Source organism: Tachyglossus aculeatus, chromosome 3 (genome assembly GCF_015852505.1).
Source record: "Tachyglossus aculeatus isolate mTacAcu1 chromosome 3, mTacAcu1.pri, whole genome shotgun sequence".
In the NCBI taxonomy this organism is placed as follows: Eukaryota; Metazoa; Chordata; class Mammalia; order Monotremata; family Tachyglossidae; genus Tachyglossus; species Tachyglossus aculeatus.
Genome location: NC_052068.1, coordinates 7,050,456 through 7,114,184, shown reverse-complemented (window position 1 = coordinate 7,114,184; position 63,729 = coordinate 7,050,456). Strand labels below are relative to the sequence as shown.

The 63,729-nt window shown below is 44.4% G+C and overlaps 1 pseudogene; it reads left to right on the top strand.

Moving 5' to 3' along the window:
• Window positions 1-18,430: 18,430 nt before the first annotated feature.
• On the top strand, window positions 18,431-18,538 carry LOC119925934 (annotated as a pseudogene).
• Window positions 18,539-63,729: the final 45,191 nt, after the last annotated feature.

Below are 63,729 nucleotides of genomic sequence, written 5' to 3'. Positions count from 1 at the left end.
CCTCCAGCCCCCGTCTCCCTCCATTCATTCATTCATTCATTCATTCATTCATTCATTCAGCCATATTTACTGAGCGCTTACTGTGTGCAGAGCACTGTACTAAGCGCTTGGGAAGTACAAGTTGGCATCATCTAGAGACGGTCCCTACCCAACAACGGGCTCACAGTCTAGAGGATCCCCAAACCTCCACCTCCAGCCCCCGTCTCCCTCCATTCATTCATTCATTCATTCATTCATTCATTCATTCATTCAGCCGTATTTACTGAGTGCTTACTGTGTGCAGAGCACTGTACTAAGCGCTTGGGAAGTACAAGTTGGCAACATCTAGAGACGGTCCCTACCCAACAACAGGCTCACAGTCTAGAGGATCCCCAAACCTCCACCTCCAGCCCCCGTCTCCCTCCATTCATTCATTCATTAATTCATTCATTCAATCGTATTTATTGAGCGCTCACTGCGTGCAGAGCACTGGACTAAGCGCTTGGGAAGTACCAGTTGGCAACATAGACAGACAGTCCCTACCCAACAACGGGCTCACAGTCTAGAGGATTCCCAATCCTCCACCTCCAGCCTCCGTCGCCCTCCTTTCATTCATTCATTCATTCATTCATTCATTCATTCATTCATTCATTCGTTCGTTCGTTCATTCGTTGTTCGTTCATTCCTTCACTCATTCATTCATATTTATTGAGCGCTTACCCAACAACGGGCTCACAGTTTAGAGGATTCCCAAACCTCCACCTCCAGCACCCATCTCCCTCCATTCATTCATTCATTCGTTCGTTCGTTCATTCATTCATTCAGCCATATTTACTGAGTGCTTACTGTGTGCAGAGCATTGTACTAAGCGCTTGGGAAGTACAAGTTGGCAACATCTAGAGACGGTCCCTACCCAACAACGGGCTCACAGTCTAGAGGATCCCCAAACCTCCACCTCCAGCCCCCGTCTCCCTCCATTCATTCATTCATTCATTCATTCATTCAACCGTATTTACTGAGCGCTTACTGTGTGCAGAGCACTGTACTAAGCGCTTGGGAAGTACAAGTTGGCAACATCTAGAGACGGTCCCTACCCAACAACGGGCTCACAGTCTAGAGGATTCCCAAACCTCCACCTCCAGCCCCCGTCTCCCTCCATTCATTCATTCATTCATTCATTCATTCATTCATTCATTCAGCCGTATTTACTGAGTGCTTACTGTGTGCAGAGCACTGTACTAAGCGCTTGGGAAGTACAAGTTGGCAACATGTAGAGACGGTCCCTACCCAACAACGGGCTCACAGTCTAGAGGATTCCCAAACCTCCACCTCCAGCCCCCGTCTCCCTCCATTCATTCATTCATTCATTCATTCATTCATTCAACCGTATTTACTGAGCGCTTACTGTGTGCAGAGCACTGTACTAAGCACTTGGGAAGTACAAGTTGGCAACATCTAGAGACGGTCCCTACCCAACAATGGGCTCACAGTCTAGAGGATTCCCAAACCTCCACCTCCAGCCCCCGTCTCCCTCCATTCATTCATTCATTCATTCATTCATTCATTCAACCGTATTTACTGAGTGCTTACTGTGTGCAGAGCACTGTACTAAGCGCTTGGGAAGTACAAGTTGGCAACATCTAGAGACGGTCCCTACCCAACAACGGGCTCACAGTCTAGAGGATTCCCAAACCTCCACCTCCAGCCCCCGTCTCCCTCCATTCATTCATTCATTCATTCATTCATTCACTCATTCATTCATTCAGCCGTATTTACTGAGTGCTTACTGTGTGCAGAGCACTGTACTAAGCGCTTGGGAAGTACAAGTTGGCAACATGTAGAGACGGTCCCTACCCAACAACGGGCTCACAGTCTAGAGGATTCCCAAACCTCCACCTCCAGCCCCCGTCTCCCTCCATTCATTCATTCATTCATTCATTCATTCATTCATTCATTCAGCCGTATTTACTGAGCGCTTACTGTGTGCAGAGCACTGTACTAAGCGCTTGGGAAGTACAAGTTGGCAACATGTAGAGACGGTCCCTACCCAACAACGGGCTCACAGTCTAGAGGATTCCCAAACCTCCACCTCCAGCCCCCGTCTCCCTCCATTCATTCATTCATTCATTCATTCATTCATTCAACCGTATTTACTGAGCGCTTACTGTGTGCAGAGCACTGTACTAAGCACTTGGGAAGTACAAGTTGGCAACATCTAGAGACGGTCCCTACCCAACAATGGGCTCACAGTCTAGAGGATTCCCAAACCTCCACCTCCAGCCCCCGTCTCCCTCCATTCATTCATTCATTCATTCATTCATTCATTCAACCGTATTTACTGAGTGCTTACTGTGTGCAGAGCACTGTACTAAGCGCTTGGGAAGTACAAGTTGGCAACATCTAGAGACGGTCCCTACCCAACAACGGGCTCACAGTCTAGAGGATTCCCAAACCTCCACCTCCAGCCCCCGTCTCCCTCCATTCATTCATTCATTCATTCATTCATTCATTCAACCGTATTTACTGAGTGCTTACTGTGTGCAGAGCACTGTACTAAGCGCTTGGGAAGTACAAGTTGGCAACATGTAGAGACGGTCCCTACCCAACAACGGGCTCACAGTCTAGAGGATTCCCAAACCTCCACCTCCAGCCCCCGTCTCCCTCCATTCATTCATTCATTAATTCATTCATTCAATCGTATTTATTGAGCGCTCACTGCGTGCAGAGCACTGGACTAAGCACTTGGGAAGTACCAGTTGGCAACATAGAGAGACAGTCCCTACCCAACAACGGGCTCACAGTCTAGAGGATTCCCAATCCTCCACCTCCAGCCTCCGTCGCCCTCCTTTCATTCATTCATTCATTCATTCATTCATTCGTTCGTTCGTTCGTTCATTCATTCATTCGTTGTTAGTTCGTTGGTTCCTTCATTCATTCATTCGTATTTATTGAGCGCTTACCCAACAACGGGCTCACAGTCTAGAGGATTCCCAAACCTCCACCTCCAGCCCCCGTCTCCCTCCATTCATTCATTCATTCATTCGTTCATTCATTCACTCATTCATTCGTTCGTTTGTTCGTTCATTCATTCATTCATTCAGTAGTATTCATTGAGCGCTAACTGTGTGCAGAGCACTGTACTAAGCGCTTGGGAAGTACCAGTTGGCAACATATAGAGACGGCCCCTACTCAACAGCGGGTTCACAGTCTAGAGGATTCCCAAACCTCCACCTCCAGCCCCCGTCTCCCTCCTTTCATTCATTCATTCATTCATTCATTCATTCATTCATTCATTGTTCGTTCGTTCCTTCACTCATTCATTCGTATTTATTGAGGTCTTACCCAACAACAGGCTCACAGTCTAGAGGATTCCCGAACCTCCACCTCCAGCCCCCGTCACCCTTCCATTCATTCATTCACCCCCCGGGCCTGGAATGCCCCCAATCCCTCTGCCCTCCGCCAAGCTAGCTCTCTTCCCCCTTCAAGGCCCTGCTGAGAGCTCACCTCCTCCAGGAGGCCTTCCCAGACTGAGCCCCTTCCTTCCTCTCCCCCTCGTCCCCCTCTCCATCCCCCCATCTTACCTCCTTCCCTTTCCCACAGCACCTGTATATATGTATATATGTTTGTACATATTTATTTCTTTCTTTATTTATTTTACTTGTACATATCTATTCTATTTATTTTATTTTGTTAGTATGTTTGGTTTTGTTCTCTGTCTCCCCCTTTTAGACTGTGAGCCCACTGTTGGGTAGGGACTGTCTCTATATGTTGCCAATTTGTACTTCCCAAGCGCTTAGTACAGTGCTCTGCACATAGTAAGCGCTCAATAAATACGATTGATGATGATGATGATGATGATGATGATTTATTCGTTGTTCGTTCGTTCCTTCATTCATTCATTTGTATTTATTGAGCGCTTACCTAACAACGGGCTCGCAGTCTAGAGGATTCCCAAACCTCCACCTCCAGTACCCGTATCCCTCCATTCATTCATTCATTCATTCATTCATTCATTCATTCGTTGTTTGTTCCTTCGTTCATTCATTAGTATTTATTGAGCACTTATCCAACAACGGGCTCACAGTCTAGAGGATTCCCAAACCTACAACTCCAGCCCCCGTCACCCTCCATTCATTTATTCATTCATTCATTCCTTCATTCGTTGTTCGTTCGTTCCTTCATTCATTCATTCGTATTTATTGAGCGCTTACCCAACAACGGGCTCACAGTCTAGAGGATTCCCAAACCTCCACCTCCAGCCCCCATCTCCCTCCATTCATTCATTCATTCATTCGTTCATTCGTTCGTTCATTCATTCTTATTTATTGAGCGCTTACTGTGCGCACTGTCCTAAGCGCTTGGAAAGTACAAATTGGCAACATATAGAGACGGTCCCTACCCAACAGTGGGCTCACAGTCTAAAAGGGGGAGACAGACAACAAAACAAAACATGTAGACAGGTGTCAAAATCGTCAGAACAAATAGAATTAAAGCTTTATACACATCATTAACAAATAAATAGAATAGTAAATATGTACAAGTAAATATATATATTATATATATAAAATAAATATAGTGCATATATATATACTACCCACCTGTATATATGTATATATGTTTGTACATATTTTTTTTACTCTATTTATTTATTTATTTAATTTATTTGTACATATCTATTCTATTTATTTTATTTTGTTAGTATGTTTGGTCTCTGTCTCCCCCTTTTAGACTGTGAGCCCACTGTTGGGTAGGGACTGTCTCTATATGTTGCCAATTTGTACTTCCCAAGCGCTTAGTACAGTGCTCTGCACATAGTAAGCGCTCAATAAATGCGATTGATGATGATGATGATGATGATGATGATCTGATAGAGAGAAATAAATAGGCCTAATCCCCAACCTCATTCATTCAATTGCATTTATTGAGTGCTTATTGTGTGCAGAGCACTGTACTAAGCACTTGGAAAGTACAATTCAGCAGTAAAGAGGGACAATCACTATAGGGAGTCCAGATTTTGAGTGAAGAGTTTGCCAAAAGGAGTCAATCAATCAATCAATCACTTTTATTCATTTATTTTAAAATTGTAGTTCTTCAGCATTTACCAGTCACTGTACTAAGCACCAAGGTAGATACAAACTAATCAGGTTGGACACAGTCCTTGTTCCACATGGGTCTCGCAGCCTGCACCCCCATTTTACAAAGGAGGTGACTGAGGTCCAGAGAAGTTAAGTGACTTGCCCAAGATCACCCAGCAGACAAGTGATGGAGCTGGGATGAGAACTAAGGTCCTTTTGCCTCCCAGGGCCGGGCTCTATCCACCAGGCCACAGTGCTTTATCGAGCGTGTGCGGAGCACTGTACTAAGCGCTAGGGAGAGTACAACATAACAGAGTTGGTAGATACATTCCCTGCCCACAAGGAGCTTCCAATAATAATAATAATTATTATTATAGAGAAGCAGCATGGCTCAGTGGAAAGAGCCCAGGCTTTGGAGTCAGAGATCATGGGTTCAAATCCCGGCTTTGCCAACTGTCAGCTTACCAGTATTTTAGACTGTGAGCCCACTGTTGGGTAGGGACTGTCTCTATATGCTGCCGACTTGTACTTGCCAAGCGCTTAGTACAGTGCTCTGCACACAGTAAGCGCTCAATAAATACGATTGATTGATTGTCAGCTGTGTGACTTTGGGCAAGTCACTTAACTTCTCTGTGTGCCTCAGTTACCTCATCTGTAAAATGGGGATTAAGACTGTGAGCCCTCCATGGGACAATCTGATCACCTTCTAACCTCCCCAGTGCTTAGAACAGTGCTTTGCACATAGTAAGCGCTTAATAAATGCCATAATAATAATAATAATAATAATAATAATAATGGCATTTATTAAGTACTTAATACTTGGAGAAGCAGCATAGCTCTATGGAAAGAGCCTGGGCTTGGGAGTCAGAGGTCATGGGTTCAAATCCCGGCTCCGCCAATTGTCAGCTGTGTGACTATGGGCAAGTCACGTCACTTCTCTGGTCCTCAGTTACCTCATCTTTAAAATGGGGATTGAGATTGTCTCAGTTACCTCATCTGTAAAATGGGTATTAAGACTGTGAGCCCCATGTGGTACAACCTGATCACCTTGTATTCCCCCAGCGCTTAGAACAGTGCTTGGCACATAATAAGCACTTAACAAATAGCATCATCATCATTATTATTTTTATTATTATTATTATGTGCAAAGCACTGTTCTAAGCGCTGGGGTGGTTACAAGGTGATCAGGTTGTCCCACGGGGGGCTCACAGTCTTAATCCCCATTTGACAGATGAGGTCACTGAGGCCCAGAGAAGTGAAGTGACTTGCCCAAAGTCACACAGCTGACACTTGGCAGAGCTGGGATTTGAACCCATGACCTCTGACTCCAAAGCCCGGGCTCTTTCCACGGAGCCACGCTGCTTCTCAATCTAGGGTCACCAAGCAGATTCACTGAAGGGTCAGAGATTAAATTTTAGACTGTGAGTTGGGTAGGGACTGTCTCTAGATGTTGCCAACTTGTACTTCCCAAGCGCTTAGTACAGTGCTCTGCACACAGTAAGCGCTCAATAAATACGATTGATTGATTGATTAATCAGTGGGTACGCCATTCTGAGGGCGGCGGGGTGGGGAGGGTCTCAGGCAAACGATACCAAAGGGTCAGGCCCCCATTCTCCCCATCTCCGTCCTCCTTGGCTTCATCATCAATCGCATTTATTGAGCGCTTACTGTGTGAAGAGCACTGTACTAAGCGCTTCATCTCTTCCTCCCAGCTCCTTCTCCGTCATCCCGCCTCCTCCTCTTTCACCCCTTTCCCAGTCGGTATGTGGGGCCGTGTTCTGCCTCCATTCAGGCTCAAAATAATCATGGTACTTGTTAAGCGCTTACTATGTTGTTAGAGTAGTAGGGGTAGTGGTAGTAATAGAAATGCGGTAATATAGAAACAGCGTGGCATAGTGGATAGACCCTAGGCCTGGGGGTCAGAAGGTCATGGGTTCTAATTCTCACTTCGCCACCTGTCTGCTGTGTGACCTTGGACAAGTCACTTCATTTCTCTGGGCCTCAGCTACCTCATCTGGAAAATAGGGATAGAGACGGTGAGCCCCGTGTGGGACAGGGACTGAGTCCAATCTGATTTGTTTGTATCCACCCCAGCGCTTAATATAGGGCCTGGCACATAGTAATAGTAATAATAATAATAATAATAATGGCATTTATTAAGCGCTTACTAAGCGCTGTGGAGGTTACAAGGTGATCAGGTTGTCCCACGGGGGGCTTGCAGTCTTAATCCCCATTTTACAGTTGAGGGAACTGAGGTCCAGAGAAGTTAAGTGACTTGCCCAAAGTCACGCAGCTAAGTGGCAGAGGCAGGATTTGAACCCATGACCTCTGACTCCAAAGCCCATGCTCTTTCCACTGTGCCACGCTGCTTCTCTAAGTGCTGAACAAGTACCATAATGATAAAAATAATTATCATGATTATTAAATATGCTAAATATCCAAGAAGCCAGAAGGATGTGTGCCCTTGAGTCACTTCATTTCTCTGAGCCTCAGTTCCCTCATCTGTAAAATGGGGATTGAGACCGTGAGCCCTACATGGGACAGGGACTGGGTCCAACCTGATTTGCTTGTGGCCACCCCAGCGCTTAGTACAGGGCCTGGCACAGAATAAGTGCTTAAGAAATACCTTAATTACTATTATTATTATTATTGGGGAAGCAGCATGGCTCAGTGGATAGAGCCCGGGCTTTGGAGTCAGAGGTCATCATCATCAATCGTATTTATTGAGCGCTTACTATGTGCAGAGCACTGTACTAAGTGCTTGGGAAGTACAAATTGGCAACATAGAGACAGTCCCTACCTAACAGTGGGCTCACAGTCAGGGGTTCAAATCAAGCAATCAATCAATCAATCGTATTTATTGAGCGCTTACTATGTGCAGAGCACTGTACTAAGCACTTGGGAAGTACAAATTGGCATCACATAGAGACAGTCCCTACCCAACGGTGGGCTCACAGTCTAAAAGGGGGAGACAGAGAACAGAACCAAACATACCAACAAAATAAAATAAATAGGATAGAAATGTACAAGTAAAATAAATAAATAAATAAATAAATAGAGTAATAAATATGTACAACCATAACTTCTCTGTGCCTCAGTTACCTCATCAGCAGTGTGACTTTGGGCAAGTCACTTAACTTCTCTGTGCCTCAGTTACCTCATCTGTAAAATGGGGACTAAGACTGTGAGCCCCACGTGGGACAACCTGATCACCTTGTATCCTCCCAGCACTTAGAACAGTGCTTTGCACATAGTAAGCGCTTAATAAATGCTGTCATCATTATTATTGTTATTATTATTATTATTATTATTATGTGTATGCTGTCAAACATCCTCCTCTTTATCCTACTACTTCCAATTCTTGCACGGCTATGTTTTACCTTTGCCACATCTGGCTTACCAACACGGAAATTACAAGGTCATGGTGTGGTTACACCATCATCATCATCATCAATCATATTTATTGAACGCTTACTGTGCGCAGAGCACTGTACTAAGCGCTTGGGAAGTACAAGTTGGCAACATATAGAGACAGTTCCTACCCAACAGTGGGCTCACAGTCTAAAAGACTGTTACACGAAACTTAGAAAATGGAGCGAGCCACTTTTAGTTACAAAGCACCACTCGCTTCCTTTGAAAGATTTCAAGGCTAAGTGGAGTTGGTATTGATTGGGTCCTGTCGGGAGCCGGAAGGAATTTCTAAACTATTTTCATTATGATAATTTCCAGAAAATCCTTGATAAGTCCCCTCCCATTTCCATTTGAATGCCTGGGGGATAGGAGGAGAAGGAGAGAAGAAGAGAGGAGAGAGACAGGGAGAGTGAGAGGAAAGAGACAGAGAGAGAGAGAAAGAGAGAGAGACAGAGAGACAGAGAGGCAGAGCGAGAGAGGGAAGGGGGAAAAGGAGAATGGAGAGAGGATTTAAAATGTAAAAGACACTCCCAGAAAAATGTATTTTGTGTCTAAATTTGAAACTCAGCCTGACCTGATGTGCATTATAATAATGGTATTTGTTAAACACTTTCTATGTTCTACAGAAGCAGTGTGGCTCAGTGGAAAGAGCCAGGGCTTTGGAGTCAGAGGTCATGGGTTTAAATCCCAGCTCCGCCACTTGTCAGCTGTGTGACTTTGGGCAAGTCACTTCACTTCTCTGGGCCTCAGTTCCCTCATCTGTAAAATGGGGATTAAGACTGTGAGCCCCCTATGGGACAACCTGATCACCTTGTAACCTCCCCAGTGCTTTGCACATAGTAAGCGCTTAATAAATTTCATTATTATTATTATTATTATTATTATTATTCTGTCCTCCGCTCCTCTGCTGCTAACCTCCTCACTGGACCTTGTTCTCGCCTGTCCCGCCATCAACCCCCGGCCCACGTCCTCCCCCGGGCCTGGAATGCCCTCCCTCTGCCCATCCGCCAAGCCAGCCCTCTTCCTCCCTTCAAAGCCCTACTGAGAGCTCACCTCCTCCAGGAGGCCTTCCCAGATGGAGCCCCCTTTTTCCTCTCCTCCTCCCCATCCCCCCCCGCCCTACTTCCTTCCCCTCCCCACAGCATTTGTACAGATTTATAACTCTATTTTACTTGTACATATTTACTATTCTATTTATTTTGTTAATGATAATGATGGCATTTATTAAGTGCTTACTATGTGCAAAGCACTGTTCTAAGCACTGGGGAGGTTACAAGGTGATCAGGTTGTCCCACGTGGGGCTCACAGTCTTAATCCCCATTTTACAGCTGAGGTAGCTGAGGCACAGAGAAGTTAAGTGACTTGCCCAAAGTCACACAGCTGACAATTGGCAGAGCCGGGATTCGAACCCATGGCCTCCGACTCCAAAGCCCGTGCTCTTGCCACTGAGCCATGCTGCTTCTCTGCATCTTAATGATGTGCATATAGCTTTAATTCTATTCATTCTGACGGTTTTGACACCTGTCCACATGTTTTGTTTTGTGGTCTGTCTTCCCCTTTTAGACTGTGAGCCCGTTGTTGGGTAGGGACCATCTCTATATGTTGCCAACTTGTACTTCCCAAGTGCTTAGTACAGTGCTCTGCACACAGTAAGTGCTCAATAAATATGATTGAATGAATGAATGAACAAATACCATAATCATTCATTATTACAGAAGAGATCATTCTTTCAATCGTATTTAGTGAGCGCTTACTGTATGCAGAGCACTGTACTAAGCACTTGGAAAGTACAATTCAGCAATAGAGACTATCCCTACCCACAATGGGCTCACAAGGCTGGTGCCTATCCACTCTGCCAGATTCAGGACAGTGCTCTGCGCACAGTAAATAGCCAATAAATACCACTGATTGATTGAAAATGTTGAAAAAAACTTGGAAAAAATCAAATATTGAGATTCAGTTTAGGGATTAACTCTACTAAAAAAAATAGTCCAGGAAATAGTCTCGCAAAAGCCAATAAATCCATATCCTGAATCAGGAGGTCATGGGTTCTAATGCTGGCTCTGCCACTTGTCTGCTGCTTGACCTCACTTCTCTGGGCCTCAGTGACCTCATCTGTAAAATGGGGATTGAGACCGTGAGCCCCATGTGGGACAGGGACTGTGTCCAATCTGATTTGTTTATAATAATAATAATGGCATTTAATAATAATAATGATAATAATAATAATGGCTTTTGTTAAGTGCTTACTATGTGCCAAGCACTGTTCTAAACGTTGGGGGGATACTAGGTAATCAGGTTGTCCCACATGGGGCTCACAGTCTTCATCTCCATTTTACAGACGAGGTAACTGAGGCCATGGTCACGTACTTCCCAAGCGCTTAGTACAGTGCCCTGCACACAATAAGCGCTCAATAAATAAGATTGAATGAATGAATGAGGCTCAGAGAAGTTAAGTGACTTGCCCAAAGTCACGCAGCCGACAAGTGGCGGAGCAGAGATTAGAACTCATGACCTCTGACTCCCACGCCTGGGCTCTTTCCACTGTTCCAGACACTACTAAGCGCTGGGTCCTCACCATTCATTCATTCATTCATTCAATCATATTTACTGAGCGCTTACTGTGTGCAGAGCACTGTACTAAGCGCTTGGGAAGTACAAGTTGGCAACATATAGAGACGGTCCCTACCCAGAGCTTCGTACAGTGCCTGGCCCGTAGTAAGAGCTTAAAAATGATATTCATTCATTCATTCAGTCGTATTTATTGAGCGCTTACTGTGTGCAGAGCACTGTACTAAGCGTTTGGGAAGTCCAAGACGGCAAGATATAGAGACGGTCCCTACCCAACAATGAGCTCACAGCCTAGAAGCAGCGTGGCTCAGTGGAAAGAGCCCGGGCTTTGGAGTCAGAGGTCATGGGTTCGAATCCCGGCTCCGCCACATGTCTGCTGTGTGATCTTGGGCAAGTCACTTCACTTCTCTGAGCCTCAGTTACCTCATCTGTAAAATGGGGATGAAGACTGTGAGCCCCGCGTGGGACCACCTGATCACCCTGTGTCCTCCCCAGCGCTTAGAACAGTGCTTTGCACAGAGTAAGTGCTTCACAAATGCCAATTATTATTATTATTATTATTATTATTATTAGAAGGGGGAGACAGACAACAAAACAAAACATGTAGACAGGTGTCAAAATGGTCAGAACAAATAGAATTGAAGCTAAGACCAAAATAAACAAAATAAATAAATTAAAATAATAATACAATAATAATTATTTATTTATCTAGTTAAAGAATAAAACAAAATTTTGTCTGTCTGATTTGAGGAGGGTAATGCTCCTCTCTGCCGGCTGTGATATGGAACATTATCTGTTTGGATTTCACTGGGAAAATGGGCTCTCTACCTTTCCAGCAATCAAGCCATCGGTGGGATTTATTGAGCGCTTACTGTGTGCAGAGCACTGTGCTAAGCTCTTGGGAGAGTACACCATAACAGTGTTGGTAGATTCGTTTCCTGCCCACAAAGTGTTGTCTGTCTCCCCCTTCATGATTGTGAGCCGGTTGTTGGGTAGGGATTGTCTCTGTTGCCGATTTGTAATAATAATAAAAATGATGGTATTTGTTAAGCGCTTACTATATGCGACGCACTGTTCTAAGCTCTGGGGGGATATAAAGCGATCAGGTTGTCCCACGTGGGGCTCACAGTCTTCAACCCCATTTTACAGTTGAGGTAACTGAGGCACGGCGAAGTTAAGTACTTGTTCAAAGTCACCCAGTTGACAGTTGGCAGAGTCGGGATTTGAACCCATGACCACTGACTCCAAAGCCCGTGCTCTTTCCATTGAGCCACTCTGCTTCTCTGCTTCTCGGCTTGTACTTCCCAAGCGCTTAGTACAGTGCTCTGCACAAAGTAAGCGCTCAATAAATCCGATTGAATGAATGAATGAACAAACTAGAGCAGGGGAAAGACATAGTGGATAGAGCCCCTGCCTGGGCGTCAGAAGGTCATGGGTTCTAATTCCGGCTCTGCCACCCACCTTCTGGGTGACCTTGGGCAAGTCGCTTCACTTCTCTGGGCCTCAGTTCCCTCATCTGTAAAATGGGGATTAAGTAACACTGGGAGCCCCATGCGGGACAGGGCCTGTGTCCAACCTGTTTACCTTGTTTCTAACCCAGTAGAGTTCCTGGCCCTTACTAAGTGCTCAATAAGTAACATTGAAAAAAATGCAAGAATTGCTAGAACCTTTCTCTGTCCACAAACAGCATAGCAGAGTGGATAGAGTGTGGGCCCAGGAGTCAGAAAGTCATGTGTTCTAATCTCATCTCCGCCACTACCCCTCATTTCCTCTTTTCCCACCCCCTTCTGTGTCACCCTGATTTGCTCCCTTTATTCATCCCCCCCCTCCCAGCCCTACTCAGCACTTACGTCCATATCAGTCATTTATTTATGTCTATTAATGTCCGTCTCCCCCTCTAGACTCGAAGCTCACTATAGGCAGGGAATGTGTCAGTTATACTGCTGTGTAGTATGCTTAGTACAGTGCCCTGCACACAGTAAGCACTCAATAAATACGATTGACTGATTGCTTGATTGGGTTCTCCCAAAGGCTTAATACAATAATAATAATGATGGCATTTATTAAGTGCTTACTATGTGCAAAGCACTGTTCTAAGCACTGGAGAGGTTACAAGGTGATCAGGTTGTCCCACGAGAGGCTCACAGTCTTAATCCCCATTTTACAGATGAGGGAACTGAGGCACAGAGAAGTGAAGTGACTTGCCCAAAGTCACACAGCTGACAACTGGCAGAGCCGGAATTTGAACCCATGACCTCTGACTCCAAAGCCCGTGCTCTTTTCCACTGAGCCACGCTGCTCCTTGATATGTTGCTCTATACACATAAGGTATCTTCTAGACTGTGAGTCCACTGTTGGGTAGGGACCGTCTCTATATGTTGCCAACCTGTACTTCCTGAGCGCTTAGTACAGTGCTCTGCACACAGTAAGCGCTCAATAAATACGATTGAATGAATGAATGAATTCAATAAAACAATTCCGATGAAATGATTAGGTGAAATTCTTGTGGGCAGGGAATGTGTATAGCCACTCATTTATTCGTTCAATGGTATTTATTGAGCGCTTACTGTGTGCAGAGCACTGCACTAAGCTCTTGGGAAAGTACAATACAACAATAAACAGTTACATTCGCTGCTCACAACAAGCTCGTCGTCTAGAGCAGGGGAGACAGACAGAAATATTAATAAATAAAATTGCAGATATGGACATAAGTGCTGTGGGGCTGGGAGGGGGGAAGAGCAAAGAGAGTGAGTCAGGGGGACGCAGAAGGGAGGGGGAGATGAGGAAAAGTGGGGCTTAGTCTGATTCTGCTGCGTTATCCTCTCCTAAACGTTTAGCACAGTGCTCTGCACATGAAGCAGCATGGCTCAGTGGTAGGAGCATGGGCTTGGGAGTCAGAGGTCATGGGTCCTGTCACTTTTCAGCTGTGTGACTTTGGGCAAGTCATTTGACTTCTCTGGGCCTCAGTTCCCTCATCTGTAAAATGGGGACTAAGACCGTGAGCCCCATGTGGGACAACCTGATCACCTTGTATCCCCCTCAGCGCTTAGAACAGTGCTTGGCACATAGTAAGCACTTAACAAATGCCATCATTATTATGGTAAGTGCTCAATAAAGATCATTGATTGAGTGACTGACTGATTGACTGACCAAGCGCTTAGTACAGTGCTCTGCACACAGTAAGCGCTCAATAAATACGATTGATGATTGATGGCTTTATAATATGCCTTTATAATAAGGCAAACGAGGCTGCTAAAAGGAGACATGACTGTTGGAGCTGAACAGAAGGTGGCACTAAGACTCCTTACCATCCAAAATGCCAATTACCGGAGGCACCAGAACATCTTCCCGTTTCATTTCTAAATAACCATTTTTTTTTCCTTCTTCCTTGGTTTACTAATTATAAATGGTAAGTGAAAGAGGGATTCCCCCTTCTAGACTGTGAGCCTTCTGTTGGGTAGGGACCGTCTCTATATGTTGCCAACTTGTACTTCCCAAGCGCTTTGTACACTGCTCTGCACACAGAAAGCGCTCAATAAATACAAATGAATGAATGAATGAATGAATATGACCCCGACACATATGGCCCCTGCCCTCAGGAGTTTGCAGTCTAACCGGCCTGGGAGTCAGAAGGACCTGGATTCTAGTCCCAGCTCTGCCACTTGTCTGCTGGGAGCAAGTCGCTTCACTTCTCAGTGCTTCAGTTACCTAATGGGGACTAAGACTGTGAGTCCCATGTGGGACATGGACTTTGTCCAAACTGATTAGCTTGTATCTACTGCAGCACTTGGAAAAAACAGAAAACCGGGGAGACTGAAGATGTCTGACTGGAATGCATATGGTAGTTTTGTTTTTTTTTTGTTTACTCATTTGTTTTTTCTGTAGTTTTTAATAGTGGTTTTTAAGCACTTACTATGTTCTCACCTGTCCCGCCATCGACCCCCGGCCCACATCATCCCTCGGCCCTGGAATGCCCTCCCTCTGCCCATCCACCAAGCTCGCTCTCTTCCTCCCTTCAAGGCCCTACTGAGAGCTCACCTCCTCCAGGAGGCCTTCCTAGACTGAGCCCCTTCCTTCCTCTCCCCCTCGTCCCCTCTCCATCCCCCTCATCTTACCTCCTTCCCTTCCCCACAGCACCTATATTTATGTTTGTACGTATTTATTACTCTATGTATTTTACTTGTACATATCTATTCTATTTATTTTATTTTGTTAGTATGTTTGGTTTTGTTCTCTGTCTCCCCCTTTTAGACTGTGAGCCCACTGTTGGGTAGGGACTGTCTCTATATGTTGCCAACTTGTACTTCCCGAGCGCTTAGTACAGTGCTCTGCACACAGTAAGTGCTCAATAAATACGATTGATTGATTGATTGATGAATAAATACGATTGAATGAATGAATGAATGATTAGAACCTTTTGTTAGACAGCTGAGAGATTATCAAGAGAAGCAGCAGTTAGAGGTCATGGGTTTGAATCCCTGCTCTGCCACTTATCAGCTGTGTGACTTTGGGCAAGTCACTTCACTTCCCTGTGCCTCAGTTTCCTCATCTGTACAATGGGGATTAAGACTGTGAGCCCCCTGTGGGACAACCTGATCACCTTGTAACCTCCCCAGCGCTTAGAACAGAGCTTTGCACATTCATTCATTCAATCGTATTTATTGAGCGTTTACTGCGTGCAGAGCATTGTACTAAATGCTTGGAAAGTACAAGTCGGCAACATATAGAGACAGTCCCTACCCAACAATGGGATCACACTCTAGAAGGACATAGTAAGCGCTTAATAAATGCCATTATTATGATGATGATGATGATGATGATGATGATGATTATCTAGTTGACAGAGCACAGGCCTGGAAGTCGGAAAGACCTGGGTTCTAATTCCAGCTCCTCCACTTGTCTGCTGTATAACCTTAGTAATAATGATAATAATAATAATGATGATAATGATATATGTTAAGCCCTTACAATGTGCTAAGCACTGTTCTAAGCACTGGGGAGTATACAAGGTTATCAGGTTGTCCTATATGGGGTTCACGCTTTTAATCCCCGTTTTACAGATGAGGAAAATGAGGCCCAGATAAGTGAAGTGACTTGCCCAAAGTCACCCAGCTGACAAGTGGTGGAGCCTAGATTAGAACCCACAACCTCTGACTCCCAAGGCCTTGCTCTTTTCACTAAGCTACACTGCTGCTCTTGGGCAAGTTACTTAACTTCTCTGGGCCTCAGTTACTTCACCTGGAAAATGGGGATTAAGACCGTGAGCCCCATGTGGGACAACCTGATTACCTTGTATTTACTCCAGGGCTTAGAACAGTGCTTAGCACATTTCACACCGTGCTTAGTACAGTGTTTTGCAGACAGGACATGCTCAATAAATATGATTGAATGTTTAACAAATACCGTCATTGTAATCATTGTTATTATCAAGCATTAGCTTGGGTTTCAAATATTTTCTCTTTGTTTTTTCCTCTTGTATGTAGAAAAATAGGAATAAAATTTAGTCAACTGTTTTCTAATCCATTTGGAAGTAGGTGAACACACGGTGCCTCTGTCCACAATGCAAATGCACAGAAACATGTTTAATATGGAAATTCTTCATTGAAAAATAATGGTGAGGGTTCATTTTTATAGTTGGTTTGTTAGGGTATCAGTGCTCAGTGATAATAACAGGGATCCTAACTGTGGTATTTATAAAGCACTTAATGTTTACCAAGCACTGTAATAGATGTTGGGGTAAATAGAAGCAGTATGGCGAAGTGGCTAGAGTCCAGGCCTGGGAGTCAGAAGGTCATGGGTTCTAATCATGGCTCAGTCACTTTTCAGCTGTGTGACTTTGGGCAAGTCACTTAACTTCTCTGGGCCTCAGTTCCCTCATCTGTAAAATGGGGATTAAGACTGTGAGCCCCCTGTGGGACAACCTGATCACCTTGTAACCTCCCTAGTACTTAGAACAGTGCTTTGCATATAGTAAGCACTTAATAAATGCCTTTATTATTATTATTATTATTATTGTTATTATTATTGTGTGCTGTGCGACCTTGGGCAAATCACCTCACTTCTCTGGGTCTCAGTTACCTCATCTAGAAAATGGGGATGGAGACTGTGAGCTTCATGTGGGACTGTGTCTAACCCAATTTGCTTGTATCCACCCCAGCGCTTAGTACAGTGCCTATTGACATTTGTTTTGATGTCTGTCTCCCCCCTTCTAGACTGTGAGCCCATTGTTCGGTAAGGACTGTCTCTATCTGTTACCAAATTGTACTCTCCAAGCACTTCCCTTCCCCACAGCACCTGTATATATGTATATATATGTTTGTACATATTTACTACTCTATTTATTTCTTTATTTATTTTACTTGTACCTATCTTTTCTATTTATTTTATTTTGTTCGTATGTTTGGTTTTGTTCTCTGTCTCCCCCTTCTAGACTGTGAGCCCACTGTTGGGTAGGGACTGTCTCTACATGTTGCCAACTTGTACTTCCCAAGCGCTTAGTACAGTGCTCTGCACACAGTAAGCGCTCAATAAATATGATTGATTGATTGATTAGTAAAGTGCTCTGCACACAATAAGCACTCAATAAATACGACTGAATGAATGAATGAATGGCACATAGTAAGCCCTTAACAAAAACCATAATAATGATAATTATTATTGTTATATAAGTTATTTGTAGTCTCTGTCTCCAATGAGGCTTACTGTCTAGGTATGAGGGAGAACTGGTATTGAATCCCCATTTTACAGATGAGGAAATTGGGGCCCAATCCAAGATTATTAGGTTTTGACACAGTCCCTGTCATTCATTCATTCATTCGTTCATTCAATCGTATTTATTGAGCGCTTACTGTGTGCAGAGCACTGTACTAAGTGCTTGGGAAGTACAAGTTGGCAACATATAGAGATGGTCCCTACCCAACAGCGGGCTCACAGTCTAGACGGGGGAGACAGACAACAAAACAAAACATATTAACAAAATAAAATAAATAGAATAGTAAATATATACAAGTAAAATAAATAAAGTAATACATCTGTACAAACATATGTACAGGTGCTGTGGGGAGGGAAAGGAGGTAGGGTGGGGGGGATGGGGTGGGGGAGAGGAAGGAGGGGGCTCAGTCAGTCTGTCCCACGTGGGGCTCAGAGTCTTAATCCCTATTTTACAGATGAGGGAAATGAGGCCCGGAGAAGTGAAGTGACTGGCCCAGGGTCACACGGCAGGAAAATGGCAGAGCTGGGATTAGAACCGAGGTGCTCTGATTCCAAGTCATGTTCCCTTCCCCTTGGGTCACCCTGACTCTTCCCCTCTCTCCCCTTTCCAGCAGCCCACCCTTGGCATCTCCTCCCTGGAGACTCTGCAGGAGGATTCCAGCTCTATTTCGGGACCTCTTGGTGTGTTGTATGGAAAGAGAGAAGGTTAGCACTCCCCTTGAGAAGGATGGAAAAGGTCTTAGTTGCCTCTACAACACATATATGGTTAAGGCACCTGTCCACATGTTTTGTGTTGTTGCCTGTGTCCCCCTTCTAGACTGTGAGCCTGTTGTTGGGTTGGGACCGTCTCTACATGTTGCTAACTTGTACTTTGCAAGTGCTTAGTACAGTGCGCTGCACACAGTAAGCACTCAATAAATATGATTGAATGAATGAATGAAACTACTTCGTGGCATCTAAACAAGTTTCCAGCACTTAGAACAGTGCTTGGCACATCATAAGCGCTCACCAAAACCTGCCGGTCTCACCTCCAAACATTGTCAAGATCCATCCTTTCCTCTCCATCCAAACCGCTAACTTGCTGGATCAATCCCTTATCCTATCCCGACTGGACTACTGCATTGGCTCATCATCATCATCATCATCATAAATCACATTTATTGAGCGCTTACTATGTGCAGAGCACTGTACTAAGCGCTTGGGAAGCACAAATTGGCAACATATAGAGACAGTCCCTACCCAACAATGGGCTCACAGTCTAAAAGGGGGAGACAGAGAACAAACCAAACATACTAACAAAATAAAATAAATAGAATAGATATGTACAAATAAAATAAATAAATAAATAAATAGAGTAATAAATATGTACAAACATATATACATATATACAGGTGCTGTGGGGAAGGGAATGAGGTAAGATGAGGGGGATGGAGAGAGGGACGAGGGGGAGAGGAAGGAAGGCTCTCTCCCCACTTCAGTCCATACTTCACACTGCCGCCCGGATCATCTCTGTGCAGAAACGCTCTGGGCATGTAACTCCCCTCCTCAAAAATCTCCAGTGGCTGCCTGTCAACCTACGCATCAGGCAAAAACTCCTCACTCTCGGCTTCAAGGCTCTCCCATCACCTCGCCCCCTCTTACCTCATCTCCCTTCTCTCTTTCTCCAGCCCAGCCAGCACCCTCTGCTCCTCTGCCACCACTAATCTCCTCACTGGGCCTCATTCTCGCCTGTCCCGCTGTCGACCGCTGGCCCACGTCCTCCCCCTGGCCTTGAATGCCCTCCCTCTACACATCTGCCAAGCTAGCTCTCTTCTTCCCTTCAAAGCCCTACTGAGAGCTCACCTCCTCTAGGAGGCCTTCCCAGACCCCTTTTTCCTCTCTTCTTCCTCATCCCCCCCACCCTACCTCCTTCCCCTCCCCACAACACCTGTACATATGTTTGTACAGATTTATTACTCTATTTATTTTACTTGTACATATTTACTATTCTATTTATTTTGTTAATGATGTACATCTAGCTTTATTTCTATTTATTCTGATGGCTTGACACCTGTCCACATGTTTTGTTTCGTTGTCCGTCTCCCCCCTTCTAGACTGTGAGCTCATTGTTGGGTAGGGATTGTCTCTATATGTTGCCATCTTGTACTTCCCAAACACTTAGTACAGTGCTCTGCACACAGTAAGCGCTCAATAAATACAATTGAATGAATGAACAAATCCATCATTATTATTAATGGCACATAGTAAGCGCTTAACAAATACCATCATTATCATTATTTGGGCTAGTCACTTCACTTCTCTGGGCCTCAGTTACCTCATCTGTAAAATAATAATAATAATGACGGTATTTGTTAAGCTCTTATTATGTGCCAAGCGCTGTTCTAAGCACTGGGGTAGAGACACAGTAATCAGGTTGTCCTACGTGGGGCTCACAATCTTAACCCCCATTTTACATATGAGGTAACTGAGGCCCAGTGAAGTGAAGTGACTGGCCCAAAGTCACCCAGCTGATAAGTGGAGGAGCCGGGATTAGAACCCACGACCTCTGACTCCCAAGCCCATGATGCACTGTGGGCTTTCCTAATGGCTAAGCACTGTCCAATGGTGGCTGTTTTGAATGTTGGAATCGATGGGACTCTAGGTCGTTACTCACTTCTTGCTGAAGGCTAGAGCCAGGCCTGGGATTCAGAAGGACCTGGGTTCTAATCCCAGCTCTACTACTTATCTTCTGTGTGACCTTGGGTATGTCACCGCTTCTCTGAGCCTCAGTTACCTCATCTGTAAAATTGGGATTAAGACTGTGAGCTCCACGTGGGATGGGGACTGCATCAAATCTGGTAACCTTGTATCTACTCCAGCACTTAGAACAGGGCTTGGCACATAGTAAGTGTTTAACAAATGCCATTATTACTATTACCTAATCAGAGAAATCTGTCATTAATGACTTTGTGCAACCTTGGAAAAGATTCAGATAATTTTTCTTTCATGCTTGGATCTCACCTGAAGAAACCAGTTGAAAGAAAAGGTCCAAATCAGTCAAAACCTTAATGCGTTTTGAGTTAATTGAATAGATAACTCTACATTTTCAAAGAATTTGCACATTCCTGAGCCAGTTCTATAGGAGACCAACAGAGTAAGTGGGGTCATTTTTATTTCTTTGGAGCTGAAGACTGTGGGAAGTTCCTTGGAGTTTCTCAAAGCCTGGTGAAGTTACAAGTATACAAACTTTAAGGCAAGGATTTTGTTGAATTCCTCTTTCACTCAGATGTCCAGCATATGGAAGCCCTCCAAGAACTTTCATTGTATCTAGAGAGACATGTTAATACATTGGCTGAGAATGACAAATGTTGAAAGGAAACTGAAGAGTTAAAGAGACCAGTCTTTTTTGAGTAAAATAATAATAATGATGATGTCATTTGTTAAGCACTTACTATTCATTCATTCATTCAATCGTATTTATTGAACACTTACTGTGTGCAGAGCACTGTACTAAGCACTTGGGAGAGTACAAGTTGGCAACATATAAAGATGGTCCCTACTCAACAATGGTACGTGTCAAGCCCTGTTCTAAGCGCTGAGGTAGATACAAGGTAATCAGGTTGCCTCATGAGGGGCTCACAGACTTAATCCCCATTTTACAGATGAGGTAACTGAGGCACAGAAAAGTTAAGCAACTTGCCCAAAGCCACATAAGTGGAGGAGCCAGGATTAGAACCCACGACTTCTGACTCCCAAGCACGGGCTATTTCCACTAAGCCACGGTGCTTCTCTGGCACAACATAGGGAGAGAGGGAGGGAAGAGAGGAGATAGAGAGGGCACTTGGGAGCAGGAGAGGGTGGAAGGGAGAGAGGCAAATAGGGAGAAACAGAGAGCGATGGAGAAAGATAGAAAGAGAGAGAAAGAGAGGGAGAAGAGGAAACAAAAAGACAAAGAGATGACAGTGAGAGAGAGAGTGAGGAAGACAGCAAGCAAGAAAGAGATGACAGAGTGACAGAAAGAGAGAGGGAGGAAACAGAGAGACAGAGATGACAGAGTGAGGGAGAGAGATCCAGAGACAGAAAAAAGAGATACAGAGTGATAGAGGGAGAGAAAGGAAACAGACATAAAGAGATGACAAAGTAATGATAATAATAATAATTATGGTATTTGTTAAGTGGTTACTATGTGCCATGCACTATTCTAAGCACTGGGGTAGATACAGTGTAATCAGGTTGTCCCACGTGGGGCTCATGCTTTTAATCCCTATTTTATAGATGAGATAACTGAGGCCCAGAAAAGTTAAGTGGCTTTCCCAAGGTCACGCAGCAGACAAGTGGCAGAGCCTGGATTGGAACCCATGTCCTCCGACTTCCAAGCCCGTGTTCTTTCCACTAAGCCACTAAGAGAAAGTGAGAGGGAGAGAGGAGGGAGAGAGGGAGGGAGGCAGGAAAGAAAGAGAGATGGATGGATGGATGGTTGGATGGATGGACTGGATGGATGGAGTGAACTCCTCACTCTCGGCTTCAAGGCTGTCCATCACCTCGCCCCCTCCTACATCACCTCCCTTCTCTCCTTCTACAGCCCACCCCGCACCTTCCACTCCTCTGCCGCTAACCTCCTCACTGTACCTTGTTCTTGCCTGTCCCGCCCCTTGGCCTGGAATGCCCTCCCTCCGCACATCCGCCAAGCTAGCTCTCTTCCTCCCTTCAAAGCCCTACTGAGAGCTCACCTCCTCCAGGAGGCCTTCCCAGACTGAGCCCCCTCCATCCTCTCTCCCTCCCCATCTCCCCACCCTACCTCCTCCCCCCCACAGCACCTGTATATCATCATCATCAATCGTATTTATTGAGCGCTTACTATGTGCAGAGCACTGTACTAAGCGCTTGGGAAGTACAAGTTTGCAACATATAGAGACCGTCCCTACCCAACAGTGGGCTCACAGTCTCAAAGATATGTTTGTACAGATCTATTACTCTATTTATTTTACTTGTACATATTTACTATTCTATTTATTTTGTTAATGATGGGCATTTAGCTTTAATTCTATTTGTTCTGATGACTTGACACCTGTCCACATGTTTGGTTTTGTTGTCTGTCTCCCCCTTCTAGACTGTGAGCCCGTTGTTGGGTAGGGACCGTCTCTATATGTTGCCAACTTGTACTTCCCAAGCGCTTAGTACAGTGCTCTGCACACGGTAAGCAATCAATAAATACGATTGAATGAATGAGTGAGTGAATGAATGAGTGGGTGGGTGGATGGATGGATGGGTGGATGAGTGGGTGGGTGGATGGATGGATGGGTGGATGGGTGGATGGATGGATGAGTGGGTGGATGGGTGGGCGGGTGGATGGATGAGTGGATGGTTGGATGGATGGATGGGTGGGTGGATGAGTGAATGAGTGGATAATAATAATGATGGCATTTATTAAGCGCTTACTATGTGCAAAGCACTGGATGGATGGATGCGTGGGCAGGTGGGTGAATGAGTGGATGGGTGGATGGATGGTTGAGTGGGTGGATGAGTGTTCTGTTGAAGAAGCATGACCCAGCAGAGACTTGCCTCTGTAGCCACTGCAGTGACCACGGCTATTTTCCAGGATTCCTGTCCACTTCCTGGAACAACCTAAGCAATTTCTGGTCAGAAGCCTTCCCCACCGATGGCACGGTCCCACTAGACGGAGCTGGGGCTAGGACCCAGGTGTCCCCATTGCCAGTGCTGGTCCCTTTCACTGGTCCAACCGCTAGGCTTCGTATACACTATACGGACAATGTATACTTTATTTGATTCAATTGAGTAATTGTATATTCCATTATTTTTTCAATTATCTCCTCCTGATGCGTTCCTATCTGAAAGTGTAAGCTCCTTGAGGGCAGGGATCTTGTCTATTAACTCTACTATACTCTCTCCAGCACATGGTCTAGTGGCCCAGGCTTGGGAGTCAGAGGTTGTGGGTTCTAATCACCATTTGTCTGCCGTGTGACCTTGGGCAGTCACTTCACTTCTCTGTGCCTCAGTTACCTCATCTGTAAAATGGGGATTAAGACTGTGAGCCCCCCGTGGGACAAACTGATCACCTTGTAACCTCTCCAGCGCTTAGAACAGTGCTTTGCACATAGTAAGTGCTTAATAAATGCCATCATCATTATTATTATTATGATTATTAAATAATTCTGTTTTGTTGCCCTGCAGCACAGATGCCTCTCACAGATCTGGGGATCTTTGCTCTCCTTGTCCCTTGTGAAGAGATCACCATATTAGAAGCCATCCTGACTACCATCACAGTGGGTAGTGAGAGTAGCCTAGTGGATAGAGCACGGTCCTGGGATTCAGAAGGTCCTGGGTTCTAATCCTGGCCCCGCCACTTGTCTGCTGAGGGACGTAGGGCATGTAACCTAACTTCTCTTTCCCTCAGTTCCCTCATCTGTAAAATGGGGATGAAGACTGTGAGCCCAATGTGGGACAGGGACTGCGTCCAATCCAATTACCTTGTGTCCACCCCAGTGCTTAGTACAGTGCCTGGCACATAGTAAGCACTTAAATACCACAATTATTTTTATTCATTCATTCAATCATATTTATTGAGCACTTACTGTGTGCAGAGCACTGTACTAAGCGCTTGGGAAGTACAAATCGGCAACATATAGAGACCACTATGTTTACTACATGTCAAGCACTGTTTTAAGCGCTGGGGGAGATCCAAGGTAATCAGATCGAACACAGTCCCTGTCCCACCCCACTCCCTCACAGGTGAGGTAACTGAGGCCCAGAGGAGTGAAGTGACTTTCCCAAGGTTACACAGCAGACATATGGCAGAGCTGGGATTAGAACCCAGCTCCTTCTGACACCCAGGACCATGCTCTATCCACTAGGCCATGCTGCTCTATTGCTGACCAGTGTGGTCCGCTGAATGTTAATAATAATAGTAATAATGATAATGATCGTTGTGATTGTTAAGCTCTTACTATTTGCCAAGAGCTGTACTGAGAGTTGGAGTAGATACAAAAAAATTGAGTTGGACACAGTCCCTACCCAACAACGGGCTCACACCACTCGCCCTCTCACCTTTAGAACATCAGTGTTAGGGAATCAGTTTTTTCAGAAAAATAGTGATGGAGCCAAAGGCCATGGAGATGATGAATGCTAAACTGCAGCTAGCAGTAGGAAAAATGGTGGTGAATTCTCAAGCCCTTTTACTCCGTTCCAGCCTCAATCTTTGAAGACTGGTTTTCTCGCTACTTAATGACCCAGCTGCCTGACTAAAGACCTCTCGAAGCGTATTTTCAGTTGCTCTAATTGTTTTTCTCAAGTGAGCGATCGATGGTTTACTGTTGCCAGGAAGGGGCTCACCTTCCGCTCCATCCTGAGGCTGAATCCAAGCCTAAGACAAGCCTGCAGCCTAGCAGAAAACTAATAATAATAATAATGATAATAATAGCGCTTGTTAAGTGTTTACTATGTGTCAAGCACTGTTTTAAGCATTGGGGGAAATCCAAGGTAATCAGATCTGACACAGTCCCTGTCCCACCCCACTCCCTCACAGGTGAGGTAACTGAGGCCCAGAGGAGTGAAGTGACTTTCCCAAGGTTACACAGCAGACATATGGCACTTAACTTCTCTGAGCCTCAGTTACCTCATCTGTAAAATGAGGATTAAGACTGTGAGCCCCACGTGGGGCAACTTGATCCCACTGTATCCCCCCAGCGCTTAGAACAGTGCTTTGCACATAGTAAGCGCTTAACAAATACCATTATTATTATTATTATTATTATTATGGCAGAGCTGGGATTAGAACCCAGGTCCTTCTGACACCCAGGACTGTGCTCTATCCACTAGGCCATGCTGTTCTATTGCTGACCAGTGTGGTCCACTGAATGCTAATAATAATAGTAATAATAATAATGATCGTTGTGATTGTTAAGCTCTTACTACATGCCAAGAGCTGTACTAAGAGTTGGGGTAAATACAAAAGAATTGAGTTGGACACAGCCCCTGTCCCACATGGTGTTCACGGCCCCAGACTGAGCCCCCCACCTCCTTTTCTTCTCCACCTCTTCCCCTCCCCATCGCCTCCTTCCAACCCTCTGCCCTACCCCCTTCCCCGCCCCACAGCACTTGTGTATATTTGTACATATTTATTACTCTATTTATTTTATTAATGTTGTGTATATAGCTATAATTTTATTTATTCTGATGGTACTGACACCTCTCTACTTTTTTTGTTGTCCGTCTCCCCCTTCCAGACTGTGAGCCCGTTTTTGGGTAGGGACCATCTCTATCTGTGGCCGATTTGTATTTCCCAAGCGCTTAGTACAGTGCTCTGCACACAGCAAGCGCTCAATAAATACGATTGAATGAATGAAAGTAGAGACTTGCTCAATGGTAGAAGCATTATAAGGATAGTGAGGAAACTGTCCAGGTCCTTTGTTACCCTTCAAAACATGGATGCATCAATATCTTTAAGGAAAATGTAACCGTGTGCTTAATTTCACTCAGTGGCCTTGGTATAGCCTCATTATCTGATGCTGGAAATGGATTTGAGTTTGAAGGGATCATCCAAAATTTCCATGCCTGGCTTTGAAGCCTTACTCTTCTTTCATTATGAACTCATCTTAAGTTCTGTACTGTTGATCAGCTTTGTCATTTCTACTTAATAAAAGTCTGAAGAGAGGAGAAAACAATTTCGGTTAAAAAATGGGATTCGGTGAAGAAAGCGCCGAGAAACAGTAAATGAGAAATTTCCATGTTGCCTTTGAGGCCTGAAGGCCCAAATTTATATTTGCTTTTATAGTGATTGATTTTCGGTAAAGGACAATGTAATTATTTCATGTCACATTGGAGTGGGGTCCAAACTCTCCCAAATATTCAACTATTGGAAAAGAGGAAATATTGAATTTCAAAACATTGTCTCCTCCTGCCTATGAATGTAGAAATAAAATGTAAGTCTTAGGCTCTAGCTTTTCAGTTTCAGAGCTAGTTCATTCATTCGCTCAATCATTTAATCGTATTTACTGAGCATTTACTCTGTGCAGAGCACTGTACTAAGCACTTGGGAGAGGACAATATAACAATAAACATACATATTCCCTGCCCACAATGAGAGGGGAAAAACAGATATTCACTGTGGGCAAAGAATGCACCTAAGAGAATGTAGTTAGAGAAGCAGCATGGCATAATGGTTAGAGCATGAGGCCTGGGACTCAAAGGGTTGTGGATTCTGATTCTGGCTTTGCCACTTGTCTGCTGTGTGACCTTGAGCAAGTCACTTCACTTCTCTGGTCCTCAGTTACTTCATCTGGAAAATGGGGATTGAGACTGTGAGCCCCACATGGGAAGGGGACTGTGTCCAATCCAATTTGCTTGAATCCACCCCAGCACTTAGGACAGTACTTGGAACAAAGTAAGCACTGAACAAATGCCATTATTATTATTATTATTATTATTATTATTATTATTATTATTATCATCTAACAACTCTGTTCTATTACACCCTCCCAAGGGCTTAGTACTGTGCTCTGAATTTAGTAAGCACTCAATAAATACCATAGAAAGATAGATTGATTGATATCTGCATTGTGTAAATAATAATAATAATGATGGCATTTGTTAAGCGCTTACTATGTGCAAAGCACTGTTCTAAGCGCTGGGGAGGATACAAGGTGATCAGATTGTCCCACGTGGGGCTCACAGTCTTCATCCCTCATTTTACAGATGAGGTAACTGAGGCACAGAGAAGTGAAGTGCCTTGCCCAAGGTCACACAGCTGACAAGAGGCAGAGCTGGGATTTGAACCCATGACCTCTGGCTCCCCAGCCCATGCTTTTCCCACTGAGCCATGCTGCTTCTGGTCAGGAGGCCTTCCCAGACTGAGTCCCCTCCTTCCTCTCCCCCTCCTCCCCTTCCCCATCCTCCCCGCCTTACCACCTTCCCCTCCCCACAGCACCTGTATATATGTATATATGTTTGTACGTATTTATTACTCTATTTATTTTATTTGTACATATTTATTCTATTTATTTTATATTGTTAATATGTTTTGTTTTGTTCTCTGTCTCTCTCTTCTAGACTGTGAGCCCACTGTTGGGTAGGGACCGTCTCTATATGTTGCCAACTTGTACTTCCCAAGCGCTTAGTGCAGTGCTCTGCACACAATAAGCGCTCAATAAATACGATTGAATGAATGAATTGTGTAAACATGGCAAAATCAGTGACCAGTCAGTGGCGTATTCTGATTCCATTATTTGTCAATAGCTTTTGGTTAACTCAATTCATCAACTTCAGTGATTAGTTTGTAAATATTTCTATGACTACAAGGACTTTTCTTCTAATGGGGAGACTGGCATAGAGCATATTTACAAACAAGTCACTGAAGTTCCTTCGGGGCCAGGGCCATTTTCTCTCCAATTTATGGTACAGTGCATTGCCCCAAGGGAATCTCAAAAAAACCCATCGCTTCCACTATTTCCGCTATTGCTGTGATTTAGAGAATTGTGAAGTTAAAAATGCCCGACTGAAAGTTTATGGAGGGTTGGTGAATTTCCCATCCTTGGGCTGTAGAAGGTAATCCTTTCATTATATTCGGAGGTAGCTGGACCCTTGGATACTGTGAATATATCTGTAATTTATTTGTTCGACTATATTAATGTCTGTCTCCCCCACTGGACTGTGAGCTCACCGTGGTCAGGAACATATCTGTTTGTTGTTATAGTATACTCTCCCAAGCGTTTAGTACAGTGCTGTGGACACCGTAAGTGCTCAATAAATATGATTGAAAGAATGCTCTGCTCTTTCTTGATTTTACAACAAAAGCGGGGAACAGTAAAGATAAGGGAAGCAGCGGGCCCTGGGAGTCAGAGAACCTGGGTTCTAATCTCGGCTCATTCATTCAATCATATTTATTGAGCACTTACTGTGTTCAGAGCACTGTACTAAGCTCTTAGGAAGTACAAGTTGGCAACATATAGAGACGGTCCCTACCCAACAACGGGCTCACAGTCTAGAAGACTGGCTCACAGCCTAGAAAAGCTCCACCCCTTCTCTTCTGTGTGATCTTGGGCAATTCATTTCACTTTTTTGACCCTCAGTTTCCTCATTTGGGGACTAAATCCAACTCCCAATTACTTCCAGTGTGAGTGCCATGTGGGACTGGAATCATATTCAAATTGATTATCTTTTCATTCATTCAATCGTATTTGTTGAGCACTCACTGTGTGCAGAGCAATGTACTAAGCATTGGGAAGTACAAGCCGGCAACATAGTATCTTGTGTCTACCCCAGAGCCTAGTAGTTATTGGCACATAGGAAGGGCTTGTGGATACCTCAAGATGTGCCTCAAATGGGAGTCAGTGATGCTAGATGTTTCTCTTCCCATTTTAAATATTGATTTATTTTAGAGTTTCCAATTACAAAACTATTATTGATTGAGCAGAGTTTCAGCTTTTCCTTCTAATGGACCAGAGTCCTCATTTGAATTTCTAAATTTATTTAATGGTAGAGGAAGATGAGTTTTAAAATTCAACTTACAAACAATTTTAATAAGGTAGTTAAGTTTTTCTTCTAAAATGACATTCTGGTAAAATAATGAAAAACAAATGCAGAGGCTCTAGGAGGTGAATCTCCATCTGGATGTCTGCCCAACATCTAAACCCCAATATGTCCAAGACTGAACTCCTTATCTTCCCACCCAAACCCTGCCCTCTCCCTGACTTTTCCGTCACTGTAGATGGCACTACCATCCTTCCTATCTCACAAGCCCACAACCTTGGTGTCATCCCCGACTCCGCTCTCTCGTTCACCCTACGCATCCAATCTGTCACCATAACCTCCCGGTCTCACCTCCACAACATTGCCAAGATCCGCCCTTTCCTCTCCATCCAAACCACTAACTTGCTGGTTCAATCTCTCACCGTATCCCGACTGGATTACTGCATCGGCCTCCTCTCTGATCCCCCATCCTCCTGTCTCTCTCAGCTTCAGTCTATACTTCACTCTGCTGCCCGGATTATCTTTGTACAGAAATGCTCTGGGCATGTCACTCCCCTCCTCAAAAATCTCCAGTGGCTGCCTGTCAACCTACGAATCAAGCAAAAACTCCTCACTCTTGGCTTCAAGGATTTCCATCCACTCGCCCTCTCCTACCTCACCTCCCTTCTCTCCTTCTCCAGCCCAGCCCACACCCTCCGCTCCTCTGCTGCCGCTAACCTCCTCACTGGGCCTCGTTCTCACCTGTCCCGCCATTGACCCTCAACCCACATCCTTCCCCTGGACTGGAATGCCCTCTCTCCACACATCTGCCAGGCTAGCTCTCTTCCTCCCTTTAAAGCCCTATTGAGAGCTCACCTCCTCCAGGAGGCCTTCCCAGACTGAGCCCCTTTTTTCCTCTCCTCTTCCCCATCCCCCCGACCCTACCTCCTTCCCCTCCCTACAGCACTTGTATGTATTTGTACAGATATATTGCTCTATTAATTTTACTTGTACATATTTACTATTCTATTTTGTTAATGATGTGCATATAGCTTTGACACCTGTCTACATGTTTTGTTTAGCTGTCTGTCTCCCCCTTCTAGACTGTGAGCCCATTGCTGGGTAGGAACCATCTCTAGATGTGGCCGATTTGTACTTCCCAAGCGCTTAGTACAGTGCTCTGCACCCAGTAAGCACTCAATAAATATGATTGAATGAATGAATGAATGAAAACTCACATCCAACTTCTCTAAAACAATCAGGTGTGAAGTTTACGAGTAAAAATGGTTTTATACCATCTCAGGACTTTAAACAAATCTTATATACTTATGGACAGCATCAGCACTAAGCAAGATACAAATTAGTCAGATCAGCTACAGTCCCTGTCTCCCGTGGTGTTCTCAGTCTAAGAGGAAAGGAGAACAGAGCTTTAATTCCCATTTTATAGTAGAGAAAACTGAGGCACAGAGAGGTTAAAGCAATAATAATCGTAGTATTTGTTAAGTACTTACTACGTGTCAAGCAATGTACTAAGTGCTGGGGTAGATACAAGACAATCAGGTTGGAAGCCTGGTGTGGGAAGGGATTGTCTGTATTTATTGCTGAATAGTACTTTCCAAGTGCTTAGTACAGTGCTCTGCACACATAAGTACTCAATAAATGATTGAATGAATAAATGACACAATCCCAGCCCTACAGTTCAGAATCTAAGGAGGAGGGAGAACGGATATTGAATTCCCCTTTAGACTCTAAGCTAGCATGCTGTGGGCAGTGAACATGTCTGTTTATTGTTGTATTGTAGTCTCCCAAGCGCTTAGTACAGTGGTCTGCAAACATTAAGTGCTTAATAATTACAAATGAATGAATATGCACAGACACACACACACACACACACACACACACACACAAATAGTCATTTCTTTTGTAATTGTTTATCAAGTAGAATAGGACTATTTATGTAAGCTCCTCCAGAGAAGCAACATGGCTTAGTGGAAAGAGCACAGGCTTGGGAGTCAGAGGTCGTGGGTTCTAATCCTGGCTCTGCAACTTGTCAGCTGTGTGACTTCGGGCAAGTCATTTCACTTCTCTGTGCCTCAGTTACCTCATCTGTAAAGTGGGGATTAAAACTGTGAGTCCCACGTGGGACAACTTGATTACCTCCTATCTCCCCCAGCGCTTAGAACACATAGTAAGTGCTTAACAAATACTATCATTATTAGTATTTTTAGACTGTAAGTTCAATAAATAAGATTGAATATATGAGGAAACTAAGGCACAGAGAAGTTGAATAATAAATTGTAGTATTTGTGAAGCCCTTACTATGTGGCAGGCACTGTACTAAGTGCTGGGGTGGATACAAGCAAATTGTGTCGGGGACAGTCCCTGTCCTATGTGGGGCTCACAGTCTCAATCCTCATTTTACAGATGTGGAAACTGAGGCCCAGAGAAGTGAAATGACTTCCCCAAGGTCACACAGCAGACAAGTGGCGGAGCAGGGATTAGAACCCATAACCTTCGACTCCCTGGACCGTGCTCTATCCACTATGCCAAATGGCTTCTCAGGCATTTAGGTACTTCTCAGGTACTTCTCTAGTATTTGTTGAGCACTTATTGTGTGCAGACCACTGTACTAAATGCTTGGGAGGGTACAATAGAACAACGGAACAGAGTTGGTAGCATATTCCCTACCCACAGCGGGCTTCCAGTTTAGAGATGAGTTTACAGTCTAGAGATCCTGTCTACCAACTTTATTGTATCATATTTTCCCAAGTGCTTAGTACACTGCCCTACACTGTTAGGGCTGAATAAATACCATTGATTAATTGAGTAATTAATTATTTCAGCACATTCTAGTCAGACTTGTATCAAAAACAAGTTCTATCATGGAACAAAGTATGTGCCATTTATTTGCTCCATTTTTTTCCCCTCAATATTATATTTATTACTAGCTTCAAAACTCCCCTCTGCTGGGCAGCGGCAGCACGGGAGAGAGTCGAGAGTGGAGACTCAATTTTACTGCCCGAAAGGAGGCAATGGGAAACAGCTTCCAGATTTTTCCCAAGAAAACTCTGTGGATCCACTACCAGAACGATGGCAGATGGAAGTGGGGCGTTCTGGAAGAGATGTGTCCGTGGAGTTGCTATGGGTCTGACACGACTCCACAGCATAAGACAACAACAACAAATCAGCATTTTATCATGAACATGAAATTATTAGTGCGATTATAACTGTCAAGATAATGATGATCATTACAACATCAACCATGGTATTCAAAACGTGAAAAGGAGGACAAAGGAAAAGGCTTTCACAGAGCTCATCGGAATTAGGGCAGTAAGATACTCAATACCCAAACTGGCCTTTTTGTTCCCTATAAAAATGCAATCTGTAATAAATAACTATATAATATGTTATGTTTAATAGGGCTGGCTATTGATTTTCTTTTTCATTTAATCAAATGGAAAGCACGCTCTGCATTCCCATTTGGAAATTATTAAGTACACCTAGTTAAGCATTGTCTAGAACCAGCGATTAATGAGTGTGCTATTTTACGGACGGTCGATATTCGGTTTTACATTTGTTTTTCATTAGTTTTTGAGGGAAAGTGAACTTTGTTATATCATTTCTCTTTCTCTGGTGAGAAGCCTCTCTGTCGGTGGTTCCCCGTTTCCCATTTTATAGACGAGGTAACTGAGGCACAGAGAAAGTTACTTGCCCAAAGTGCTCCACCGGCAGGTCTTTGTAATGTGGAGCCTGGCATCGGGGAAGCATCTAAGGGTATGAATTCTATGAGGGCAGCGCACTCTCCTCTGATGTGTCAATCAACCAGTGGTATTCATCATCATCAATCGTATTTATTGAGCGCTTACTATGTGCAGAGCACTGTACTAAGCGCTTGGGAAGTACAAATTGGCAACATATAGAGACAGTCCCTACCCAACAGTGGGCTCACAGTATTCATGAGCCCCCTGGGATTGCTTGGTCCCTTTGCTAAATCCTAAGCTTCTCCAGTGGCTTAAAATGAATCTCAATAGGCGTCACTAACACCTGGAATCCCAGAATTCCATGCTGGGAGCCAATAGATCTGGATTCTGATCCCAGTTCATTCATTCGTTCATTCAATCGTATTTGCTGAGTGCTTACTGTGTGCAGAGCACTGGATTAAGCTCTTGGGAGAGTACAATACAATGATAAACAGACACATTCCCTGCCCATAGTGAGCTCACAGTCAGTTCTGACACTTGCCCACTCTGAGTGAAGTTGGGCAAGTCATTTAACTTCCCCTGGTGTCTTTTCTGGCCACCCAAGAGGAAAAGGTCTCACTCTTTCGGAGTCCTAGCAATCAGACCCTGAATAATAATAATAATAATAATGGTATTTGTTAAGTGCTTACTTAAGAGAAGCAGCGTGGCTCAGTGGAAAGGGCACGGGCTTTGGAGTCAGAGGTCATGGGTTCAAATCCCGGCTCCGCCGATTGTCAGCTGTGTGACTTTGGGCAAGTCACTTCACTTCTCTGGGCCTCAGTTACCTCATCTGTAAAATGGGGATTAAGATTGGGAGCCCCACGTGGGACAAGCTGATCACCTTGTATCCCCCCAGCGCTTAGAACAGTGCTCTGCACATAGTAAGCGCTTAACAAATGCCATTATTATTATTATCATTATTATTATTATTACTATGTGCTGAGAACTGTTCTAAGCACTAAGGTAGATACAAGGTAATCGGGTTGTCCCACATGGGGCTCACAGTCTACATCCCCATTTTACAGATGAGGTAACTGAGGCATAGAGAAGTGGAGGGACTTGCCCAAAGTCAAACAGCTGATAGGTGGTGGAGCTGGGATTAGAACCCATGACCTCTGACTCCCAAGGCTGTGCCCTTTTCACCGAGCCATGCTGCTTCTCTGAACCTCCACGATCTCCTAACCATCACCCGGATTCTCTCCGATCCCTCCCAATGTCCATCCAGCGTCCACGGCATGAGCTCTCCTGGGCATTCAGCTGCACTACTCCCTCGCCTCCATTCCTGTTAACTTGCTTTGATGTCTACCTCCCCACTTCTAGACTGCGAGCTCGTTGTGGGCAGAGATTGTCTCTCTTTGTTGCTGAACTGTACTTCCCAAGTGCTTAGTACAGTGCTCTGCACACAGTAAGCACTTAATAAATACGATTGAATGAATGATGGCTGAGGGCCTTCCTTAAAAATGATAATAATGGTATTTGTTCAGTGCTTACTGTGTGCCCGGCACTGTACTAAGTTCTGGGGGGGATACAGGCAAATCAAGTTGCACTCAGTCCCTTGTGGGGTCACAGTCTCAATCCCCATTTTACAGCTGAGGTAACTGAGGCCCAGAAAAGTGAAGTGACCTCCCCAAGGTCACACAGCAGACATGTGGAGGAGCTGGGATTAGAACCCATGACCTTTTGAATCCTAGGCCCATGCTCTAGCCACTGTAGAATGCTGCCTCTCTCCTACTTCCTTCTCCAAGTACCTGATCTCCTTATTCCTTCCCTATTCCTTCTCCCCCTCTAGACTACAAGCTTGTTGTGGCAGGGAAAGCAGCGTGGCTCCGTGGAAAGAGCACGGGCTTTGGAGTCAGAGGTCATGGGTTCAAATCCCTACTCCGCCACTTGTCAGCTGTGTGACGCTGGGCAATTCATTTCACTTCTCTGTGCCTCAGTTACCTCATCTGTAAAATGGGGATTAAGACTGTGAGCCCCTTGTGGAACAACCTGATCAACTTGTATCCTCCTCAGCTCTTAGAACAGTGCTTTGCACATAATAAGTGCTTAATAAAATGCCATTATTATTATTACTGTTCTATTGTACTTTCCCAAAGGCTTAGTACAATGCTCTGCTCACAGTAAGTGCTCAGTGATTAGGACTGACTGATTGAATGATTGACTGACTTCTCTGTGGCTCAGTTCAGCGTTTACATTTCCCCCAGGAGGGCACATGGAGTGAATTTCCTGGCTTCCTCCTCCCGCTCATAAGTATGGGGGAGAGTAGAGCTGCCCATCACATGCATTCATTCTTTCATTCATTTGTATTTATTAAGTACTTACTGCGTGCCGAGCACTGTACTAAGGACTTGGGAAAGAACGATACAACAATAAATGGTGACCCTCCCTGCCCGCAATGAGCTTGCAGTTTAGAGGCGGGGAGACAGACATACATGCAAATAAATAAAATAAAATGACAGATATGGACATCAGTGCTGTGGGGTTGGGGGTGGGGAAGGGCAAAGGGAGTAAGTCCATGGTTTAACAAACACCATAAAACACAAAACAAAACAAAACCCCCCTGTGTACATATGTAGAAATTATGTACATATGTATATTATGTGAGAAGCATAATATATGCAAAATATGAATAAACACTTAACAAATACCATTAAAAATATGTATAACAGCTTTTTGCATTAAAGTCTGTCTCCTTCTTTTCCATGTATGCTAGCTTTGGGGAGGGAATGTGTCTACCAACTCTGTTTTAATGTATTCTCCCAGGTTTTTAGTATGGTGCCTTGCAAACAGTAGGCACTCAATAAATACCGTAATTATAGTTTTATAATAATAATAATGATGATGGCATTTATTAAGTGCTTACTATGTGCAAAGCACATATATACATATTCATTTCAGTCATTCAATCGTATTTATTGAGCACTTACTGTGTGCAGAGCACTGTACTTAGTGCTTGGGAAGTACAAGTTGGCAACACAAAGAGACAGTCCGTACCCAACAGTGGGCTCACAGTCTAGAAGGGGGAGACAGAGAACAAAACAAGACATATTAACAAAATAAAATAAGTAGAATAAATGCGTACAAGTAAAATAAATAAATAAATAGGGTAATAAATACGTACAACCATATATACATATATACAGGTGCTGTGGGGAAGGGAAGGAGGTAAGGCGGGGGCGATGGAGAGGGAGGAGGGGGAGATGAAGGAGGGGGCTCAGTCTGGGAAGGCCTCCTGGAGGAGGTGAGCTCTCAGTAGGGCCTTGAAGGGAGGAATATGTATAAGCAGTGTGGCCTAGTGGAAAGAGCAGGGGCCTTTGAGTCAGAGGACCTGGGTTCTAATCCTGTTTCTGCCACTCACCTGCTGTGTGACCTTGGACAAGTCATTTCTCTCCTCTGAGTCCTCAGTTTCCTTATCTGTAAAATGGGGATTAAAACTGGACACCATGTGAGACAGGGATTGTGTCCAACCCAATTATCTTGTATCTACGCCAGGGCTTCATACAGTGCCTGATGCAAAGTAAGTTCTTAACAATTACCACAATTATTATTATTAACCACCACCCCACCAAAAAAAAAAATAACTTGAGTCCTCTGCCTCCAAGATCCAGTCAGTCAGTCAGTCAATTGTATTTATTAAGCACTTACTGTGTGAAGAGCACTGTACTAAGCACTTGGGAGAGTACACTGTAACAATAAATAGACACTTTCCCTCCCCATAAAGAGCTTACAGTCTAGAGAGGGAGACAGACATGAATAGAAATGAATAAATAACAGATCTGGACATAAGTGCCTTGGGGCTGAGAGGGGGGATGAATAAAGGGAGAAAATCAGGTGAGGCAGAAGGGAGTGGGAGATGAGGAAAAGTGGGGCTTAGTCTGGGAAGGCCTCCTGGAGGAGACGGCCCTTCAGTAAGGCTTTGAAGGTGGGGAGAGTCAATGTCTGTTAGATAAAGCGGCTTCTCATCATTCACCTCAAGATTCATCGGCAGAATCTTCCAAATGACGAACGCAAGTGTGGGTTGGAGCAGGGCTTCACTTCCTCCTCTGTTTCTGAGAAATCCATCCTGGTAGGCGAGAATGGAGGCAGTGATAGCAATAAATACCAAGGCTAATGGTCAAGGTTGGATGTAGGGGCCTGGTCTTTGCAACAGAGAAGGCCGGTGATTCTTCATTTTCGGGGTATGAGAAATGAAAGACGGAAGGAGTAGCAGCCATGATGAACTAGGGGCAGACTCCGGGATGAATCCAAGGTTACTGAAAGAATAGAAAAGTTGCAGAAAGAAGTTACAATTACTGTACTATAGTTCAGACTCGTCGACTTTATTAAAGAGATTCGTTTGAGTCTGCTCTACGCGTTCATCAACTGGCTTCAGTCGATTTTTTTTAACCTCCTGATTAACAACACCATCTGTCTCCTCCAGAACTCCTTCTTTTTCCCCAGGTCCTGGCATTTTGCCTTTATTCCTGATGGCTTGGTGTAATTTGTCCCCGATTACAACCTTTCTCAGAGAAACTTGGATAAGAGCCTCATTGACGGAATCCAATCTGGGGAGGGAATTGGACTGTTTTAGGAATGTGTTTTGATGAGTCATTAAGTCCGTGTTGAGAAATTCTAAAAGACCATCAAGTATTTTCTTAGGATCTGTTCCCTCAACACGCTCTTGGAAAAATCAGGATAAATTTCCCCACCTCAGGGATGGGGGCTTTTGCCACCATATGGGGGACCAGTTCTTTCCCTCTTTTATCAGTTGTTCATTCATTCATTCAATCGTATTTATTGAGCACTTACTGTGTGCAGGGCACTGTATTAAGCACTTGAGGGGGTTGCAGATAAATAAATCCCGCCACCGAGCCCCAGCCCACGTTCTCCCCATGGCCTGGAATTCCCTCCCTCCACATATCTGCCAAACTAGCTCTCTTCCTCCCTTCAAAGCTCTACCGAGAGGTCACCTCCTCCAAGAGGCCTTCCCAGACTGAGCCCCCCTTTTCCTCTCCTCCTCCTCCTCCCCTCCCCATCACCCCCCACCCTACCCCCTTCCCCTCCCCATAGCACTTGTGTATGTTTGTACATATTTATTACTCTATTTTATTAATTATGTGTATATATCTACAATTATATTTATCTGTTTGTACATATTTATTACTCTATTTATTTATTTATTTATTTATTTTACTTGTACATATCTATTCTATTTATTTTATTTTGTTAGTGTGTTTGGTTTTGTTCTCTGTCTCCCCCTTTTAGACTGTGAGCCCACTGTTGGGTAGGGACTGTCTCTATATGTTGCCAATTTGTACTTCCCAAGCACTTAGTACAGTGCTCTGCACATAGTAAGCGCTCAATAAATACGATTGATGATGATGATCTGTTTTGATGCTCTGATGCCTGTCTATCTGTTTTGTTTTAATGTCTGTCTGCACCCTTCTAAACTGTGAGCCCGTTGTTGGGTAGGGATTGTTTCTATCTGTTGCCAAATTGTACTTTCCAAGCGCTTAGTACAGTGCTCTGTACACTGTAAGTGCTCAATAAATATGATTGAATGAATGAATGAATGAAAGAGCACAAAAAGCTGATTCAAGGTGATGTGGAAGGGACCGAGGCTGAGGAAGAGGGGACTTAGTCTGGGAAGGCGTCTTGGAGGAGGTGAGCCTTCAGTAGGGCTTTGAAGGGAGGAATAGAGCTAGCCTGGCAGCTCTGTGGAGGGAGGGTATTCCAGGCCAGGGGAAGGATGTGGGTCAAGCGCTTAGTACATTGCTCTGCACATAGTAAGCGCTCAATAAATACGATTGATGACGACGGCGGGACAGGGGAGAACGAGGCCCGGTGAGGAGGTTAGCGGCGGCAGAGGAGCGGAGGGTGTGGGCTGGACTGGAGAAGGGGAGAAGGAAGGTGAGGTAGGAGGGGGCGAGGGGATGGACAGATTTAAAGCCAATAGTGAAGAGTTTTTATTTGATATGGAGATTGATAGGCAACACTGTACATTTTTGAGGAAGGGGGTCACATGCCCTTGAGCTTTTTGGTAGAGTTTCACTCACTCATTCATTCAATGGGATTTTTTGAGTGCTTACTGTGTGCACAGCACTGCACTAAGCTCATGGAAAGTACAATTTAGCAATAAAGGGAGAGACTGTCCCCACTCACGCCAGGCTACAGGCTAGAAGGGGGAAGATAGACATCAAAATAAATAAATAGAATTATAGCTATTTATGCTTCAAAACAAGTAAAAAGGTAACCAAATAAGTAAATAGAATTATAGATATGTACATATAACTGAAGGGAGCCCTGGGGGAGTCAAAGGAGGGTTTTTTTTATAGGATGAGTGTCCATGTTTCCTCACTCCTCAGAAACCTCTAGTGGTTGCCCATCCACCTCCACATTCAGCAAAAACTCCTCAAATCCCCTCCCTCCCGCCCCACAGCACTTACATATATATGTATATATCTATAATTCTATTTATTTATATTGATGTCTGTTCACTTGTTTTGATGTTTGTCTCCCCCCCCCCCCCCCCGACTGTAAGCCCACTGTGGGCAGGGATTGAGGGTTTAAGACCCTCAATCAGCTGGTCCCTTCCTATCTAACCTTGCTAATCTCTCACAACAACCCAGCAAGCACCCTTAGCTGCTGTAATAATAATAATAATGATGGCATTTATTAAGCGCTTACTATGTGCAAAGCACTGTTCTAAGCGCTGGGGAGGTTACCAGGTGATCAGGTTGTCCCACAGGGGGCTTACAGGCTTCATCCCCATTTTACAGATGAAGTAACTGAGGCACAGAGAAGTTAAGTGACTTGCCCAAAGTCACTGTAATGCCCACCTGCTGATTGTATCTCCATCTTGTCTGTTTCACTGCCAACCCCTTGGAGAAGCAGCGTGGCTCAACGGAAAGAGCACGGGCTTTGGAGTCAGAGGTCATGGGTTCGAATCCCGGCTCCGCCACTTGTCAGATGTGGGGCCTTGGGCAAGCCACTTATCTTCTCTGTGCCTCAGTTACCTCATCTGTAAAATGGGATTAAGACTGTGAGCCCCACGTGGGGCAACCTGATCACCTTGTATCCCCCAGTGCTTAGAACAGTGCTTTGCACATAGTAAGTGCTTAATAAATGCCAAAAAAACGACAAAAAAACAAAACCCTTGCTCATATCCTCCCTCCAGCTCTGAATTTCCTCCCTCTTCATATCTGTTAGACCACCACTCTTCCCTCCTTCAAAGCCTTACTTAAATCACACCTCTTCCATGAAGCCTTCCCTGACTAAACTTTCATCTCCCCAACTAGTCACTCTCCTTTCTCCATGGAGAATGGCATAATGGATAGAGCCTGGGCCTGTGAGTCAGAAGGTCATGGGTTCTAATCCCTGCTGTGCCACATTTGCTGTGTGACCTTGGGTAAGTCACTTTATTTCTCTGTGCCTCAATTACTTCATCTATAAAATGGGGCTTGACACTGTGAGCCTCACGAGGGACAGGGACTGTGTCCAACCCGATTCGTTTGTGTCCATCCTGCCACTTAGTAGAGTGCCTGTCACGTAGTAAGCGCTTCACAAATGCCACAATTATTATTAATCATTATTATTATTCCTTATGATCTTGGGTGTGTACCACTTAAGCTCTTTGACTCTCACCGTTTCCCAGCCAGGCAGCACTGATGTCTATAACTTTATGCACTATTGTTTTGCCTACCTGTAATTTATTTTAAAATCTGTCTCCCTTACCAGATTTACAAGCTTTTTGAAGGCAGAGACTGTGTCTACAAAATCTATTGGAGTGTTCTCTCCCAACCCCATAGTACGGTGCTCTGCAGACACACAGTACGGGCTCAATAAATACCACTGAATTATTGATTGATTCAGTTTTTCCCCTTTCACGAGTCTGTTCCAAAACATTCAGCACAAACCAGACTAAGCCCCACTTTTCCTTATCCCCACTCCCTTCTGCATCTCCCTAACTTGCTCCTTTTGAACTTCCCCCCAATCCCAGCACCACACCACTTATGTCCATATCTCTCATTTTATTTATTGCATTGATGTCTGTTTATTTAGAGAGAAGCAGCACGGCTTAGTGGAAAAAGCCATGGCTTGGAAGTCAGAGGTCATGGGTTCAAATTTCGCATCCACCACTTGTCAACTGTGTGACTTTGGGCAAGTCACTTAACTTCTCTGTGCCTCAGTTACCTCTTCTGTAACATGGGAATTAAGAGTGTGATCACAGTCTTAATCCCCATACGGGAGATGGACTGCATGCATTTGTTTAAAGAGAGAAGACTTTTTAGGCAGTGGTGGTTCAGTGGTAGAATTCCCACCTGCCGTGCGGGAAGCTTCGGTTAAATTCCCAGCCAATGCACGTATTTTGTTTTTTTTAAGAGAAGCAGCTGGCTCAGTGGAAAGAGCACAAGCTTTGGTGTCAGAGGTCATGGGTTCAAATCCCAGCTCTGCCAATTAATAATAATAATAATAACAATAATAATAATAATAGCATTTATTAAGCACTTACTATGTGCAAAGCACTGTTCTAAGTGCTAGGGAGGATACAAGGTGATCAGGTTGTCCCACAGGTGGCTCACAGTCTTAACCTCCATTTTACAGATGAGAGAACTGAGGCACAGAGAAGTTAAGTGACTTGTCCAAAGTCACACAGCTGACAATTGGCGGAGCTGGGATTTGAACCCGTGACCTCTGACTCCAAAGCCCGTGCTCTTTCCACTGAGCCACGCTGCAATTGTCAGCTGTGTGACTTTGGGCAAGTCACTTAACTTTTCTGTGCCTCAATTACTTTATCTGTAAAATGGGGATTAAGACTGTGAGCCCACCGTGGGACAACCTGATCCCCTTGTAATCTCCCCAGCGCTTAGAACAGTGCTTTGGCATATAGTAAGCGTTTAATAAAGGCCATTATTATTATTATTACTATTATATCTATCGCCCCCCTCTAGACTATGAGCTCGTTTGGGCAGGGATTGTCACTATTTATAGCTGTTTTGTACTTTCCCAAGCGCTTAGTACACTGCTCTGCACACAGTAAGCACTTAATAAATACAACTGAATGAATGAGTAAATGAATGGAAGGTTACACTGTGATCACCTTGTAACCTCCCCAGCACTTAGAACAGTGCTTTGCACATAGCACTTAATAAATGTGAGCCCACTGTTGGATAGGGACCGTCTCTATATGTTGCCAACTTGTACTTCCCAAGCGCTTAGTACAGTGCTCTGCACACAGTAAGCGCTCAATAAATACGATTGATTGATTGATTGATCATTATTATTATTATTAGTGACATTTTGTTAGGACAGAGGCATGTCATTTTCGACCTGAGCAGCAGAGGGCAGTGTTGACACGTGATGAACCATCCAGGGCTTGCTTGCATTTATGTAATAATAATAATAATGATAATAATAATAATAATAATAATAATAATAATAATAATAATAATTGTGGTATTTGTTAAGCACTTACTATGTGCCAGTCACTGTACTAAGCGCTGGGGTGGTTACAAGCAAATCAGGTTGAACAAAGGCCCTGTCCCACGTGGGGCTCACAGCCTCAATCCTCATTTTGCATTGGAGGTCACAGAGGTCCAGAGAAGTAAAGTGACTTACCCAAGGTCACGCAGCAGACAAGTGGCAGAGCCGAGATTTCACTTAAGTCTATTCGTTTTTTCAATTGTATATTCAATTATGCATTTGGGTGAAACTGTAAAATTTGTTTATGCCTGCTTCCCTTGATGCAGTGTAAGTTCCTAGTGGGCAGGGAATATGGACCTCCCACCGACAATCTCTGCCAATTGTGGCCTGCAGAACTTCTGTTCCATCATGGAGGAGCTTCCCTTTGTCCTTGACCTGTTTCTGAACAAGGCCCTGCTCTTCCTCCTCCTCCTCCTCGACAACACTGAAACCTGGCTCTCCCCAGATGATACGGTCTCCCCCGCTGCTCGCTCTAGAGGGGGCCTCGTCTTCACCTACTCCCAGCCTCATTCACTGGGAAATGGGGAGGAGTTGGCTTCTTTCTTGCTCCCCAATGCCCCTTTCACACCATTCCAACTCCTCAATCCCTTCTTTTCTTTCCTTCGAAGCCCACATCTTCCACCTTTATCATCCACTCCGGATCCTAGTCACAGTCATCTACCGCCCCCCAGGTCTCACCTCCAACTTTTTGAGCCCTTTTGATCCCTTTCCCACATTCCTTCTCTCTTTTCCATCCCTACGTTGAGAACATCAGTGTCCACATAGATATTCCTGATAACCCTTCCGCAGGCCACTTTCTATCACTCCTTTGAACTCCTGCTCCTCCTCACCTCACCTACTCACCAACTTGGTCACACACTAGATCTCATCACTTCTAGCAACTGAGCAATATCCAACCTCACCAACTCTGAAATCCCTTTAAATGAGCACAACCCCCTCACCTGCTTTGCCTCCCACATCCCTCCTCCCCGCAAATCTGAGCTGTTTCCCCACAGAGATTTCTGATCTTTTGACCCCATCCAATTTTCTCAAGTCATTATGTCCCATTTAGCCTGTGTACCCAAACTACCTTCCCTTGCTGGCCAAATTGACGCTCTCAACAACACTCTCTCTACTGAATTCAACTCACTCGCTCCCCTATCCCTTCGTTGATCTTGTACCACTAACTCACAGCCCCAGATCACCTCCACAGTCTGTTTTCATCGCTCCTGTGCAAGAGCTGCAGAGCACTGCTGGTAGAAATCTAGTAGGTATCAGGATGACCTCATCCACCTCAAGTTCATCCTTGCATGCTTTAACTTTGCCTTCTCCTCTGCCCAGCAAAATTATTTCACCTTCCTGATTGACACCCATGTCTATTGCCCTTGCCAATGATTCTAGATGTTTACCTCTCTTTTTCATTCAATCGTGTTTATTGAGTGCTTACTGTGTGCAGAGCACTGTACTAAGTGCTTGGGAAGTATAAGTCGGCAACATATAGAGATGGTCCCTACCCAACAACGGGCTCACAGTCTAGAAGGGGGAGACAGACAACAAAATGCTCCACTGCTTCCTCCATCCCTTACCCCAAATGACCTGGCTACCTACTTTATTAAAAAAATCAAAACTATCAGGAGTGAGCGCCCAAAAATCTCCCCTGCCCCTCTCCAGCTCCTCCTTCTTCCTTATTTTTCTTCAACTCTCCCATCTTTCCCATCAGTGTCTCAAGAGAAGATCCCTGTCTTCTCTCAAAATCCACCCCCTCCACCTGCATATAATAATAATAATAATAACAGTGGCATTTATTAAGCGCTTACTATGTGCAAAGCACTGTTCTAAGCGCTGGGAAGGTTACAAGGTGATTAGGTTGTCCCACAGGGGGCTCACAGTCTTAATCCCCATAATAATAATGACGGCATTTGTTAAGCACTTACTATGTGCAAAGCACTGTTCTAAGCACTGGATCACGGTTCTGAGCACTGGGCACTGTTCTAATATCTGACTCCATTACTTTGCACCTTATCAAAACACTTGCTCCCTCCCTCCTTCCCTCCCTAACAGCCATCTTCAACTGTTCACTCTTCAGTGGCTTCTTCCCTATTGCCTTCAAACATGCCCATGTCTCCCCTATTCTAAAAAAATCCACGCTTGACCCCCAAGCTCCCTCCAGTGATGGCCCCATCTCCCTCCTCCCATATTCCTCTCCAAACTCCTTGAGGGAGTTGTCTACACTCGCTGTCTCAAGTTCCTCTTCTCCAATTCCCTTCTTGACCCCACTCCAATCTGGCTTGTGTCCCCTTCACTCCACAGAAACTGCCTTCTCAGCACTTAATAAATGCCATTATTATTATTATTAAATATGATCAGTTGATTGATAGGTTTACATCTATACACATGGCTGAAGAAGGGAATACAAGACTGTGAGGGCAGGAAATGTTGCTGTGGGAAGGAAATGTGTTGGTTTATTGTTATAATGTACTCTCCCGAGCACTTAGTACAGTGCTGTGCCCACAGTAAGCACTCATTAAATCTCACTGTGCCTCGTTCTCACCCATCCCGCAGTTGATCCCTGGCCCACATCCTACATCTGTCCTGGAATGCCCTCCCTCCTCAAATCCACCAAACTAGCTCTCTTCCCCTCTTCAAAGCCCTACTCAGAGCTCACCTCCTCCAGGAGGCCTTCCCAGACTGAGTCCCCTTTTGTTCTACTCCTCCCCTTCCCCTCCCCATCACCCCCACTCACTCCCTCTGCTCTACCTCCTTCCCTGTCCCACAGCATTTGTATGCATATATGTACATATTTACAATTCTATTAATGATGTATATATATGTATAATTCCATTTATTTATGTTGATGCCTGTTTACGTGTTTTGATGTCTGTCTCCCCTCTTCTAGACTGTGAGCCTGTCATGGGTAGGGATTGTCTCTCGTAGTTGCTGAACTGTACTGTCCAAGTGCTTAGTTCTGCACACAGTAAGCGCTCAATAAATATGATTGAACTGAATGAATGAATGAATAAATACTACTGAACTGAATTGAATTAAAAAACGTACCAGGATCCATCTTGTAGCAAAGTGCGAACAAGGGCCGGCAGGCTGTCGAGTGGAGGAGGAACACGTGTTTGGCTTTGTGGGACTCCCTGAAAATGTGGGAGAAACTAGCCACTGAAATGGGGATGAGATCATTTTCATGTTTGCTCTTGGCTAATGTGACACCTGGAGCATCGCTGTTTCACTCACTCTCTTGCTTGACCGTGGCAGGAAAACACTCTCCAAGTTCCCAAGTTGTGTGGAGAAATCTTTCCCCAACTTCACCGGCTGAGGGGTCGAGGCAGTTGGGTGAAGGGAAGAGGTGTCTGGAGAGGCAGGTACCATTCATGGAAAACCATCCATCTGTTTCTTTCAATCCCAGCTGGCATTCATCTGGGGGTTGTGGCAATGCTTTGTAAGTTGGATTTTCCTCTGTCCTGAAATCGAAACCATCTGGATTCAGGGACTAGTTTTGCCCTCTTGGCTCTGTCACATGAGGGACATCTGTTTCCCCAGAACAGGAACTTGTAGTGAGTGGCTGGATGATATCAATCAATCCATTTCCACTAAGCACTTGGGAAAGTACAATTGGGAGATCTAAACTCGGACCACAAGGGGTTTACAGTCTACAGGGGAAGATAGACATTACAATACATTATGGCCATGGACATAAATGCTGTGGGGTTGAGTGTTGGGTGAATATCAAGTGCTTTAAGGGGGCAGATCCAAGGGCATAGGGCATGCAGAAGGGAGAGGAAGGAGGGGGAAGAGGCCTTAATAATACTAATAATATTACTAATACTGATGATAATAATAATAATGTTAGTAAGAGAAGCAGCATGGCTCAGTGGAAAGAGCCCGGGCTTGAGAGCCAGAGGTCGTTGGTTTTAATCCCTGCTCTGCCACTTGTCAGCTGTGTGACCTTGGGCAAGTCATTAATTTCTCTGTGCCTCAGTGACCTCATCTGTAAAATGGGGATGAAGACTGTGAGTCCCACGTGGGACAACCTGATCACCTTGTATCCCCCCTCAGTGCTTAGAACAGTGCTTTGTACATAGTAAGCACTTAATGAATAATAATAATAATGGCATTTGTTAAGTGCATACCATGTGCCAAACACTGTCCTAAGTGCTGAGGTAGATACAAGGTAATCAGGTTGTCCAAGGAGGGGCACACAGTCTTCATCCCCATTTTACAGATGAGGTAACTGAGGTACAGAGAAATTAAGTAATTTGTCCAAGGTCACACAGCTGACAAATGGCAGAGCTGGGATTAGAACCCATGACCTCTGACTCCCAAGCCTGGGCTCTTTCCACTAAGCCACACTACTTTTAGAGAAGATGTTAGTCCATCAGTCGACCGTATTTACTGAGCACTCACTTTGTGCAGAGTACTGCACTAATTGCTAGGGGAGTGCAATATAACAATTTAAGGGACACATTCCCTGCCCACAACAAGCTTGCAGCCTAGACCGGGAGACAGACATGAATAGAAATAAGTAAATGGCTGATATAGACATATGTGCTGTGGGGCTGGGAGGGAGATGAATGAAGGAAGCAAGTTAGGGTGACGCAGAAGAGAGTGGGAGAAGAGGAAAAGTGGGGCTTAGTCAGGGAAGGCCCCTTGGAGGAGATGGGCCTTCAATAAGGTTTTGAAGGGGGAAGAGTCATTGTCAGCTATGAAGAGGGAGGGCATTCCAGACCAGAGATGGGATGTGGGAGAGAGGTCAGAGGCAAGAAAGATGAGATGGAGGTACAGTGAGAAGGTTGGCATTAGAGGGTGAAGTGGGTGGGTTGGGTTATAGTAGGAGAGTAGTGAGGTGAGGTAGGAGGGGGCAAGGGGATTGAGGGCTTTAAAGCCAGTGGTGAGGAGTTTCTGTTTGATGTGGAAGTGGATGGGCAAGCACTGGAGGCTTTTGAGGAGAAGGGAAACTCGGACTTAATGTTTTTGTCAAAAAACAATCTGGGCAGCAGAATGAAATAAGGACTGGAGTGGGGAGTGGAAGGAGGCAGGGAGGTCAACAAGGAGGCTGATGCAATAATCAAGGAGGGATAGGAGAATAATAATAATGATGGTATTTGTTAAGCACTTACTAGGTGCCAAGTGCTGTTCTAAGCACTGGGGGAGATACAAGGTAATCGGGCCGTTCCACGTGGGGCTCACAGGCTTTGCCCCCATTTTATAGATGAGATAACCGAGGTACAGAGAAGTTGAGTGACTTACCCAAAGTCACAGAGCAGACAAGTGGCAGAGCGCGATTAGAACCCACAACCTCTGACTCCCAAGCCTGTGCTCTTTCCACTGAGTCATGCTGAAGTGCTTGGATCAGTGTAGTAGTAGTTTGGATGGAAGGGGAAGAGCAGATTCTAGTGATGTTGTGAAGGAAAATTTGCAGGATTTGACGTGAGATTTATGGGGGGTGTTGAATGAGAGAGATGTGCCGAGGATAATTCCAAGTTTGTGGGCTTGTGAGACAGGATAGTAGTGTTGTCTATGGTAAGGGGAAAAGCAGGGGAGAACAGGGTTTGGTGGGGAGATGAGGTATTCTGTTTTGGATATGTTTAGTTTGAGGGGTCATTGGGACATCCATGTAGTGATGTCCCGATGGCAGTAAGAAATGCAAAACTGCAGAGAAGGAGAGAGATCAGGGCTGGAAAGGCAGATTTGGGAATCATCTGCATAGAGGTGGTAGTTGGAGCCAATGAGATCTCCAAGGGAGGGGGTATAGAGGAGAATAGAATTCTAGAAGAACTACGTGCATGTTTAATAATAATTGTGGTATTCGTTAAGCTCTTGATATGATACAAGCAAATCAGGTTGGATATAGTCCCTATCCCACACTGGGGTCACAATCTTAATCCCCATTTTCCAGATGAGGTAAAGAGAAGTTAAGTGACATCTGTGGATGAATTGTACTTCCCGAGCACTTAGGACAGTGCTGTACACATAATAAGCGCTCAATACATCCCATAAGGTCACACAGCCAACACATACCAGTCATTTTTTAAAACAGCTTTTTCTCCACTGACATGTCATTTTCTCCAGAAATTAGCACTGTAAACAAGGTGGTCTTGTTCCCATTATGCAATAGAGGAAACTGAGACTCGGAAAGATTGCTTAAGTCTGGGAGCAGAGCCAGAACTAGATCTCCTATGTCCCAGCTTCTCATTGTGGACCCTTTCCTCTAAAAGCCACTGCTTGAGCCAGCGGTTTGAGTTTCCTCTCCCAACAAAGCCCTTGTGTTTCACTTCCAAAATGATGCCTTCCTTTAGCTTCAGATGAGTTTTATTTCCTGATATTTGGCAGAGTGTTCAGTGTCCCCTTGTAGAGTGTGACAGCCAGGCTGGGAAGTGGAGGAATTCTCGTAATCTCCACATCAAATGAGGGACATTTACCTCAGCACACACTGTTTAAGTGGGAATGCTTTAGGCACACTGGATTAGCGGAAACTCCCTGGGGGAATCTGAATTGTTTTTAATGATATTTGTTAAACGCTTATAAAGCACCAGACACTGCTTTAAGTGCGGAGGTAGGTGCCAGTTGATTAGATCAGACAAAATCCCTGTCCCTCATTGGGCTCACAATCTAAGTAGGAGGGAGAACAGGTATTTAATCTCCATTTTACAGTTGAAGAACTGAGGCACAGAGGAATAAAGTGACTTGCCCAAGGACACACAGCAAGTATTTGGCCGAGCTGGCTTTTGAACCCAGGTTCTCTCACTCTCAGGCCCATGCTCTTTCCACTAGGCCATGCTGCTTTTCTATTTATACGTGATCTTTGGTTCTGATATCTGGGACTGGCATTTTTCTGCATTAAATATGGCAACCAAATCAGGCTTTCCCATTTTCCTACCGTGTATCCCCTGGGTATCCAGTAAACAGGGCTAGGAGCAGCATGGCTTAGTGGCTAGAGCACAGGTCTTGGGGTCAGAGGACCGGGGTTCTAATTCTGACTCTGCCTCTTGTCTTCTGTGTGACCTTGGGCAAGTCATTTCACTTCTCTGTGTCTCAGTTTCTTCATCTGTATAATGAGGATTCAATCCTTGTTCTCCCTCCTACTTAGACTGTGTGCCCCACGTGGGACAGAGACTGTGTCCAAACTGATGAACTTGTATCTACCCAAATCCTCAGAACAGTGCTTTATACATAGTAAACACTTAACAAATATCATCATTATTATTAAGAGTAATAATAACAATGATAACAATATGGAGCCTTTGTGTCAGAAGCCAAAGGTTTAATTAATCACCAAGGCATGCATTTTATTGGCAGAATCCTATTATTCTCACTTTCCCCCAGTAAAAGCAAATTTACCCATTTAATACCAATAGCATGCAGATCTAAAAAGGAATATTAAGTGTTTCATTCATTCATTCATTCAATCGTATTTATTGAGCACTTATTGTGTGCAGAGCACTATACTAAGCGCTTGGGAAGTACAAGTTGGCAACATATAGAGACGTTCCCTACCCAACAATGGGCTCACAGTCTAGAAGGGGGAGACAGACAACAAAACAAAACATGTGGACAGGTGTCAAGTCATCAGAATAAATAGAAATAAAGCTAGATGCACATCATTAACAAAATAAATAGAATAGTAAATATATACAAGTAAAATAAATAGAGTAATAAATCTGTACAAGCATATGTACAGGTACTGTGGGGAGGGGAAGGAGGTAGGGTGGGGGGGGTGGGGAGGGGGAGAGGAAAAAGGGGGCTCAGTCTGGGAAGGCCTCCTGGAGGAGGTGAGATCTCACTCTGTACCAAGCACTGTGCTAAGCACTGGGATGGATACAAAAGAACCAGAATGGGCAGAGTCCCTATCCCACATGGGGTTCACAATTTAAGGGGAAGAGAGAGAGGGAGTGACCAGATATTTAACTCTTATTTTACGGAGGAGGAAACTGAGGTAAAGAGAGAAACAGCGACTTCTCGGGACATGGTTCCAGACCTGCTTCAAACTCCCAGGTGGGAAGGACAGAAGCAGCTGCCACCTGAGGCCTCCAGAAACCTTGGAACCTTGGGAATCAATCAATCAATCAATCAATCGTATTTATTGAGCGCTTACTATGTGCAGAGCACTGTACTAAGCACTTGGGAAGTACAAATTGGCATCACATAGAGACAGTCCCTACCCAACAGTGGGCTCACAGTCTAAAAGGGGGAGACAGAGAACAGAACCAAACATACCAACAAAATAAAATAAGTAGGATAGAAATGTACAAGTAAAATAAATAAATAAATAGAGTAATAAATATGTGCAACCATATATACATATATACAGGTGCTGTGGGGAAGGGAAGGAGGTAAGATGGGGGGATGGAGAGGGGGACGAGGGGGAGAGGAAAGAAGGGGCTCAGTCTGGGAAGGCCTCCTGGAGGAGGTGAGCTCTCAGCAGGGCCTTGAAGGGAGGAAGAGAGCTAGCTTGGCGGAGGGGCAGAGGGAGGGCATTCCAGGCCCGGGGGATGACGTGGGCCGGGGGTCGACGGCGGGACAGGCGAGAGCGAGGTACGGTGAGGAGATTAGTGGTGGAGGAGCGGAGGGTGCGGGCTGGGCAGTAGAAGGAGAGAAGGGAGGTGAGGTAGGAGGGGGCGAGGGGATGGACAGCCTTGAAGCCCAGGGTGAGGAGTTTCTGCCTGATGCGCAGACTGAACGGTAGCCATTGGAGGTTTATCCAATGTAACTATTTCCGGTAATGTAAATTATTTCCTTTAATATAAAATTTCTTAAACCTAATGCGGATTATATCCTATAGCTTATACAAAGTATAAACTCTCTGTGCTATATATAAATACATATAATCATGTGTTATATGAATTACAGGGATTGTAAAATATCCTATAGATAAAGAAAATTATGTCCAATAGTGAGAGAAAATTATGTCTTATAGATTATGTAGACACTGTCCTGGAGCTAAGGCAATATATATAATCATGTGTTATATGAATTATAGGGATTGTAAAATATCCTAGTAGTAGTAGTAGTATAGTGGATGGAGCATGGGCCCGGGAGACAGAAGGTTATGGGTTTTTATCCCAAATAATGATAATAATAATAATAATAATAATAATGATAACAATAATAATAATGGTATTCGTTAAGTGCTTACTATGTGTCAAGCACTATTCTAAGCACTGAGGTAGATACAAGGTGATCAGGTTGTTCCACATGGGGCTCACAGTCTTAATCCCCATTTTACAGATAATAATAATAATAATAATAGTATTTATTAAGCACTTACTATGTGCAAAGCACTGTTCTAAGCGCTGGGGGGGATACAAAGTAATCAGGTTGTCCCATGTGGGGCTCACAGTCTTAGACCCCATTTTACAGACGAGGGAACTGAGGCACAGAGAAGTGAAGTGACTTGCCCAAAGACACACAGCTTACAAGTGGTGGAGTCACATTAGAACCCATAACCTCTGACTCCCAAGCCCGTGCTCTTTCCACTGAGCTACGCTTCTTCTTCTAATGATAATGATGGTATTTGTTAAGCACTTACTATATGCCAAACATTGTTCTAAGCGCTGGGGTAGATACAAGCTAATCAGGTTGTCCCACGTGGGGCTCACAGACTTAATCCCCATTTTACAGATGAGGTAACTGAAGCTTAGAGAAGGTAAGTGACTTGCCCGAGGTCAAAGAGCTGATAAGTGGCGGTGTCACATTAGAACCCACAACCTCGGACTCCCAACCGGGCTCTTTCCACTAAGACACGCAGCTTCTCCCATGAGGTAACTGAGGCACAGAGAAGCTAAGTGGCTTGTCCAAGGTCACACAGCAGACAAGTGGCGGAGCCGGGATTAGAACCCACGACCTCTGACTTCCAAGCCCGAGATCTTTCCACTGACCCACGCTGCTTCTACCACACGTCACATAATAATAATAATAATAATGGCATTTGTTAAGCACTTACTATGTGCCAAGCACTATTCTAAGCCATGAATCACTATTCACATGCCTGCCACATGTCTACTATGTGACCTTGGGCAAGTCACTTCCTCCCTTCTAAGCCCTACTGAAAGCTCACCTCCCCCAGGAGGCCTTCCCGGATTGGGCCCCACTTTTCCTCTGCTCCTCCTCCCCTCCCCATCACCGCAACTCCCTTCCTTCCAATCTACCCCTCTCCCTGCCCCACAGTACTTGTGTTTACATGTACATATTTATTATTCTATTTATTTTATTAATGATGTGCACATATCTATAATTCTAATTATTTACATTGATGCTATTGATGCCTGTCTACTTGTTTCATTTTGTTTTGTTGTCGGCCCCCCCACCCCCACTCCCCCCACAGACTGTGAGCCCATTGTTGGGTAGGGATTGTCTCTGTCTGTTGCTGAACCGTAATTTTCAAACACTTAGTACAGTGCTCTGCACACAGTAAGCACTCAATAAATACGACTGAATGAATGAATGAATGAATGCTCAACATATACCATTAGGTAATTGATTTATTATTTTGTATCTACTCCAGTGTTTAGTACTGTGGCTGGCATATAGTAAGTGCTTAATTAATACTAAGATTAGTATTATTATATGGGGTTCACAGTCTAAAGGAGACAGAGAACAGATATAGCTACAGGAAATAACTTGCCCTAACAAAAGGAAATTTTGCATTATTAGCTTTATATAATAGTAGCAGAGAAGCAGAGAAGCAGCAGAGAAGCACGGAGAAGCAGCGTGGCTCAGTGGATAGAGCCCGGGCTTTGGAGTCAGAGTTCATGGGTTCAAATCCCAGCTCTGCCAATTGTCAGCTGTGTGACTTTGGTCAAGTCACTTCACTTCTCTGGGCCTCAGTTACCTCATCTGTAAAATGGGGATGAAGACTGTGAGCCCCCCGTGGGACAACCTGATCACCTTGTAACCTCTCCAGCGCTTAGAACAGTGCTTTGCACATAGTAAGTGCTTAATAAATGTCATTATTATTATTATTTATATAATCTCTAGGGCATAATTGACATCAGCTATAGGACATAATTTGCTTTAGCTCCAGGACAGTGTCTACATAATAATAATAATAATAATAATAATAATAATAATAATAATGATATTTGTTAAGCGCTTACTGTGTGCAAAGCTCTGCTCTAAGTGCTGGGGAGGTTACAAGGTGATCAGGTTGTTCCCGGGGGTGGGGGGGGGGGGCTCATAATTTTAATCCCCATTTTACAGATGAGGTAACTGAGGCCCAGAGAAGTTAAGTGACTTGCCCAAAGTCACACAGCTGACAGTTGGTGGAGCCGGTATTTGAACCCATGACCTCTGACTCCAAAGCCCGGGCTCTTTCCACTGATCCACGCTGCTTCTCTATCTAAAAGACATAATTTTCTCTCACTATTGGACATAATTTTCTTTATCTCTAGGATATTTTACAATCCCTATAATTCATATAACACATGATTATATATATTGCCTTAGCTCTAGGACAGTGTCTACATAATCTATAAGACATAATTTTCTCTCACTATTGGACATAATTTTCTTTATCTATAGGATATTTTACAATTCCTGTAATTCATATAACACATGATTATATGTATTTATACATAGCACAGAGAGTTTATACTTTGTATAAGCTATAGGATATAATCCGCATTAGGTTTAAGAAATTTTATATTAAAGGAAATAATTTACATTACCGGAAGGACATAATTTACATTAGCTCTAAGGCATAATTTGCATTGTCTATAGAAAATTTTACCCTGGTTATAGGAAATCATTTACAACTGCTATAGGACATAATTTCCATTATCCGTAGGGCATAATTTGCATCAACTATAGGGCAAAATTTCCATTCACTCTAGGCCAACATTTGCATCAGCTCCAGGAAATCATTCCCAGGCAGAGGCGATTAGTTCGCAGTGGGTTTGGTTACCTTCTCATCTGGAAGGCTGTGGGCAGGGAATATGTCTGTTTATTGTTCTATCATACTTTTCCAAGTGCTCAGTGCAGTGCTTTGCACACAGTAAGCGTTCTAGAAATGTGACTGAATGAATGAATGAATGAGCAGACTGAACAGATGAACGTGAATGGTGGGGTTGGGTTGGAAGGAGTCCGCCCCTTCTTCTTCCTGGATGTGGGGAATCTCCTAGGTCCCCTTTCCAATCCCAGATTTCCGGCCCCCTTAGTCTTCCCGCCTTGCCTCTCAGAACCCTGCTGTAATAGAATCCCCTCACTGTTGAAGTCACTTATTCATTCGATCATATTTATTGAGCGCTTACTGGTTGTAGAGCACTGTGCTAAGTTCTTGAGAGGATACGATTTGCCAATAAACAAATGTTTCCTGACCGCAATGAGCTTCCAGTGGAAAATGGGGATAAAATATTCATTCTCTCTCTTATTTAGACTCTGAGTATGATGTATGACAGGAACTGTGTCCGATCTGGTTATCATTCATTCATTCATTCATTCATTCATTCAATCGAATTTATTGAGCGCTTACTGCATGCAGAGCACTGTACTAAACACTTGGGAAGTACAAATCTGCAACATATAGGGGCGGTCCCTGCCCAACAACGAGCTCACAGTCTAGGTTATCTTGCATCTACCTTAGTGCTTGGTACATAGTAAGTCCTTAGTACATACAATAATATCAACATTAGTAATAATGATGATGATCATGATAATGATCATAATAATAATGATAATAATTACCAGACTGTGAGCCCGTTGTTGGGTAGGGACCGTCTCTACATGTTGCCAACTTGTACTTCCCAAGTGCTCAGTATGGTGCTCTGCACACAGTAAGTGCTCAATAAATACGATTGAATGAATGAATTACTACTACTACTTCTTCAGAAGTTCCCACTACTACTATTATGACTACAATGACTGCCACATTTTCAGCGTGGCTTATTGTCAAGAGCCCAGGGAGTCAGAGTTCATGGGTTCTAATCCCTGCTCTGCCACTTATCTACTGTGTGACTTTGGGCCAGTCACCTCTCTTCTCTAGGCCTCAGTTCCCTTATCTGGGAAATGGGGATTAAGACTGTGAGCCCCACATGGGACAACCTGATTACCTTGTACCTACCCCAGGGCTTAGAAAAGTGCTTGGCACATAGTAAGCGCTTAACAAATACCATCATTATTATTATTTAGCCCTACAACTGACTCTGATTTCTGGGTTTGTCCGCATTCATTCATTCATTCATTCATTCAATCGTATTTATTGACCGTTTACTCTGTGCGGAGCACTGTACTAAGTGCTTGGGAAGTACAAATTGGCAACATATAGAGACGGTCCCTACCCAACAATGGGCTCACAGTCTAGAAAGGGGAGACAGACAACACAGAAATTCCTCACCATCCGTTTGAAAGCAATCAATCACCTCACCCCCTCCTACCTTTTCTTGTTGCTCTCCAACTACAACCTAATTTGCACACTTCATTCCTCTAATCCCAATCTCGATCTCGTCTATCTCTCCGCTGACCTCACATCCACATTCTGCCTCTGGCCTGGAACGACTTTTCTCTTCATATCCGACAGACAGTGACTCTCCCCGCTCTTTCAAAGTCTTCCTGAAGGCCCATCTCCTTCAAGAGGCCTTCCCTGACAGAGCCCTCCTTTCCTCTTCTCCGGCTCCCTTCTGTGTGGCTCTTGTTTTTGAATTTGCACCCTTTATTCACTCAACCCTCAGCCCCACGGCACTTACATGCATGGAAAGGCAGCACGGCTTAGTGGAAAGACACTTCTCTCTGATCTCCCATCCTCGTGTCTCTCCCCACTTCAATCCATACTTCATGCTGCTTCCCGGATTGTCTTTGTCCAGAAATGCTCTGGGCATGTTACTCCCCTCCTCAAAAATCTCCAGTGGCTACCAATCAATCTGCGCATCAGGCAGAAACTCCTCACCCTCGGCTTCAAGGCTCTCCATCCCCTCACCCCCTCCTACCTCACCTCCCTTCTCTCCTTCTACAGCCCAGCCCGCACCCTCCGCTCCTCCGCTGCTAATCTCCTCACCGTACCTCGTTCTTGCCTGTCCCGCCATCGACCCCCGGCCCACGTCATCCCCCGGGCCTGGAATGCCCTCCCTCTGCCCATCCACCAAGCTAGCTCTCTTCCTCCCTTCAAGGCCCTGCTGAGAGCTCGCCTCCTCCAGGAGGCCTTCCCAGACTGAGCCTCCTCCTTCCTCTCCCCCTCGCCCCCCTCTCCATCCCCCCATCTTACCTCCTTCCCTTCCCCACAGCACCTGTATATATATATATATATATATATATATTTGTACATATTCATTACTCTATTTATTTATTTATTTATTTTACTTGTACATATCTATTCTATTTATTTTATTTTGTTAATATGTTTGGCTTTGTTCTCTGTCTCCTCCTTCTAGACTGTGAGCCCACTGTTGGGTAGGGACTGTCTCTATGTGTTGCCAACTTGTACTTCCCAAGCGCTTAATACAGTGCTCTGCACACAGTAAGCGCTCAATAAATACTATTGATTGATTGGAAAGAGCCCGGGTTTGGGAGTCAGTGGTCATGCATTCTAATCTAATCCAGCTCCATCACTTATCAGCTGAGTGACTTTGGGCATGTCACTTAACTTCTCTGGGCCTCATTTATCTCATCTGTAAAATGGGGATTAAGAGTGGGAGCCCCACGTAGGACAACCTGGTTGCCATGTATCTACCCAAGTACTTAGAACAGTGCTTGGCATGTAGTAAGTGCTTAACAAATACCACCTTATCATATATATATTAATAATTTATTTATTTATATCAACTCGGCAAATGGCCGATGACACATTTTCCAAAGTCCATAAGGAGCTTCCTTTCTAGCAGGAGATCACTGCCTGAGAAGAAACTGAGAAGACTGGAATAGGGGAGAGTGGAGTTCCACATAGATTGGTACATTTTGTGCTATAAAATGTTAACCTCGACAAATCCTCCGAGATTCATTCATTCATTCAATCGTATTTATGGAGCGCTTCCTGTGGCAGAACACTGTACTAAGCTCTTGGGAATCAATCAATCAATCAATCAATCAATCATATTTATTGAGCGCTTACTGTGTGCAGAGCACTGTACTAAGTGCTTGGGAAGTACAAGTTGGCAACATATAGAGCCGGTCCCTACCCAACAACGGGAGATAATTTCATAAAGGAGTGGGATGTGTTTTTAGGGTATCAAATGCGAAGTCTTGTTTTGTTCTATTTGTTTTGTTCTATTTACTTGCTTTGTTTTGTTTACTTTTTTGTGTTGTTGTTGTTATTGTCTGTCTTCCCCCTTCTGGATTGTAAGCCTGTTGTTAGGTAGGGATTGTCTCTATTTGTTGTTGAACTGTACTTTCCAAGTGCTTAATACACTGATTCTAGACTGTGAGCCCACTGTTGGGTAGGGACCATCTCTATATGTTGCCAACTTGGACTTCCCCAGCGCTTAGTACAGTGCTCTGCACATAGTAAGCGCTCAGTAAATACGATTGAATGAATGAATGAATGATCTGCACACAGTAAGCACTCGATAAATACTACTGAACGAAAGAATGAATGGTCTCCTTCCCTTTTTTTTTTAAAAAAAGACATTTGTTAAGTGCTTACTACGTGTCAAGCACTGTTCTGAGCACTGGGGTGGGTATGAGATAATCAGGTTGGACACAGGCCTTGTCTCACGTGGGGCTCACATCTGTAAAATCCCCATTTTACAGATGAGGTAACTGAGGCACAGAGAAGAGAATTGACTTGCACAAAGTCACACAGCAGACAAGTGGCAGAGCTGGGATAAGAAGCAGCATGGCTCAGTAGAAAGAGCACGAGCTTTGGAGTCAGAGGTCATGGGTTCAAATCCCAGCTCAGCCAATTGTCAGCTGTGACTTTGGGCAAGTCACTTAACTTCTCTGTGCCTCAGTTACCTCATCTGTAAAATGAGGATTAAGACTGTGAGCCCCCCATGGGACAACCTGATCACCTTGCAACTACCCCAGCATTTAGAACAGTGCTTTGCACATAGTAAGCACTTAATAAATGCCACTGTATAATCCAGGTCCTTCTGACTCTCACACTTGTGCTCTATCCATTAGGCAATGCCACTTCTTGATGCTTCTGATGAAACATGCGGTATGTTATCGGATATAAAAAGCCCAGCGACCATTTGCAATAGATTAAATGCTTAAACATTGCAATTGTCCAAACCTTCTGTTTATTAACTCGCTAGTATCCTCATGGCTATAAAATTACATGTTTCAATTTTCCAGATGCTCCTCAGCATTGATATGGTAAATCTCTGGCTGTCACTTAAACCTCCTTTACAAGTCGAATGACACTAAAATTAACACACATTAACGCAAGAATTCAACACAAGAAGACAAAGCTTGGGAAATAAATCTCTGTCCTTCAGAGAGGACAAAGAAATACAATATTTTTTCTCTCTGAAAACTATTCGGCAAGATACCCTCGAGAGATCTGCTAAGCGCTCTAGGAAAAAAATGTACCTTGGTGAAATTGATAAAAATGAAAATTATTCCAATCAGTTATACTTATTGAGCACTTACTGTTTGCAGAGCACTATACTAAATGCTTGGGAGAGTACACTATAATAATTTTGGTATTTGTTAAGCACTGGGGTGGATACAAGCAAATCGGGTTGGACACAGTCCCTGTCCCACCTGGGGCTCACACTCTCAATTGCCATTTTACAGAGGAGGGAACTGAGGCCCAGAGAAGTGAAGTGACTTGCCCAAGGTCCCCCCAGTGCTTAGAACAGTGCTTGGCACATAGTAAGCGCTTAGCAAATGCCATCATCATTATTATTATTATAAAGAAGACAAATGGCAGAGCTGGGATTAGAACTCACGACCTTCCATTTCCCAGTTCCGTGCTCTATCCTCTACCCCATGCTGCATGTCTCAGGGTTGTTAGACACATTCCCTGCCCACAGAGAGATCAATAATGTCCAACCTCCTCCAGGAGGCCTTCCCTGATTAAGCCCTCTTTCTACGCTCTCTCTCCCTTCTACGTCATTGACACACTTGGATCTGTGACCTTTGGACCTGTGACCTTCGTCCCACCCCAAGCCCCACAGTACTTAATAATCATAATGATATTAATAATGGTATTTGCTAAGTGCTTCCTATGAGCCAAGCACTGTTGTAAGCACTGGGGTAGAAAAAAGGTCATCAGGTTGTCCCACGTGGGGCTCACAATCTTCATCCCCATTTTACAGACGAGATAACTGAGGGCCAGAGAAGTTAAGTGACTTGCGTCCATATCTTTAAAGCATATATTATAAATCACATTTCTTCACATTAACACCTGTCCTGTGAGCTCCTTCTGGTCAGGGAATGTGTCCGTTAATTCTGTTGGATTGGACTCTCCTAGGCATTCAGTACAGTGCTCTGCACATAGTAAGCACCACCGATCGAAAGAGCTGACAGATTGGAGAGTGCCACGGTATCTGAATCTCTGCTAACTTCGGCACTGCTCGGAATAGCTTTCCTTCCCGAAACTGAATGAAGGCATAACGTTTTGTAGCAGATGGAGCCTGTCGCTAGAAGACTGCCTCATGGCTTCCACCGTGGCAAGGAGAAAAAAGAAGCCACTTCAAAAGAAATGGCTGAAAGAGGCTTTGTATTAACCCCACAAAGAACCTATCTTCTAATTGGGATGCAGGGTAACCCATCAAACAGATTGCAAACCATCTCGATTCAGCTGCTGGTTATTGCCAGTAAAAGGGCACAGGCAGTTGTCATCAGGGAATATCATCGACTTAAATCTTTTGCAATGAGACACACAGCAACATGGCTAATTACTTTCATTCATTCATTCATTCAATCACATTTATTGAGCCCTTACTGTGTGCAGAGCACTGTACCAAGTGCTTGGAAAGTACAATTTGGCAACAAATAGAGGCAATCCCCACCCAATAACGGGCTCACAGTCTAGAAGGGGGGGGACAGAAAACAAAACAAAGCAAGTAGACAGGCATCGATTCCATCAAAATAGCTAAATAGAATTATAGATATATACACATCATTAATAAAATAGAGTAGTAAATATGTACAAATATACACAAGTGCTGTGGGGCAGGGAAGGGGGTAGAGCAGAGGGAGGGAATAGGGGCGATGGGGAGGGGAGGAGGAGCAGAGGAAAAGGGGGGGCTCAGTCTGGGAAGGCCTCCAGGAGGAGGTGAGCTCTCAGTAGAGCTTTGAAGAGGGGAAGAGAGCTAGTTTGGCAGATGTGAGGAGGGAGGGCATTCCGGGCCAGAGGTAGGACTTGAGGCTGGGGCTGAGGGTTGCCCGGTTGAGACGAATGAATAGAGAAGCAGCCCGGCATAGCAGATAAAGCAGGGGCCTGGCAGTCAAAAGGACCCGGGTTCTAATCCTGACTCTGCCACTGGTCGACAGCGTGACCTTGAGCAAGTCGCTTTACTTTTGGGGGCCTCAGTTACCTCATTTGTAAAATGGGGATTACTATCGTGAGCCTCGTGTGGGACAAGGAGTGTGACCAACCTGATTATCTTGTGTCTAGCCTCAGCTCTTAGTACAGTGTCTGGTACATTATTGTTATTAAGTGCCGTCGAGTCATTTAAGATTCATAGCGACTCCATGGATTTATCCCCCCCATCTTACCTCCTTCCCTTCCCCACATCACCTGTATATATGTTTGTACATATTTATTACTCTATTTATTTATTTATTTATTTTACTTGTACATATCTATTCTATTTATTTTATTTTGTTAGTATGCTTGGTTTTGTTCTCTGTCTCCCCCTTTTAGACTGTGAGCCCACTGTTGGGTAGGGACTGTCTCTATATGTTGCCAATTTGTACTTCCCAAGCACTTAGTCCAGTGCTCTGCACACAGTAAGCGCTCAATAAATACGATTGATGATGATGATGATGATCTTCTCCAGAATGTCCCGTACTCGGCCAATATTCACAACCTTCTAACGGTTCTCCCCTTATCGTTGTTATGGTCTCTTTCCATCTAGCTCCTGGTCTGCCTCTTCCACATTTTCCCCAAACTTTTCCTAGCATTAGTGTCTTCTCCGGAGAATTAGTCCTCCTGATGATGCATCCAAAATCTGCTCACCTAAGTCAAGGCAGTTGGCCTTCCCAAGACCACGTGGGTTTAATTTGCTCTAAAATCCATTTGTTTGTCTTTCGGTCAGTCTTTGGTATTCGCAAAAGCTTTCTCCAACACCACATTTCAAAAGAATCGATGTTCTTTCTATCCTGTTTTCTCACTGTCCAACTTTTGGATCCCTACATTGTCACTGGATATACCATTCATTCATTCAATCACATTCATTGAGTGCTTACTGTGTGCAGAGCACTGTACTAAGCGCTTGGGAAGTACAAGTTGGCAACATATAGAGACAGTCCCTACCCAACAACGGGCTCACAGTCTAGAAGGGGGAGACAGACAACAAAACAAAATGTGGATAGAGTCATACCATAGAGTTGACAATTTGTATCCTTGTGGCAATCGTTACATCAGCAGATTTCAGGACTTTACTATTAGGAAGACTAGCTATGAAGAGCCTGAAAAAAGTCCTGGAAAAGTCTTCGGTGAATTTCTTGGTGACTATTTCCTTTATTAGTAAGCACTTAACAAATACTGTTAAAAACCACTTGAGGCCTTTGTTGAACTGGAGTTGGGATTAATGCTGACTCCTCTTATGGGAAACAGCATGGTGTAGTGGACATAGCACCAGTCTGGGAGTCAGAAGGTCATGGGTTTTAATCTTGGCTCCGCCACCTGTCTGCTATGTGACCTTAGGTGAGTCACTTCATGTTGCTTGTATCCACCCCAGTGCTTAGTACAGTCTTGTCTTACGCCATGGAGTCGATAATTATATAGCTATAATTCTATTTATTCTGACGGATTTATAATAATAATCATCATCAATCGTATTTATTGAGCGCTTACTGTGTGCAGGGCACTGTACTAAGCACTTGGGAAGTACAAATTGGCAACATATAGAGACAGTCCCTACCCAACAGTGGGCTTACAGTCTAATGATAATTATATAATTATTGACTCAATAATTATATAGCTATAATTCTATTTATTCTGATAGTTTTGACACCCGTCCACATGCTTTGTTTTGTTGTCTGTCTCCCCCTCCCAGACTGTGAGCCTGTTGTTGGGTAGGGACCGTCTCTATATGTTGCCCACTTGTACTTCCCAAGCGCTTAGTACAGTGCTCTGCATACAGTAAGCAGTCAATAAATACAATTGAATGAATGAATGAATGAATTCCATCCCATAGCGACACCACGGACACATCTCTCCCAGATGGCCTCGCTCTCCATCTGCAATCATTCTGGTAGTGGATCCACAGAGTTTTCTCGGGAAAAATCCAGAAGGGGTTTACCATGGCCTCCTTCCGCCTAAGTCTCCACCCTCTACTCTCTCCCATGCCGCCGCAGCACAGCATAGGTGAGTTTTGACTTGTAGCAGATTGCCTGCCACTTGCTAGCCACTGGCCAAGCTAGGAATGGAATGGACAGACCTTTGCTTCACTCTCCCTCCCATAGCCAAAACTGGTAGAGGACTGGAAACTCTCCAGTTGTGACCCTGAAATTCCATTTTTCTTTCAAAACTTTGAATCTACGGGAGAAAATGCATTGCTCTTTAGGGCTGTAAAACACCTAGGATGCTATCTTACTTTCAGATTGTTTACTTTTCCTTCCAGAAACTGCCATTTTCTCTTAAACACGGATATGCATACTCAAAATGTGCAAGTTAAGGTTCTCTAAAGAAACATAGAGGAATAACAGACGTATCTCTGAATTTTTCTGCATTCTCTCTTCAATTTAATTATGGTGCCTGTATACTCTGCTAGATTGTAAACAATAACTGTGGTATTTGTTAATTGATTACTATGTGCTAAGCACCACGCGCTGCCTCAAATTCCTCAACACCAACTCTCTCCTCGACCCCCGCCAGTCTGGCTTCCGTCCCCTACATTCCATGGAAACTGCCCTCTCAAAGGTCACCAATGACCTCCTGCTTGCCAAATCCAACGGCTCATACTCTGTACGAATCCTCCTCGACCTCTCAGCTGCCTTCGACACTGTGGACCACCCCCTTCTCCTCAACATGCTATCCGACCTTGGCTTCACAGACTCCGTCCTCTCCTGGTTCTCCTCTTATCTCTCCAGTCATTCATTCTCAGTCTCTTTTGCAGGCTCCTCCTCCCCCTCCCATCCCCTTACTGTGGGTGTTCCCCAAGGTTCAGTGCTTGGTCCCCTTCTGTTCTCGATCTACACTCATTCCCTTGGTGACCTCATTCACTCCCATGGCTTCAACTATCATCTCTACGCTGATGACACCCAGATCTACATCTCTGCCCCTGCTCTCTCCCCCTCTCTCCAGGCTCGCA